The sequence below is a fragment of the Adiantum capillus-veneris genome, chromosome 23, assembly GCF_014529385.1.
Source record: "Adiantum capillus-veneris isolate H3 chromosome 23, ASM1452938v2, whole genome shotgun sequence".
Classification (NCBI taxonomy): domain Eukaryota; kingdom Viridiplantae; phylum Streptophyta; class Polypodiopsida; order Polypodiales; family Pteridaceae; genus Adiantum; species Adiantum capillus-veneris.
The window spans coordinates 92,792,731-92,864,819 of record NC_140953.1 but is presented as its reverse complement, the minus strand read 5'-3'; the positions used below and the strand labels follow the sequence as shown (position 1 = coordinate 92,864,819).

Below are 72,089 nucleotides of genomic sequence, written 5' to 3'. Positions count from 1 at the left end.
CAGTTACTGGCTGAGTGGAAACAAGCTGTGTGGTCTGAACCCTTACAGTTTCTTTAGTTGTAGGCCTTTCTGCCTTCTCAGTCTTGGTTTCTTCCTCATGTGTAGTGGTTTGCTCTTTTTCTGTATCTTGGTCTTTATTAGTTTCATCCGCCTCCTTGTGAGTGTCCTCGGTTGTCTGTTCTGGTGCTGGTTCAGCTTCCTTTTCTTCATGTTGCTCGGCGTGGTAAGTTTGTTGTGTAGCTTTCGTTTGGTGGGTGAAATCAGACTCTTTTTCCTTGTCGGTCTCGGCCTCTTCAGTGGTCTCTTGGCCTGGCGGTGATGATGGTGGAGTGGGCATGGGCTAGTCCTGTTGTTCCGGAGGCTGTGAGGTGGGTCGGGGAGATGCCTAGCCTTGCTCTTGAGTTTCCGCTTCTTCAGCTTTCTTGGCCACTTCTTCAGCCTCTTTCAGCTTCAAGGCCTCTGCCTCTTGGTACATTCTTTCTAAATGATCCTTGGGATCCTCAGCCTCTTTCCTTGAATGATGTTTCATTCGAAGTCCTTTCAAGCCGGTAGGTACCCACTTTTCTGGGTCTTTTCCCTGCGCTTGCCTAGTGCGCTGATATGCCTAATTTTCTCTTTCAAATCTCCCTTGCTTTTGAACTGGCTCCTCTTGGTGGGCAACCATTGCTTTCCTCTTCATCTCTTCCCTCCTAGCTCTTTTTTCTTCGTTGTCAAAGCTTTCACTGCTATGCTGCTCTGATGAACTGTCATCGGATTCATCACCTGATTTAAATGATGGCTTACCAGATCTTGTAGATGTCGGAGAGGGTTGAGCTGCCAAGATCCATGTGTTCTGATCCGGGGCAGGCGATAGGTTGTCGGCCATGCCGATGGCAGGATATGCTATTCTGGTCAATACTTCTGGCGCGTCCAAGTATGTTATCTTTCCCTCCTTCTTGGTGGCCTTCAATGTCGTCAACACCTACTACGCGTGGTCCACAGGTTGTCTGGTGGTTGACTTCAGACCTTGTGTAAAAGTGGTGGCCACGGCGTGATTTGGTGTCGTGTACCTTGGTGGCCTTTTCGCCAGGAAATGGAAATGTTGGTGGTACAGACGGGCTGGCTCTTCCACCTACTTATGGATGAGATCGGCAAACATAGCCGCAGCTATTTCCTTTGTAAACATGCCTGCCGTTTTCCTATCTCTTGCCCGCATAGTCATCCCTTCAGTGGGCAACCTGAGTGCCTCTGCCACTATTTCCTTTGTAATTACAACCTCTACCTTATTTCCTTGGTTGTCTAAGATTTGGGTAGTTCCGTCTTCCTTGATGGTGGACAGAAGCTCGTAAGCTTTCTGAAAGTCTACTCCGCAGGGCTCTTGTTCATAGAAGTGTCAGAGTCCCAACCTGCGGTTAGCCTCTTTGGTTTCTGGCTTTGCTGCGACATCTTAAACCTCTTTAGGCAAGAGCTGCAACTCCACTGGATGCCCTTCTTCACTCTTAAACCTGCCAGTAAAGACTGTGGTGTGGTGTTCTTCTAACTGCTCTTTAGAAAGGTAAGATGCCTTTGCTGCCTTTACTGACTCGGGGTCTAGTTGATACGAGGGTAGTTCTTGCAGTTTCTCCTTTTGGTTTAACTTCTTCTTGGCCTTCTCTGTGGCTTGCATTTCTCCCCTCATGTCTCATGTGAGACGGCGCTAAAAAAGGTCAACTGTGGGCTCCGAAAATGACGTGCAAAAGAAGACGAAATGCTCTCTCTACAAAGCTCCAAGTGGAAATGAGGTGGTTTTAGCCTAAGCTGGATATCTATACCTGGACTTCCCGAACCAATTCTCCCCAGATTTCCCCGTTAGTCCTATTAGGCCATGAAACTATGTTAGGCTAAAAAATTTCCAAAATCGGATTCCTGTAGCTCATTCTGCAAGAATTTTGCAAAAGTAGGCTTGGCCACCTAATTTGGGCTTCCCTCTTCCATCTTTTGATTTCGTTGAAAATTTTTATGCTTGTCTGCCTTATCTTTCTGATCACCAGCGTGTCTTCCATTTTTCCATCTGAGCCTCCCTGCTATTTATTATAAATTTTTGACCTTTTGATTTGAAAAAATCAAAGAAAATAGAAAAATGCTCTAAAAAAGCAAAGTGAAAATCCAATAATTAAGAAAATCCCTTGAAAAACACGGCTTTATTGTTTTTTGTTGGGTTTCTCCGTTTTTAAGCCTCCTTTTCAACAAAAATGATGAAAAATACCCAAAAAAGGACTATTTTTGACGATTTTCTGATAGTATATACACTATTTACACTCATCGGAAAGATATTATCAGTGAATTTTTCCTTGTTGATGAATTATAAGGGCATTATTAGGTAATTTTGCAAAAAATCACACGTTAACATGAACTTTTTCCTCCCTCTTCAAACATTGCCCTTAATTACTTAGTATTTAGTAGTACCCTTCCACCCCTCCTAGATGGCGTTCTCCGGGACAACTATGTGCATGGGTTGAACAATTGTGTCTATGCATAGCCGTGATTGGCTCTACCATGATATGAAGATCAATGCAATTCAACTCAATATGTTGTGCAAGAGCTGGGTCTTGAGTCAATAACTCAAGGGTTTTCGATGTCAAGGTTTGCTGTTGGTATCTTCCAAAGAGCAAATCTTGTAGCATTTGTGCTCTTTGTTTGATAGTACCATCAGGGTGTTTAAGCACGCTGATTGCTTGAGCTGTTAGAAGCACTTTAGACGGTTGTCAAGCTTTTTCTCGCCATTGGTAGCTCAGTCTGCTTGGTGTATGGTTTTTGAGAGTCTTTTGAGACTTAACTCGCCACTGTTTGATTGGTTTTGTGTTGTGTGGGGAAGATAAGTATTCCTTTTTCTTCTAAACTTTTTTCATGTTGGGTTCCTTATTCACAGATGCTCGATTTTGTGCTCGAATCCTTGGAACCGTCTTCTATTTCTTTGGTGAAGTTTTAGGTACCCAGATCTGATTTGGTTTATCCACAAGGTGTGCTTTTGGTACCCAAATTTTCCTAACTCCTTGCATGCTACTTGTAGCATTTGTTTGTCGAGAGGATGGAGAATATTTTCTTCGTGGATTGGTCCTATGATTGCACCTTTTCTATTCCTCTCTACTTGGTGCAATGGGAACAATGAGTTGCCCTCCTTTAAGTGATAGCTTTAGTTGATTTGTATCCCAATTTGGTACTGCTTTGTATGTTCGCATTCAAGGAATACCAAGAATCATAGTCTCATTCATGTGTTCATCTGGCAAGCATACAAAATGATGCGGACATGAACATCCATGTACTACCCACATTCAAGTTGACCACTCCCAATGTTGGAGTCAAATTCTTGTTGCATCCTTTGATTGTCGTTATTCCTGCAGTGGTCAATGCTTGACTTGTTGCTTTCTTGTATGTGGAATAATCGACTGCATTCACTCTATCTCCTGTGTCTACCAAAGCATTGGTGCTATGATTTTTGAGTTGTACTTTGATGCACAGATCCATTCCATCTAACCAGTCGTCATCTGTCGAAACTACGTCTTTAGGTAATTCCCATTGTCGATCATCTAGTTCCAAAGTGTGATGGGAATCGGTATTTGTTTATTCTTGAGAGCAGCTTTACGCTTCAGTACCCGGAGTCTAGCTTCCTCTTGGGCTTCATCAATAACCTGTTGTCGCTTGATCTTCCTTTGTTTGGCTGCATGCATTCTCTTTAGCAATTCACTGGTTAGTGTTAAATTGTATTTCTTTAAATGACATCCACTAATCCAATTAGCCATTGGTTCACCATCCAAGGTTGACAATTTTACTGCTCCCCTCGGAGATACATCTTCAATGATAAATGGTCAATTTCTCTTTTTCTTAAACTTGGGAATGTGTTGCTTAAGGGAATAGACTAGAACTAAGTCCCCTTTCTTGAAAATTTTGGTGATTAAGTGGGAATCAAAAAATTGTTTTTGTTTCCTCTTTTGTGCATAGATATGAGTTACAGCAGTTAGCCTTTGATCGTCTAGCTTTTCCAAATCTTCAAGTCTTTCTGACAATTCATGTCCATTCTACTCAAGAGTGTGCTACTCTTAATGTCGACAATAGAAATTCATTAGGAGATTTCGGAGGTCTTTTGGAGGGCCTTTTGGAAGAGAGAGGAAAATAAGCTCCTCCAATGAGAGAAGAGCCTACGTTACGTAGAAAAATAGATTGATATTAACAAAAATATAAAAGGTGTCCCTCTCCTCATTTAATAATCTAGTGGTCCTTGAAGACGATCACTCTCTTTCATTTATTGCAAGCACCTTTTTCAAAAGGTAGATGCGGTGCATTTGATACGGCTTACGTCATCACTAGAAGTAAAAAAGTCACAAAACTATCAAGTGGTGGAAATTTTGAAACTTTTGATGCTATCAATGCGTCCGGAACGCCCAAATATCCTACAAATGAATGTCTAATTGCCTCGCTCCGACATCCAAAGAGGCAAAAAAATTCAAAAACCCCTAAAAGAACATTTTACTAACGGCGTGCGAGGGGGAATTCCAAAATTTTGGAATGCCTCCTCGCGCGCCGTTAGTAAAAAGCCCATTTTTTCCTCTTTTTAGGGAGCTTTTTGAGAGGAAAATGTCAAAAAACCTCCAAAAAGGGGCTTTTTTGAAAGATAAATGTCCAAAAACCACTAAAAGGAGCTTTGTACTAACGGCGCACAGGGGGCATTCTAGAATTTTAGAGTGCCTCCTCGCGCACCTTAAGTAAAAAGCCCATTTTTTGGGGTTTTTTGACATTTTTTGCCTCTCCGGATGTCGGAATGAGACAAGTAGACATTCGTTTTTAGGGTATTTTGGTGTTCCGGACACATTGGTGGTGTCAAAAGCCTCAAAATATATCACTATTTCACAGTTTATGACTTTTCAAGTTCCAGTGGTGACGTAAGCTGCATTGAATGCGCCGCACCTGCCTCCTGAAAAAGACACTCGCATTAAATAAAAAAGTGACCGTTTTCAAGGACGATTGGGAGTAAAAATCTACTTTTTAGAGTTTCTGGTTGTCTTTTTTGACGTACTCACAAGGTGCAAGTGCATTTTAAAACAAGTTTCTAGAGAGAGAAATACAATTTCTTACAAGGCCCTCCAAATGACCTCCGAAATTTTCTAATGCTATTGGCAGTATGGCATCAAGGCCATAAACAAGGTTAAAGGATGTAGCATTTAAAGCTGTTTTGAATGAAACTCGATAAGCCCATAGAGCAGCATGGAGATTCATTTCCCAGTCGGTCCTTACTGAACTAACCACTTTGGTCAGTAATGAGCTAAGAATTTTATTCTATGCTCAGCTTGTTCGTTTGCTTGTGGGTGATAGGGAGTTGATTTGTTATGGATAACCATAAACTCATTTAGCAGATACTCTATTAGCTCGTTGAGGAAATGAGTTCCCGATCACTGACAATCTCTATTGGCAGTCCATACCTTACGAATACATACTCATATAAGAATGCAACAGTGGTTCTGGCATCATTCTTTTGATTCCTTTAGCCTCGGCCCATTTGGTCAGATAGTCCGTAGCTACAATGATATATTGAGCTTGGGTTCTATAAGCAGGTGGCTGTATCGGTCCCACAAAATCTATACCCCATTTTGTGAAGGCTCGAGCCCCCATCATTGGTCTTAAGGGCATGCTGTCTACTCGTGTTGGCATCTTTGCTCGTTGACAAGCATCACAACCCTTCGAACATATTCTTTGGCATCTGCAAAAAGTGTTGGCCACCATGTGCTTGTTCTATAATCGGAATATACTCGTTTTCATTTTCACAAAGATGCAAATGTTGACCTTTACCTCGCCGATATAATTGGTTCCCAGTGAGAGCATAGTCTCTTGCTTCCGTTTCAATTGCTCTTTGACGGTGTTTACTCATATCCTCAGGAAATGTTCGACTTGATAAGTAAGTAACCAGATAGTTACTCCACTTAGGAACATGTGACATTTGAAACAATGTTACATGAGGAATGGGTTGTTGTTTCTGACATCGAGGGCACAAAAGATCGAACATCTCTCCTCATAGTCAGCCAAAATACTCCAAGTCTTAAGATTCATTGCATAGTTTGGTCTTCCGTAAAGCGAAGTCCTACTATGGTAACATGTGCTTGACTTAGGTACTAATCCCTTTCTTCAGGGTTAATGCATAAAAGCAATATCCCGTCTCAATTTCTTTTATATAGCCTCCCAGCTAGTAATTGATACATAGCCGATTGCTTGATTAAATCAACTGTGATAGGAAGTGGTGAATACACTTGAGCTATCGTCATTAATGACACAATTGTTTCCAACCATCTTAGTATCATTTCCACAGAGAACAAATAGGCATCTGGTAGATCATCATCTACCCCTTTTGGCGATTCCCTCGAAACAATCCTGGACAAATGATCTGCTCGTTGATGTGTAGTGCCTTTTTTTAACAAACACAGTGAAATCAAATTCGAGAAGAATGATGAATCATCTCACTATTCTCCCTGTGCTGCATGGTTTGTTGACCAAATATAACAAATCTTGGTGGTCCACAAAGAACACAAACTTGTTGGCCAATAGGTAATGTCTATACTTTTTAACGGCATAGATCAATCCTAGTCCTTCTCTTTCAGTGGTGGTGTAATTCTTTTCTGCCATATTTAATCGTCGGCTAGCATAAGAAATAGGAAAGTCAATTATCCCATCTCCTGGTTGGGCTAGTATACAACCAATAGCAAAGTTTGAAGCATCTACGTGCACGTGGAATACTTTATTTCATTCGGGTGCTTTCAATATTGGAGCTAAGGTGAGAGCTTGCTTAAGCTTCATGAAGGATTCTTCACATGCCTCAGTCCATTCAAACTGCGTAATCAAGCTATACATAGGTTTTGCAATTATGGCATACATGTAGATGAACCGTCGGTAATATCCATAATGTCCTGCGTTGCATTTATACGCCCGTATAACAAAAATTATACGTATAAAACGTCAATATACGTAGTATTTCCAAATAATTAGCGAATAACCATATAAAACCGTTTTCGATCGAGATATTTTTCGATCGAAAAATATCTCGATCGAAAAACTGTATATATATACAATCGTTGCCGTATCGATCGAAAAGCATTGTGGACTTTTTTGGAGTTTAGAGAGCTTGGAGCTTCTGAGATTTTGGCAGATAGCAACAGTGGTTTTCAGGTATATTTTTTAAATTTTCAATAAATACTAACATTTTTTTTGTGTTGTGCCAGACTTGTGTGGTGCAGTAGTTTCGGCTCTCACCACAAAGTTGTCTTGCAGGTCGTAGGCCACTTCGTGGTGTGTAGCCATATGGCTCACTCAAGAGGTGTATAGAATATAGTTTCCTTTCCCGTGGTGTGTAGTTATATAACTCACTCTAGGGAAGGCTTAGGGTAAATTTAGATTCTCACACGTATGGTGTAGTAGTATATCTCTCACCATAGAGATGAGTTAGGATTAGAGGTCGACTCGTGGAGTGTAGTAGGCATGATGCTACACCTCTCACTTCAGAGTGGCCTATAAAATTTACAATCTTAAAGTAAATCATTATTGATTATTCTACATAGAAGCACAAAGATTAACGTTCGTCATTTTAAGAGTGTAGAGATGCATACTTTATGCCCTCTTCATCTTAATGCGACTTTCGTTATTTTTGTGCTTCTATTTCTGTAGTAACATCATTGTTCATCAGCAGATGACTTGGTGTTACTCTGAACATAGATATATACAACAATTGATTTACATTTGAGATTGTTGAGTTGTTTGTTGATGGTTGTGTTGTGAGTTCGACGCACTCCATTAGAAATAGCTTATAAAATTTACAATTTTAGATTAAGTTTTTATGTCATATGTGTTACATAGAAACACAAGCATTACCATTCGTTATATTAAGAGTGAAGAGATGCATATTTTCATGTCCTCTTCATCTTAATGTGACATACTGGTTACTCGTGTGTTTCATATTCCAAAAGAACATCATTTTTCATCATTAAATGACTTGGTGTTGTTTTGGACGTAAACACATACGATAGGTAACTTACATCTGCAATTGTTAATTTATCGCTGCTGATAGTTGTGTTGTGAGTTCCACACACTTTATCAGGGATTAGATTGATAAAAACTATCAATCTATTTTACAACAGCATCCAGGACTTATGCTGAGAATATCTCACACTAGCTGAGTAGTTCACATGTACGATTTTCCAACCCGTAAGATGTAATTTCTTTCATCATCTCACACTTCTGCACATAGCAGGGTCCAGTTCTTGTGCTGAGAGCATCTCACACTCCTAGCCTGTTTCTCTCTCTGCTCTCTCTCTCTTTCTCTCTCTCTCTCTCTCTCTCTCTCTCTCTCTCTCTCTCTCTCTCTCTCTCTCTCTCTCTCTCTCTCTCTCTCTCTCTCTCTCTCTCTCTCTCTCTCTCTACTTTAATTTTCATGGTCGATTCGCACAACGTTTTTTGTAATCATAAGATTTTCTCTTTAATTTGCAATAATTTAATATTGTTTAATAAATTTGAATCATCATTTAATATATATAGGGTTAACACTCATTATATAATAACTATGCTACTATGGTGTACAATCTTTTCGTAAGATTCTTAATTTATAATTTTGTCATACAGATATGGCAGACACAAAGCTAGCGAAACATCAACGAAAGTTCGTCTCCGAAGTGATTGTGAGACACTTCCATTACACGTCAGAGGCAGAGATTAGGTGTTGTTTAAACCCTATCGCTCCGGAGCATTTTTATCAGCTTACAGAGACTCTAACCAAGTCTGTGTTTGAGCAGCTCCAGGCAGAGTTTGCACCATCTATTTTTGACACAGCCCTCCTGACATCAGGTGCTTTAGTAAACATGGTCAAAGAAACCATTGGACAGATCATGAAAACCTTTCAAGAAGCTTTCAAAGATCAAGTGTATGCTGCAAAAGTGTTCAAAGTACACTTACATGGGCCCACCATGGAGCAACAGGTCAAAGACGAAGCAACAATTTTGGATATTTCACATCGAGGTATTATCTACCCTCTTGCCATGGTGCGCCACGTGGAGCGACCAATGCTCATTTCACGATTTTGGAATGGCGGCCATGTGGAGCAATGGATCAAAGAATGCACTGCAGATGGCATCCAACCTGTCATTCGCGATTACGTACTCACTGCAGGAACAATAGAGCTATTCCAAGAGAATATTTTGCAAATCATCATTGCTCTCCTCCAAAATCTGAAGTATATACATATGCATAACTACCTCCACAATGATCTACACTCTCGGAATATGATGCTGCATTTTGGCGAAAAAGGTGTTTACGCCGACATTGTGGATTGGGGTTCATGCACCAAAACAAATACGACAGCCAGTTTTCCTCCTCTACACAATATGCAGATAGAAACTAGAAAACAATATGAGAGAGATTATCCATGGGCAGCCCCCGAATGTATATCTATTAATCCTCCCTCCTTGACCAAAGCTATGGATATTTATTCCATGTGTCATACATGTAAACGCATTTTGAAGTTCTTACCAGAGACCCAAGAACAAAGCAAAAGACATTTTTTGAGTAATGTACTTGCTCATCTTGAAACCAGCAAGCGCCAAAACCCCAAAACCCGGCCTAATGCTTCTTATGTTTAAATGGTGCCCATAGAGTGGGTTACAACATTGTAATGACATCTAGCTTACAACCAGCTGATGATTAATGAAAACACAGTCTCATGATTTCATCATTGTTTTACTTTTGGTGTCAGTTTTAATTGTATGTTTAATTGAAAAAAATATCTATGTTTGTCATTCGATATACTGTCCAATGTCAAATTAATTGAATGGGTATTTAAAAGTAATGACATGTTCACCTGATATGCAGATATGGAAGAAGAACTCAACCACGCTGAAGCTCAGGCAATTTTTAAAGAAGAACAAGTTAGATGTGGACAAGCAGATCTTTCTACTATTGCCAACATTGAAGAAGATGAATCTGAGATGCAGGGCGAACCATAACCCCTAAAGAGTGCAAAAAGCTTTGCCCTAATCACTTCGTACGCCATCAACTATTTCAAATAAGTGGCAATGCAAAAGATACAGCTCCATTAAAGCTCTCTGATTTGCAACATAAAGGACTAGCACATGTATTGCTGCAAAGGTTTATATGACAAGAGAGATGCCTACCAAACAACAACCAAGTAGTAATTTACTTTATCCACCAATTCTATGTTCGATATGTTTTGCTGAAGAGAGTGGATTGGTCAGATCGTCCAGGCACCGCTGGCGTTGGACGTGGACGCATTGCAGAAAAGGTGGCAGCACGCAATGCAAATAATCCAATGCCTCCTCGCAAGTGCCCTATTGTTTTACTTCCTGAAGAGTCAGAAACACTGACTGAATTAGCCAGCCAAGGACAAGACCTTGCCAGCCAAGGAGAAACATCGGACATGCTTTGTGGTCGTATTCTTGAGCTTGAAATAGAGTTAAGTGATGCATAAGCAAAGATTCAACGATATGAATCATTGTCTGGACCTTTGCCAGATGATACTACGACTTCACATAAAGATGTTGCTCAACCATCCCCTGAGCTAGGAATTACAGATTTTACCATAGACGAACTTATAGCAAATCTATCAAACTCATAAGTCACTCAGAAGCTTTTTGTAATCTCAAAATTATATCAAACTCTTTTCGATTGAGTAATTTCCCAGAACCTTGTTGTTTCAAACCTACATCGACTTTATGTAATTTTTATTCGACAAGATATTATCGGCAGTTTATATTTGAGTGTGAGTGAATATGTGCGTCTGAGAGAGAGAGATAGAGAGAAAGAGAGAGGTTTTGATGTGAACGACAACGAGATAACACTTTCTTTCATCATATACAAAAACTTGTTGAGTAAGTATTACAATGGTACTCTCACAAATCATCTCCATCTTCAAAAACTGCAACCATATCATCTACTTCGTCCATATCTGAGCATCTGATACTATCTCCCATTCCATATCATCATCATCATCAACTGCTGTAGAAATAGGTTCATGCGTTTGGAAGACTCCATATTGCTTTTGAGCGGCTCTAGTTGCAATGTTTTGAGGCTTATAAATAAGTCTCATATTGCAAAAAAAATACACCAAATCAGCAGCCCGTTTAGTATGAAGTCTGTTTTGCTTTTTTAGTGTGCACAAAGTCGAATGCTGACCAGTTTCGCTCACAGCTTCCACTTGATGCAGCTACTGATAAAACTCTAATTGCAATGTGTTGCAACTCCACTTTCTCTCCACCATACTCCTTCCACCATAAAGGTGCACTTGTTTTGCCAATGGCATCTATATGCCACGGATCCTGAAACATACCAGTTCTATTGGCATAATCTACTCGCTGATGAAAAGCTGTTTTTCCATCTTCGTGCCCTAAGAGTCGGACATAACATATTTTTTGGCAGATTGCCGATGCATTTGAAACTGAGGATCCAATACAAAAGCCGCACCATGCAATGGCATATGCAGCTGCACCCAACGCTTGTTAACAATTGTAATCATGGTAGCTTTATCCTTTGCACCAAAACTGACATTTTCTCTTAGCTTGCGTATAGCCTCTGACATATACCAGTAGACCCGACCAAAAATAAAAGAATCTGTGTCAACTGCTCTCAAAAGATCTACAAATGGCTTTGACACAGTTACTATTCTTTCTACATTACGCCAAAAGAATGGTGAGTTTACTAGTTGCGCACATCGACCAGCTGCTTCCTGATAACTTGGATACTTGCTGAGCCATCCATCCCATCTTCTGTCTGCTAAGGTTTCCATCAATGCAGGCTTCAACTCTTGCAAAGCAGCAAGAACATAGTATGCCGTAGGAAACCTTGTCACGCAAAATATTTGCAAAGCTTTATTTGGTGATTTGGTTCGAAAAAGAGCATACGAAAATTGATGCTCTCTAATGAATTTCACCACATGATTTGCATCCAAAAAAGTTTGCTTCACACATGCCATTTTACCAATATCTTTTAAAAGCAAATTTAAAGTGTGAGCTGCACATGGTACCCAAGAAATCTCCGAATACTTGACTTGAATAGCTCTTCCTGCTCCTTTGTAGTTGGCCGCATTATCTGTGACAATAGGAGTCACATTTTTTGGTCTCATACACCCCTCCTAGGTAGGTTATAGTCTTCTCTTTCAATGAGCTGTCATTGCTTCCACGAACATAGCCCCTCTAGGGTTAATAAGCATTACATTGATTAAAGGTTTTTTCTGACAGTTAGTCCATCCATCCAATGCTATGGTGCATCCATATGCTGGAACAAACTCTAGAACTATGCGTTTGAGAATGGATTCAGTACTATCTTTGACTTTATCAAGATATTCAGTTCGCATCTTGTTATAGTCAGGAAGCACAAATCCTTTTTTGGCTGTACTCATCAAAGCATCTTGAAATATTGGATTGCGCATAGCATTGAACAATATGCCACATGCAACAAATGATTGTGTCCATTTTAAATGCAACTCAAGCAACCATTGTTTACCTAATGCTTCAGGCATTGTTTGTCCCATTGGATGACGCTCTGCCGGATTTGCTTGTGCTAGGAACTCCTCCTGATGTAGAAGCATGTCCATGAAGAGGGTTCAATTGAGAACTTTGATCGTTTACTTGAGTGGTACACACCTCTTCTATTTCCTCATTGCATACATATGGTTCAATATTCGCATGAATATCTTTAGAAACATCACCTTTATGTTTAGCTGCAAGAATCAACTTTACTTTGCGAGAATACATGGCAAATTTTTCATGAATATCTTTTGGTGGTGCCCCGCACTTTTCAACATTTCCAGGGACTTTAAATAAATTCTCTTTAATTCTTGTTGCATTACCACTAAACTCGTGGCCACAAGATTTACATTTAAGTCGAGATGTATTTCTCCCAGCTTTCAACTCATGCACAGAACTCCACTCTTGTCCTTTCACCATGATGCACAAAAGTAATTTGCTAGTAAAAACAAAGTCTGATCATTTTCATGATCAAAATCAATTAAAACATTAAATTAATTTAACTAACAATGCTTGAACGAAATTAAAATAATTAAAAACAATGATTGAACAAAAATACAATAATAAAAAACAATACCATTGGATTACATATAAATTGCATCAATTTATCTAAAGTGCAAGCTTGTAGCTTTAACACTAGAATGGTAACCTAACAGGACATAAAAGTGTCCTTTCAGGGTTTTGGGAAAAATTTCCAAAACCATAGTAGATCCACTCATGTTGAAAAATCCTTTCATGAGCTTATAGTTCAATAACTACTACATATGGAAAAAATGAGAAACTTGTAATTTTTCTCATCCCTTGGTCACTACAAGCCTCCAAAGTTGATGGACCAGTGCATTTTGCCCAAAACAGCAGTTTCTTACAGTTGATTGTATATAAATAAGAGTGGAGATTTTTGTAGGACATGAGATAAAATGCCCCCTTAACTTCAATGGGGTGGTGACCAAAACATATGGTTGCTTTTACCTCACTAATTTTTTTTTGGGCAAAAAAAATAGGTACACAAAAGTTGCATTTTTTCCATTCTGCGGACCTATCATCAAAGTTTCTATAGTCACGCTCAATACAGATACTATATACATGTTTTCTTAGTTCCCTTTGGGCCTCTGGATTCAAAAGGAGCCATGGAGAATGTCAAAAGGATAATGGATCTCTTACAATTGGAACCTTGGGGGCAATGATAAAGTGCTAAATACAGCAAACATGAAAAAACTGGGTTTAGCATTATGACCTCTATAAACCCATAGAAACTACTCAATATCTAGCCAAGTTTGTAGTCTATGATTAGATATGGTCACTACCTACAAAATACACACAATTGGCCTAAGAAACTAGCAATATTGAGAAAATTATATTCGCTACTCTAAAATGTATTGTATACTTCAGCAATCAAAAAACTCAACCATCATCATATACTATGCTATATAGCATATTAGGTCCCCCAAAACTCAAGGAAGATTAGCTTTATGTTATACATTACACTTACACAATCAAAATTGAATTTGGATATCAAGAAAGCCACCAAAAAAGTGCTAATTTTGGCCAAAAAACAGGATTATGCAATTCTTGTAAATTGGTCATAACTTTCACTTTTAACACTTAGCTTTCCCTACAAGCATCAAACCATGTTGAGAACTATGAAGGCCTAACCTCTAGCCATCTAAACCTCACAAACATGAAGTTTAGAGTGGTATAGTTGTCAAAAATTGAAAAAAAGCCAAAAACAAGACCCGGTTTTTCACACAGTTTAGGTTCAAAAATGTTGTGCAAGAATAAGGTTAATGATGAGATCGATACTCAAAAAAAAAATGCTAAGTTTTTTTCAGCTCATAAGGCAATTTTGTGGATATATAGCACCTAGAAATTCATTTTCATACTCTTCAAATAATTCAAGCAAAATGGTCACTCAACAGGACACAAAAGTGTCCTGTTACCATTCTAGTGTTAACACATTATGATAATCAATAATTACAATTAAATCAAGTATTAAAATGATTATCATTATAAATTGCTATACATACAAGAGCTATAAGTGATATTTTTAAATGTCAAAACGATAATCACTTACAATACTTGATAATTATCGTATCTATGTAAAGTGCGAACAAAAAGTTCTTACACTTTACCATAGATTTTTAAGCGATTATCTATCTACAATGCGAGCATGTGTATGCTCTCACACAGTACGGTAGATTTTGCAGTCCAAATAAAGATAAGAGAATATCAATATTTTTGGACATGTTTTTCCTAAATTTTTACTCTAGTGAGAGCATAGCACTGTGAATAGCTCTACACAAAACGTAAAAATATGATTTTGTTTCATTATATTCATTTTGAAGTGAGAGAAAATCTCTACACATCAAAATCGAACTTTAAATTACATAAAATTATTTTTTATGTAATTATATTTTTAAACTAAGTATCTCATGTGAGAGTACACTCTACACACAACGATAATATCTTACTTTTTTTTTAGTAATCACTTTCAAGTGTCAATTAATTGAACACATTGACAAGTGATTCTTATAATTACAGCTTGTATCAGGTGAGAGATTAAACTCTTCACAAAATACAAACTTTCAACTATTTACTAAGTTTTTCAAAACAAATTCATATATTTGAATCACAAAACTTAAAGTTCTATTGAATTTTAATTTTTATTAAATTCAAATTGTTTTAATTTTTTACAAATTACTTTTTTTGATCGTTTGGTGAGAGTACTCACATGGAAAACACTGACTGTGAAAGCTAGTGTGAGATCTGTCGCGTGCTACTATATATACTAACATATTCGATCGTTATAATTTTTGATCGAAAATAATTTCGATCAAAAAATTAAGAAGTTTTACGATTAGCCGTTTATGTTGATATGGCACCGTATAATACGGTCGTATAATTTAGATAAACGAATAATACGCCCATTATTCGCGTATTATACGTCTCCCGAATAACGAATAATGCAACTTAGATAATGTCCCATGAAGGCTTGTACCCCTTTGATTGTTGTTGGTCTAGGAAAATCAACAATGACATGAATCTTTTCAATATCGGTAGCTATGCCATTTTTAGACACTATATGTCCAAGAATTTTCCCTTGTCTTCCCATGAATGTGCACTTTTCAGGGTTTAAGCAAATCCTGTAAAGTCTACATTTCTCGAATACCTTTTTGAGGTGTTCAAAGTGGTCAGCTCGGATTGACGAATGTACACATAAAGTATCCATGTATACCTCCAAGAATTTCCGACGATACTTCATGGCTCATCAATCTTTGAAATGTGGCTGGAGCATTAGTTAACCCAAACGGCATAACCCGATAGGCAAATATACCCCATTCTGTTGCAGAAGCAATTTTATGTTGATCTTTTGGGTCAACCAAAAGTTGATTGTATCCCGAAAAACCATCTAGGAAGCTGTAAGCTTCTTTTCTTGCCACTCGTTCTAAAACGTGCTCCGTTATCGGAAGAGGAAAGTTGTCTCTAATGGTAGCTGCATTCACTTTTTTGAGATTAACGCACACTTGTAATTTCCATTCTTCTTAGGTACTACCACAATTGGGGACACCAATCAGTGTGTTCAATTTTGTAAATGAATTCAACTTCCTTTAGTTTTTCAATTTCTTCTTTGATCTTCCTGGCAAATGTTTCGTTATAAGTGTATGGTCTCTGTCTACTTGGTTTCGCATCATCTCTCATGGGTATAGTATGTTGACAGATTTCTGGATCAACACCCTTGAGATCCTTGTAGGACCAAGCAAAGATATCCCGGTATTCCTTTAACAAACTTAGCAAAAGCTTTTCTTCTTCTTCTGTTAGGTCATTCGCAATGTAAGCTGGTCTAAGCTCTTACCCTGGTTCAACCAAGTCTACCCTTTTAGCGTTTTCAGGTCCTTCGAAAGACTCGCCTTGTTTCCGTAGTTCCCTAACAGGTTGTTCGATTATGATTTTCCGATCTTGGAGAGTATACTTTTTGTAATGGGATGGAACATGCATTACATCCTTCCCATCCTCTTCCGTGGTTTCCATTTCGGTGGTGTATATCTCCTTTAGAGATTTTTTCAACTCTTGATATTTCTTTTTCCACTCGACTCTGGTCATGAGTGGTTTTTTATCCTGATGTTCTTCTTGAGTACCCTTCCTTGGTTTTCTCGATGTCTGAGACATTTTTGAGTCTCTATTTGAAGGATATCTGTCAGGTATTTTATCCTTGACACAATCATTAGCATCTATCTGCATCAAGAATTGTGTTTTACTAGAGACTGATGGCATAGGTCATGCTTTCACAATTTTAGTGTCCCTCTTTCTTCTATACCATTTTTGTCGTCTTGATTTCTGGTTTGGAAAGTCAAAAAACTTTTTCTCCCTTCCCCTTAAGAGTAGTCGAGCTCTCGTATGTTCTTTTTCGGATCCCGAATCTTTGGAGGTAGCTGAGTGTTCATCCAACTCATCAGTTGCATCGTAATAGAGGTTAGAAAAGACTTGTTGAGCTTTCATCAAGTCCTTTGTTTCCTCATCCTTATTTTCAATGTTAAGGACTGACATCATTTGGATGGGAATTATGTTATAGCCATCCTCATTGCAAAATTGAGTAGGCATAGATGTATTCACACATACATCCATTGTCGCTAAGATTTGAGTCCACTCGAATGGTTCAAATAAATGTTCTGGAAAGGGTTCTGGTATGTAGGCTTCGTCTATACAATCCCTTTCTAGGATACATTCCTCTCGTCTTAAGCTTCCATTTTGTAAGGAAATAAGACGTAGCTAAATAGATAATTGAGTAGATTACTTAATGAAGAGAGACAGATTTATATACACGAGACTATAGAGTAGAGAGAGAGAGAGAGAGAGAGAGTACACACGATATACGTGGTTCACCCAATGTGGGCTACGTCGACTGGAAAGCAGCCACTCAATGGCTTTAGTACTTCAAAACAAGAAGTAGTTTACAAAGGTATTATACCCTTAATGGAGCTCCCGCCTTGCTTCACTCTCACCACCTCACACTCACCTTGTTGCATCAACTTCACACTATGAAATGTGTGTATAAATGGCCTCCTTTTTTAGGCCAAAAGGGCTGCCCTCTCTTATGAGAGATAGCCATGTGTAGCCGCCCTTGTGCGAATAAGTCCAAATCGGACCCTCCAATCCGCCCATGTGTGGCCGCCCTTGAGAAGACAAGTCCGCTTTTGAATTCGATCACCGGCCACTGGCCATTGACTTCCAACCACCGGCCACCGGCCATTGACTTCCGACCATCGGCCATCGGCCATTGACTATCAGCCACCGGCCAACCAACCGGTTGTTTTCCGACCACTTTCTGGCCGCCGTCCGGCCATAATATTCCGTCGAAAAAGAATATTCTTGTCCGTAATTTTGGTCCATGAAAATTTTTGGTTTCCGGTGAGTGATTTTCCTTCACGCACGATGGCTTCTCCTCATAATGGGGGCCTTACAAATGTGCGCTTTTACCACAAAAAATTACAAGGGTAAATCAGGCTCCATACTTAACAATCTCCCACTTGGAGACTGATCTCCAAACCAAACCTGTGAATGCTTTCCATTCTGGCTTCTTATCCTTGAATGCCGATTAAAGATGAGCAAAAGCTCAACTTGTCCTTGTTGACCACCTTTGTAAACATGTCTGCAGGATTTTCACTTGTATGCACCTTTCCTAGCTTTAGTTGTCCCTCTTCCAAAAGAGTGCGTATGAAGTGATATCTCACCTCAATGTGCTTTTTCCTTGAATGAAAGGCTGAGTTCTTTGCAAGATGGATAGCGCTTTGGCTATCACTGTACAAGACACAATTGTCTTGTTTGAATCCAAGCTCTTCTAAGAATCTGTGAAGCCACAGAATTTCTTTGCTTGCCTTCGTCATTGCTACATACTCTGCTTCCGTGGCAGAAAGTGAAACCACTTTCTGCAACTTTGAAGCCCAGCTTACTGCTGTGCTTCCAATCGTGAACACATAGCCAGTAGTGCTCCTTTGAGTATCTTTGTCACCTGCCATATCTGCATCAGCATACCCTTCTAGAAAAATATCAGCTCCTCCAAAATACAAAGCATTTGTTGTTATCCCTTTTAGATACCTAAGTATCCACTTCACAGCTTGCCAATGCTCTTTACCTGGGTTGTCCATGAACTTACTCACAACTCCCACTGCATGTGCAATGTCTGGCCTTGTCCAGACCATAGCATACATTAGAGAACCTACCGCTGCAGCATATGGAACTTTAGACATATAGGCTATCTCCTCTTGTGTCTTTGGACACATATCCTTCGTTAGTTTAAAATGACCAGCCAAAGGTGTAGAAACTGGTTTTGCATTTTGCATTGCAAACCTTTCTAGTACCTTCTTGATGTAATCTTCTTGAGATAGCTTTATTGTCTTCTTCGTCCTCTCCCTTGATATTTTCATACCAAGTATCCTCTTTGCAGCACCTAAATCTTTCATTGAAAAAGATTTGGACAGCTCCTCTTTTAGGTCTTTGATGTCCTGCATGTTAGCACTTGCAATCAACATGTCATCAACATACAACATTAGGATGATGAATTTCCCATCTCCCAAATTCTTCGTGTAGACGCAGTGATCTGAGTTGCATCTTGTGAATCCATGATCCAACATCCATCGATCAAACTTTAAGTACCATTGTCTTGATGCTTGCTTTAAACCATACAAGCTCTTCTTTAATCTGCAAACCATTTTCTCCTTACCTTTTACGTCATACCCCTTTGGTTGAAGCATGTAGATTTCCTCCTCTAAGTCACCGTGAGGGAATGCCGTATTTACATCCATTTGCTCGAGATTTAGATCATGAGCAGCCACAAGGCTTAAGACAAGCCTAATTGAGTTCATTTTTACAATAGGAGAAAATATTTCATTGAAGTCAATACCTTTCTTTTGAGAAAAACCTTTTACCACAAGCCTAGACTTGTACCTTTTCTTCCCACCTTCTTCTTCCTTTAGCTTGTACACCCATTTGTTTTGAAGTTCCCGCTTAGCTTTAGGCAACTCAACCAACTCCCATGTTTGGTTGCGATGTAGTGAGTCCATCTACACTTGCATGCTCTTCGTCCATTCTTCTTTGGATTCATGTTGCATAGCTTCTTCACATGATTCCGGCTCTCCAGAATCTGAGATCAAGAGATGGTTGAAGGAAGGAACAAACCTTTCTGGAGGTCTACTTTCTCTTGTAGATCTTCAGGGAATAGGTTGAGGCTCCTCATTTGGTTGACGTTGTTGCACATTGTCACCGTTTGCAGTCCTTGAGTCTTCACTGTCCTCAAGGTCCATGTACTCATCACCTGTTTCTTTTGTTTGTTTTCTTTCCAAGTAATCTTTGTACATATTTTGTTCGTTAAAAATTACATCCCTACTCCTTAAGATTTTACCATCTTCAGGATTCCATAGGCGATACCCAAAGTCTCCTTCTCCATAGCCAATGAAGAAACACTTTTTGGACTTTGCATCTAACTTTGATCTTAGGCTTCTATCTATGTGCATAAAATCCTCACACCCAAACACTTTGAGAAATGCATAATTCACCGGTTTACCTGTCCATGCCTCTTCTGGAACTCCCCCATCCAATGCTGTTGAAGGTGACCGATTGATTAAGTACACAGACCTACTTACAGCTTCCACCCAAAGCTCAAGCGGTAGGCCTGCATGTAGCCGCATGCTTCGTGCTCGTTCCATGATTGTCCTGTTCATCCTTTCCAAAATCCCATTTTGTTGAGGTGTCCTTGGGGTTGTCCTTTGCCCCCAAATGCCATTGCTAGCACAAAAGCTTTCAAAAGCTTGGCTGCAATATTCGCCTCCATTGTCGGATCTAAGGCATTTAACCTTGGTACCTGTTTCATTCTCCACAAAGGCTTTCCACCTTTGAAATATGGAAAATACATCGGATTTATTCTTCATGACATAAACCCATGTTTTTCTAGTCGCATCGTCTATGAATGTTACATAGTACAATGAGCCACCAAGTGATGGTGTACTTGCAGGACCCCAAACATGCATCAGAATGAACCAACTAAATTTTTTTATTTTTTCTTTCATTTCCTGATTTTTAAAATTTTACCCTCTTTTGTTTACCATAAACACAATCTTCAGAGAACTCTAGGTCCACTTCTTTCAAACCTGGTAGAAGCTTCTTTGTTTGAAGGATTTGCATTCCTTTGGCACTCATATGCCCAAGTCGGTAGTGCCACACCGCACTGTCAACTTCTGTAGTTGCTACACAAGCTGAAGGTTGCGTGCTAACAGTACACAAGTAAAGTGTACCGACTTTTTCACCCTTGGCAACCACCAAAGATCCCTTTGAGATCTTCCACCGTTTGTTTCCGAATGCAATGTTGTGACCATCATCGTCCAATTGTCCTGTAGAGATCAAATTTTTGCGAAGAGAAGGAACATGCCTAACATCTTTAAGCTTCCATTCATTTCCGTTAGCAGTTTTGACAGAAACTGTACCTTTGCCGACAATCTCACAAGCTTCATCATCTCCCAAGTATACATACCCAAAATTACCTTTGGTGTAGTCTTGGAAATGTTGCTGTGTGGTGTCGCATGGAATGAAGCCCCGGAATCTACTATCCAGGAATTAGACACATTGTCTAATGAGAGAATTAGAGCATCTTGCTCTACTTTACCTGCCACATTGGCCTCCGATGTTGGCTTGTTGTCTTGAGACTCTGTCTCCTTCTTCTTCTTGGACCAGCAATCCTTCTTGACGTGGCCCTTCTTGCCGCAGTTCCAACATTCAAGAACTGACTTTGTGCGTGACTTGCTCCGCCTTGAGCGATCACGACCCTTTTGGTTTTTGAACCTCTCCTTAAGACTTCCTCTTGTTTCCACTGATAGTGCAGCACTTGATGATTCTCCTGTGCTTCTCCTTCGCATTTCCTCGCTTAGGAGAACACCCACAACATCATCAAACTTAAGAGTATTTGTGCCAGAGATAGAATTACTTACAACCATCACAAGGTTGTCCCAACTATCCGGTAGAGATGATAGTATAAGGAGAGCTCACACTTCGTCATCGAAATTGATTTTCACTCATCGAAGTTGACTTATGTTTTTGTTAAAGTCATTTAGGTTTTCTTCAACTGAACCATTCTCTACCATCTTTAGATTGAACAAGCGCTTCATAAGAAATACCTTATTGGATGCCGATGGTTTCTCGTACAAGTCGTCAAGTGACTTCATCAAGTCCTCCGTGGTCTTCATCTCCGAAACATTGAAGGCCACCGTTGACGCCAAGCTTAACCGGATTGTTCCCAGTGCCTTTCAATCAAGGACAATCCATTCTTCATCTGCCATTGTTGCGGGCTTCTTCGCAAGACCGCCTAGTGGCAAATAGAGGTCCTTCTGGTAGAGATAGTCTTCAATCTGCATCTTCCAATGTTGGTAGTTTTTGCCGTTGAACTTCTCAATCTTGAGCTTCCCTTCCTCCGCCATAACTCCCACTCAATTCAAGGTAAAGCTCTGCTTATGATTCCAAAAATACCAATATCAGCCATGATTGAATCATTCAACAGTGGTTTTCAATTTAATTTTACAAGTTTTGTACAATTTTTAAGGTTTCAAAAACTGAAAACCTTACAATCACCCCAATTTAAGAAATTGAGATGTCCTCATCTCAACCAAAATTGGGAAAAACTTTGCGAAGTGATACTTCATCTTTCCAGGTGGCGTCTTCAGTGGGGTAGTCCTTCCATTTTACTAAATGTCCTCTAATAACCCTGTTTCGTAGACTCCTTTCCCTAGTATCGAGAATACAATCTGGTTGGAGTTCGAGAATTTCTGCTTTTGCATCACGATCTGCTCGTCATCTAGAGTGTGATTTGGATTTGGGATGTAGGGTTTTAGAAGACTGATATGGAATACATTATGGACCTTGAGGTGCTCAGGTAGTTTTAGTTTGTAAGCTTGATCACTGATTACTTTAATTAGTTCATAAGATCCACAATATCTAGGGCTTAGTTTTTTGTATTTTCCCAAGGATAAAGTACTTCTCTTTGGCCGTACCCTAAGGAATACTTTATCCCCTTGTTTGAAAAACCGATCAAACCATTTTTTATCAGCATATTGTTTTTGGCGGTGTCCTTGGCTGCCTAAATGTCTTGTCTTATGGCTTTGGTTTGGGCATCCATCTCCTCCAACATTTGCTTTGAAGCTTCTACTCTTGTAGTAGGGTCAGAAAAGTTTAGGGGTGATATACATTCATGCCCATAAAGAGCATTAAATGGTGACATTCCAATGCTTTTATGAAAGGATAAGTTATAGGGGAATTCCACCAAAGGAAGAAATTGGATCCATTTCCGGGATTCTCTACTACAGTAGGCTCTAAGGATGTCTTCAATAACTTGATTCACTCTTTCCGTCTGGCCGTCTGTCTCAAGGTGATAGGATGTATTGAAACATAGCTGGGTACCTAAGGATTCAAATAAAGCTTTCCAAAATTTTGAAGTGAATTTGCATCTCTGTCTCACTGACTATTCTCTAAGGAAGTCCGTGTAATCTGAAGATTTCCTTGATAAATAGACAGCTTATGTCTGATGCAATGTAAGTTGTTTTTACATGCATCAAATGGGATACTTTAGTCAGCATATCCACTACCACCATAATGGAGTCATAACCCCCTTGAACAATGGGAAGGCTTGTTACAAAGTCCATGCTAATGAGTTCCCACTTCATTTGAGGAATGTTGTTAACCCTCACGGCTCACGGACACCCATCACCTACGATGGACGCGTATTATCATGTTAACCCTCACGGCTCACGGACACCCATCACCTACGATGGACGCGTATTATGTATTTGGTAGAGTCAGGTACCGGGCTTGTCGGACCAATAGGGAAAGGTAGAGTGATCGCCGATGAGAGGCGCACTTTAACTTGGACATTCAAGGGATTAGTTGGTTAAGCATGGGCGCCCAAGTGTGAATGGGGTGAGCTCCTATAAAAGCCAACTAAAGCTAATTTTTACTCATTCTCTCATTTGTGCAATTGAAGAGTGCTCTTGCTCCATCTCCATCTTCTTCTTCTTCACCTCCTTGTGTGTGTGTGTGTGAGAGAGAGAGAGAGAGGGAGAGTGTGTGTGCGATCGAGCATTACGAAGGCACGACGGCGGCGAAGCGGTTGAGCGCGACACGACTGCAGCTTCTTCTTCATCGCGGCGAGGAATCCACCACGAAGGCGAGCGTAGAGCGGTGAGTGACACACCCTTCGTTTTCTTGAGCTTGCTAGTTTAGACTTGTTGTGTGCTTGGAGCCGTTTGTGGCTCGCATACGGTGTATTGGCAAGTCCCTTGCTTCGACAATGCGGCAAGGAGCGCACATTTTTGGCGCCGCTGCCGGGGATATGCCCTACACTAAGCTCGGTTAGCACTTTACGCTTCCTTGTGGTGCAATTTCTATCATAGGAAAGGCAGGGAAGGAGTGTGTGGAGATTTCTGTTTTTTGCGTTTTCTGCATTTGCTGTCAAGTTTCAATTTCTGTTATTGTCTGCGTTTTTTCAATTTCTGCAATTTTTGCATTTTCAAGTTCGGCGTTTTCAATTTCTGCAATTTTCTGCATTTCTGCGTTTTTTTAATTTTCTGCAATTTCTGCATTTTCTGCAATTTCTGCGTTTTTTCTGCAATTTTTGCAATTTCTGCAATTTTTGCATTTCTGTGTTTTTCAATTTTCTGCATATCTGCATTTTCTGCAATTTTTGCATATCTGCGTTTTCAAATTCTGTATTTTCTGCACCAAAAAGAAAAAAATTCTTCCAAAAAAAAAACAAAAATTCTGGGGAAAAAAATATTTCCAAAAAAAAAAAAAAAAACCGGAAATTAAAAACGCGAGTGAGCGGGCGGCGAAATTTTTCGAAAATAAAAAACGTGACTCTTAAAACGGATGGGTTGGTTTGTATAAAAGATAGATCGGGATCATTTTCCCAAGCCCAAGCCCAAGCCCAAGCCCAAGCCTAGGCCTCAGTTCTCAGTCTTGTGATATATACTAGACTCACTCTTATATATATACCCTACTCCCTCAAGAGAGAATGAGAGCATGTGGGACAAGTCCTCCACTCTCCTCCTTTCTCTTCCCACTTGCACCCTTAGACTTTTTAGTTTGGGCCTAGTTCCCTACTGGAAATTGACAGTTTTAGGGATTCCGAGGGCATAGAGTGACCAAACGGAGGGCTGTAAAGCACGGCACGATCCTCTGACCGATACGCTCGTTTCGAGCTATCACACGGCCCATTCCACGACACGCTCTAAAAAATCTAGCAAAAAAACAAACAAAAAACACGCTAAAAACTAGTCACAAGGCCTCCTAGAGCAGCTTTTTGACACCTTAGGGTATCAAAAGCACATGCACTTACGCTCTGGGAGGGTGCTAGAACACGAGCATATTGAGGGTGCCTCTGTTCATACGGACACCCATTACCCATCCACGATAAGCTCTAGACCCTCAGCGGGGACACAAGGTAGCACCACCCAAGACCCTAAAATAGCCGCTAGTGATTCCTCCTCCGACTCAGAAATCATGGAAGCATACCCTACCCAAAACACTGAGAGAGAAGGCCATGCACCTCCCGAAGCTCCACAGCCTAGTACTAGTATGTTTAGCCGTTTCATGGAAACATTAGGTAGAGCTACTCGCTCGGAACCTGATGCAAATGAAGCACACGAAGGGGGTGGGGAAGTGGAATCTCCTTTCACATCGCACGTGGACCCCACACCCCCAAAGAGTGTCCATGTGGATATCCTACCAACTTCTTACCAAGAAGGCCCTGTTGAGCTGCCTCCTTCAGAAGTTCCCTCTAGAGTACCGTTGGTGACAAGTAAAACCACGGGGAGAAATATTGCTTCTACCTCACAAGAAACCGTTAACACGTCGACTCTAGAAGGATTGTTCATTAATGATCATTGGACATACGACCTCCACACTGAGGTGTTGACGGATCTACACTCTGGCCACGCCTACCATGTAGGATGGATAGAGATTGTACAATCCACCTCTAGTGCCACGAGCATCGAAGATCAACAGAAAATGATCTGTAATGTTATCCATGGCATTATTCAATCAGAAAGGCAAAACCGAGGGGTAAATATACTCTCAACTGGCCCCATGAGATTTCTGGATACGAGCAAGGCTCAACAGCCTACTCTATCACAAATGGAGACTCCTCTAATGAGCCCCATGGACCCATCTTACGTCATTTCACCTGGGGTCTCTATGCAATCTGAGCCTTCGAGCGAAAACTTTAGCTTCCCTAACTTGGCTCAACCCTCTATCAAGGAAAACAAAGTGCTCACTCCAGGGATAAGCCTAACAGAGAATGTACCGATGACATCTACTGTTAGCGCAGTGCCACTACCTAGTGTTGTAGTACCTAATATGGGGCCTCGACCGTATGTGCCTCTAGCCCCTTATGCACACATGGCCCCCACACCTCCAATAGTACCACTTGCTTATGCTCCTCGAGTGCCGCTCCCGAGCCCTTATCCGAGTGGACCTATGCCCGGTTATGTTCCATATCCTGCATCATCCACACATATGCCAAGACCGGCACCCGTCCCTCTCCCACATATGATTCCAAGAGTACCTCCACCGGCCCTGCCTCCTCACATAGGTGACTTGGCAGCGTTTGCTCAAACCATAGGTCGATCTATCGCGGAAAATATGCGTCATGCATCTGATAGAGAGCCTAGAAGTAAGGCAGTACAAATTGCCAAACTCACGCAAAAATTCAATGGGGACGAAGATGCTAGGAAACAAATTGAAGTGTTTGAACAAGTATGTGATTCCTTAGGGGAACACAACGAACTACATAAGTGCAATGCCTTAAGCTTGACATTAAGTGGGAAGGCTGGAGATTGGTATAGGACCCTAAGGGTGGACGAGAAAACAATCTACCCTACCCTTAGAAGGTTGTTTCTAAAGGAGTACATACGAGAAGGTGTGCTTTGGGGTGTAGCATCTCAGCTACAGAAGGCCGAACGTAAGGAAGGAGAGTCAGTAAGGGACTTCATTAGTCGTCTAAAGCACTTAAACTCTCGCTGCCCTGTAAATGAGCGCTTCAACAATAACCAACTGCTTGATCGATTCATTCGAGGGTTGAGGAATGAAGGAATCTATAATGGACTAGTGATTAGAGGTATCACAACCTGGGAAGATGTCACTGCCAATGCAATCCAATTAGAGGACAACTTGATGATAGCAGGCATGAGGGTGTCTACTGACACGAGATCCACTAGCTCACAAGCCATTGAGTATGAACCCATGACTGCAAAGCCCATTGCCAATGAGCCAAAGGTATTTGAGACATTCTTGACAGACCTCACCAAGGCAATCCAAGAGTCTCTTAAGGATAATCGACCCCCTCAAAATAGTCACATGTATCCAAGAAGGGAGCAACAATGGTGTTCCATTTGCTTAGGTCCACACAGCACTAGTGAGTGCCCTACGTTTAGAGTAAAATTTAATGGAACTTGCAACGCATGTGGTAGGTATAGTCACCAAGCTAAGGATTGTTTAATGATCAAACGTATGATGGCAAATAGACCACCTGTAGCCTGGACGGATGCTCCTCGAGCTCCTGTATTGATGCCTGCTCCACCTGTTGAGCAACTACCGCAACACATGGTCCCTAGACCTCAAAATGTTGTACAAGCTACACCGCTACCACCTCCTGTGCTAGGACCGCAGCCCCCGCATCCAAGAGTCACCCCTATGAACCAAGTGGGTTGCGAGCCATCTAATGCTTATGCAGATGGTTGTGAGGAGGAAATAGACACTAGTATTGCCTACGGACTTGATACATTGGAAGAGTGTCCTATATACTACATGGAAGATTGTTGGGGGCAAGTCAAGCCGGTTTATCAAGCTGCTGCTCTCGCATCCAGAGGTCAAAATATCAACACCCAGGCTAGGAGGCCACCTCTTCAATGCTACGAGTGTGGTGGACCACATCGAGTAGCGGAGTGCCCTATTAGGCTGCAAAAGAATGCTGCACAGATGCAAATGAATCAAGGGAGCACGTCTGCAATGCCAATACTCACATGTAATCGTTGTGGCATAGATCACTTGATTGCCCAATGCCCCTATAACCCAAATGCGCCTAAAATCACACCCCTGAATTTGGTCGAAATTGCTAGTGTGACGTCGCCAATACCACCCGTCGCACCCGCTTATGCGATTACACGGTCCATGCTTCAAGGGCCAGGCCATATCCTCGAAGAGAGAGATACCGCGTCAGTTATCCAAGCAAAGAAAAAGAAGACACGAAGGAAGAAGTCGCAGAATACGGAAAATTCAAAGCCAAGTTCCAAAACAAACATAGGAACAGGAGATGACCCCGTGTATATGAATGACCTCGAGGATGATTCAGATTCAGTCGAGACAATGGAGACTAGAACCAATACCACAAAGGGAAAGACCGACAAAGAAAACCGTAACATGGAACCAAATGAAAACCGAATAAGAGAAAACCATAAAGAGCCTCTGAAAACACCACAAGTGTTTCCAAATCCAATCCAAGACCCCCAAGATAAACCGCAGGGGCAAAAAGGGAAGAATCGTAAAAAGAAGATTGGGACGTACCCAAACCCAGTAGACGAGATTGAGCAGGTGAAACATCTAAGAGGTTTAGTGGAGGAGACTCAAAGGAAACTAGAACCAGAACCCATGCATATCAAAATTCATGACACAGTGTTTCCCACGCAAGTTCATCCACCCCACATGAACCATAGACCGTTAGCCATATCTAGTATCATCCAAGAAGGGAGTGAGGACGGGACATCAAAAAGTGAGCATACACCCTTCTTGTTGGAAAGGATGTTTAACGAAGGAATACCTGATCCCATTGAGGAATATGAGATTCCATCCTCACCAGTTCCTAGTCAAGGACCTACACCCTGCAAAACGCCAATGAATGTTGCCAAACTAGTGGACTTCATGTCTTCTGAGGTCCGAACCACGATCATAGCAAAGCTGTATGGAGATCCTGAGTTATTCCTTGCACTTCGAGCATTCCTTAACGGAGAGCTACGAACGGGATTACCGCAGTTTGCGCAACCAAATAGGCCTGACTCGATTATGATTGATGAGAAAATCATGTGCAATCACTTGACTTAGATGGACACGAGTCTGTGATCGAGGTACCCATTAACGAATTAGGGCAGTATTTTGAAGGCGACGAGTCTAATGCGACCCTACCCATCACTACCAAGGGATTAACTATAAAGGGAATTCTTGATGGTGGTGCGGGAGTTAGCATCGTTACAAAAGATTGTTGGGAATCCATGGGAAAACCCCGCCTCAGTGTTACTAACATTGTGGTAAAGATGGCAAATGGTACCATAGCCAAACCTATGGGGATGCTCAAGGATCTTAAGATCAAAGTTCTAGGACACAAGGTACGACATACGTTCATTGTAATGGATTTCTCTAAACACCTTATGTCATATGAAATGATTTTAGGACGACCATTCATGAGGGAAGCACAAATGGTTCACGATTGGTCTAAAAATCATGTCTATTTGCAATTCCAAGACTCTGTCCTTAGAGTGGATTTGGTGACTGGTAAGGTACACCCCTTAGGGAGTAAAACCATTATTGATCATCGCTCTGACACCACAGTTCACTCGGCCCCACTACAATATTGTTACACTTGTAAGAAGGATACAGACATTGGCCAAGATTCTCCTTACATGGATGTGTTACCGGGTATGACGGAATCAGACAATGTAGACTGGGTCCACCTAGCATCAACCATAGACACTTGGGGAAATAGGGGGACAACCTGGGTAACACCTGAGGGGGATGAAATGCCTATACCCTTAAATATGCTACAAGCAATGCATATCGCTTCCGACAAGACTCATCCTAAGGTAACGAAGAAAACATACAAGTGGGTCCCTAAAGCTTCCTTAGTGACCATAGCTAGTGCTAAAAAACAGAAACCTTGTAAGAAACGTACCACTCGCTCCAAGAAAAGTAAGAAAATGTTGCGATGGATCCCTAAACGACTATTGGAAGCCCAAGGCTACTATCAAGGAAATGATCAAATCTGGGTGCCAAAACGTAGATTGTGCTCTTACCTATCACCTGACCCAAGTGAGCCCAATCCCATAGCTCCAAAACCAATCAATGATCGTGAAAAGAAAAAAATCACAGAATGCTACACACCCGGTCCCGAGCTAGTTTGGGTACCAAAGAAAGAACGATTTGTTCCACCTAGCTCAGGAAGGGGGAAGTCCCATGAAGCTTCTAGCTCCTCATGTAATACATCCATAGAGGTAAAAGCTTCTACACAGCCTCCATCTATAGTAGTGGACCTCCATGAAGCTACAAAAGAATCCACACCTCCCAGTGTTCAAGAATCACCTGATGAACCACTTCAAGTTCGATCCTGGGAGAGTACCTTACCACCGTTGCAGCTTGACAAGGCACCTAGGGTAATAGAAAACTACTGGCAAAAATCCTCACCTATTACCAACTGGAACAATTGGTTTCAAAGGGTGACAAGCTCATTTCAAATGGTATGATCTACCTAAGGAAGGGGGGAGTGTTTGCTGACAGTCATCATTCATTTGTTTCCCTCTCAACCTTTTTCCCTGACCTCTCAATTCCAATCTTAGGGAATGTACATATAAAGCTTTATACTCACAAAAAAAAAAAAAAGAGCAAGAGCAATTAGCAAACGAGTATGCACATTAAAGTCAAAACATTGACTCAGACCTACACATGTCACATTTGGTACAATGAAACAGAAACCTATGCCATAAAACACCTTTGATCCTCATCACTTGAGTGATGGAGGGTAGGTAAGATTAGTACGATAGGAGTGTTTCTGTTTTAGAGTTGAGTGATTAGCGAAGTTCTCTTTTCCCACTGATGTGCCTCCTGGAGGTATTCCTTTTGTTTCCTAGTGTGTACAGGAGCGTGTTGCTATTGATAGGATTTGGACGTTCATGGAACCTTTCTCTCGTTCACACTTCAAATCAAGCGCGACCATCGACACAAACAGGTGTTTCTTGTCCATTAGCATTGCCTTTATCTTTTTGCATCCATGTTTGTCTGCTTTGATTGTGATTGGTAGCATAATATTCACCGCATTTGCTTAGTATCAAACATTTAATTCAATGTAATGTTTTGTCATAATCACTTGTTTAGGGGTAAAAATCAAGCAGTCCGACTAAGCTAGTTTGACCAAGCTAGATGTTAGAGATCTTCTCTTAATACCATGGGGAATGCCTTCCTAATAAGCAATGGTTACTTAGGTTCTTAATCCGATTTAGGCAGCATTGTGTGAAATGTACTAGGGCTTTCTAGTGGGCTTAACCCTATTGACCTTTAGCTTAAGTATTATAAAGGGAGTTTACTAATGTGATGAGCCTGGGGGATGTAACAGTTTTATATGACCTCCCAAAGTTACAAATTAAAATGCTGAAAATGAACAAGCAAAAAATCAAAGTGCCACAATGTAAAATTTTAAGCTGGAAGAGAAATCTCAGCTTGATTTGGTACTTCACTCACATGTATCGCCTATGGTACTAGAGCCCTAGAGGTTCCCAGTGTGGGCGCTTTTCCTTGAGAAGCAAAAAACCCAAGGCATACAAAATAAGCACACACATCAAATTGAATCAATGTGAAAAGACTTTGGGGGGTCAAAGAAAAAGTAATCAGTCAGGCGATGATTTCATGAGAAATTCCTTTTATGGTAGCTTAACTACAAGGTTTTCTAGATATAGCCTCTAGTCAGCCCTCGAACATGAATACTTGGCTCTCGCGATTAAACAACTTAATTGACCACAGAAAATTAAGAAGCTTACCCATGGTATTAATATTCGATCTCTAGTGCTTTTCGACCGTCAAATTAGCGACCCCAGACTTGTTTAATTTTCTACCTTTACATCTGTTTATGCATTTGATTACATTGCAATTTAATGTTCATTGCTATCAAATTGTTTGAAATTCTTTGACCAATCAATTTTTCTACCTAAAACTGCATATGCTTTTTAAGAGAATGCAATTACTGTGCCAATGTTGTTTGATTTTGCAGTGACTGAAGAAGGCTAAGGACATTCATCTCAAATGCTCTTCCACCTCGACGAACCAGCTTCAACTCAATAGCTTCCGAGGACGGAATCTACATCAAGAAGGGGGGCATGTTAACCCTCACGGCTCACGGACACCCATCACCTACGATGGACGCGTATTATCATGTTAACCCTCACGGCTCACGGACACCCATCACCTACGATGGACGCGTATTATGTATTTGGTAGAGTCAGGTACCGGGCTTGTCGGACCAATAGGGAAAGGTAGAGTGATCGCCGATGAGAGGCGCACTTTAACTTGGACATTCAAGGGATTAGTTGGTTAAGCATGGGCGCCTAAGTGTGAATGCGGTGAGCTCCTATAAAAGCCAACTAAACCTAATTTTTACTCATTCTCTCATTTGTGCAATTGAAGAGGACTCTTGCTCCATCTCCATCTTCTTCTTCTTCACCTCCTTGTGTGTGTGTGTGTGTGAGAGAGAGAGAGAGAGGGAGAGTGTGTGTGCGATCGAGCATTACGAAGGCACGACGGCGGCGAAGCGGTTGAGCGCGGCACGACTGCAGCTTCTTCTTCATTGCGGTGAGGAATCCACCACGAAGGCGAGCGTAGAGCGGTGAGTGACACACCCTTTGTTTTCTTGAGCTTGCTAGTTTAGACTTGTTGTGTGCTTGGAGCCGTTTGTGGCTCGCATACGGTGTATTGGCAAGTCCCTTGCTTCGACAGTGCGGCAAGGAGCGCACAAATGTCCAGAGGTTGAAGTTTCCCTGGCATTATTACTCGTTCAGCCTTAATCCTTTGACAGGAAAGACATTGTCTAATGTAGCGAAGTATATCTTCTTTCATTCCTAGCCAGAAATAGCTTTTCTTTTATGGAATTAAGGGTCTTTGAATAACCAGGATGGCCGGCAACTGGAGCGTTGTGTCCTTCATAAAGGATTAACTCCTTTAATGTTGGATTCTTAGGAATGTAAATCCGATACTTATAATAGAGAAGCCTATCCTCAAGTGAATAATCCTTGATTCTGTCTTTCTCTTTCTCTTTTAGGTCATGTTGATTGATAACCTGTAGAAGTTTTTGATAATCCTTATCTTCCGAGAAGATTCCTTAACCTTGTTTAGGATTGGATTGTCGACTGTAGAAATAGCCCAAAGAAAAACCTTACGGCTAAGAGTGTCAGCAACCACATTCTCTTTCCCTGGTTTATATTTTATTTAAAAATCATATTCCTGTAAGAGTTCTATCCATCTTCTCTACCTCATGTTGAGTGTTTCTTGAGAGAAAATCCATTTTAAACTCTGATGATCGGTGATTAACTGGAACTTCCCTCCTAGAAGATAGTGCCTCCAGAGTTTTAGAGCATGGATGACAGCTAGGAGATCCAAATCATGAGTTGGATAATTCAACTCGTGGATTCTTAATTTTTGAGAAGTAAAGGCGATTGGTCTGCCTTCTTGGTTTAACTGTGTGAAAAAACGGGTTCTGTTTTTGGCCTTTTTTCAATTTTTGGCAACTATACCACTCTAAACTTCATGTTTATGAGGTTTAGATGGCTAGAGGTTAGGCCATCATAGTTCTCAACATGTTTTGATGCTTGTAGGGAGAGCTAAGTGTTAAAATTGAAAGTTATGACCAATTTACAAGAATTGCATAATCCTGTTTTTTGGCCAAAATTAGCACTTTTATGACTTTTTGGTGGCTTTCTTGATATCCAAATTCAATTTTGATTGTGTAAGTGTAATGTATAACATAAAGCTAATCTTCCTTGAGTTTTGGGGGACCTAATATGCTATATAGCATAGTATATAATGATGGTTGAGTTTTTTGATTGCTGAAGAATACGATACATTTTAGAGTAGCAAGTATAACTTTCTCAATATTGCTAGTTTCTTAGGCCAATTGTGTGTATTTTGTAGGTAGTAACCATATCTAATCATAGACTACAAACTTGGCTAGATATTGAGTAGTTTCTATGGGTTTCTAGAGGTCATAATGCTAAACCTAGTTTTTTCATGTTTGCTGTATTTAGCACTTTATCATTGTCCCCAAGATTCCAATTGTAAGAGATCCATTATCCTTTTGACATGCTCCATGGCTCCTTTTGGATCCAAAGGCCCAAAGGGAACTAAGAAAACATGTATATAGTATCTGTATTGAGCGTGACTATAGAAACTTTGATGATATGTATGCAGAATGGCAAAAATGCAACTTTTTTGTACTTATTTTTTTTGCCCAAAAAAACATCAGTGAGGTAAAAGCAACCATATTTTTTGGTCACCAACCCATTGAAGTTAATAGGGCATTTTATCTCATGTCCTACAAAAATCCCCACTCTTATTTATATGCAATCAACCGTAAGAAATTGCTATTTTGGGCAAAATGCACTGGTCCATCAACTTTGGAGGCTTGTAGTGACCAAGGGATGAGAAAAATTACAAGTTTCTCATTTTTTCCATATGTAGTAGTAATTGAACTATAAGCTCATGAAAGGATTTTTCAAAATGAGTGGATCTACTATGGTTTTGGAATTTTTTCCCAAAACCCTGAAAGGACACTTTTATGTCCTGTTAGGTTACCATTCTAGTGTTAAGTAATATCCACAAACACAAACAAGGACGGGGTAAAGACTCCATGCGCGCTGAAGAAACTGACTCATCCATGACGGAATCGCCATCATTACTCATTACCTTGAGTAAAATATCTCCAAGGAATCAGAGGTGTCTTGAGACAACTTGTCTAAAGGATGGTCAAACATTTCTTTCCTAGGTCAATCAGTCATAACCCAATCATTTCTTTCCTATTTACAATCATTGCTCATTGGTTTCGTGGAAGTTACCTTCCGTTTACAGCCAGTTTATCCTTCCTAACGTTACGTATGCATTGCTAACTTAAAAATAACCTTTAAAAGATTTTAAGTGAACAAAATAGAAATCCACCTAACATGGACTGCTCGTCCATGTGCTGTTGGGCGGGAGCCCGTAGACTTTCCTCCGTTGGCCTATGGCTAGGCCCAACCTCATGGTCATTAGTCGCTTTATTTCTTTTGTTGCTAACATCCTCTTACTCGGTAAGAGGATTTCCCCTGGTTCTCTTTGGAGCCATGTCGGCAGCCTTATAAAAAGACTTAATCAATTAGAAGTTTAATTGAATAATCTCTTTTTTTTTCCTTTTTACCCAAAACTAAGGATTTTTGGAGTAAGTAGGTATCCTAAATAGTTAATTGGATGAGATATTCCTTCTGTAACTTCTTTATACTATAAGTAATTTCCCATAGTTACCTTTAAATCAGGGAAGCCCTTTAACTAGGTTTATCCTTAGTTTATATTTCATTTTAGCCTTAGTAAATTATAAATTTCTATCGGCTAATGGATTACTCACCCTAATTTGTAATTGGATATGTTCTATCTTTAGAAATTTTCATAAATTTGATTTTATAACCTTTCCCTCCTATACTTATGGTCTAATTTAGGCAAAACTTTGTTGATAGTAATTTGTTATACCAATCATTTATGATGAGGTAATTTTCCCACCCTTCAATAGTGATTTTAGACCTTAGTATTTATTTGGTAATTAGATAAATTCATTTACTAATTTCCTTTCTCTATTTTATACGCAAAATCGGTTACTTTTATTGAAGATAAATATTTAAACTATTTATCTGAGATTGGGATATTTATCACGGATTCCCCAAGGTGTGTTCTACCTCTGATAATTATATCAAAGGTTTTGGATTAATGTACTACTTTTTCCCTTTTATTTTTCCCTAAAAATAATGTAATTTTAATGAGATAATTAGGTAAAATAATCATCTGAAGGTAACATAATTATCATGGGTTCCCTGAGGCATTTAGAATCAATTTGCTAATTTTCCCTTTTTAATTTGTCCAAAAAAACAGAGTAATTTTGCTAAAGTAATCAGGTAAATTAATTGTCTGAGATTAATACAATTATCACGAGTTTCCTAACATGTAATTTACCTCTGATAAATAACTCAAAGCATTTTGAATCAATTTGCTAGTTTCCCCTTTTAATTTGTCCTAAAAACAGAGTAATTCTTCTAAAGTAATTAGGTAAATTAATTATTTGAGGTTAACATAATTATCATAGGTTTCCTAATATGTAATTAGGCTCTCATAAATAACTAAAACCATTTTGAATCAATTTGCTAATTTATACTTTTTAATTTGTTCTTAAAACAGAGTATTTCTATCAAAATAATTAAGAAAATTAATTATCTGAAGTTAACATAATTATCACGCGTTTCCTAACATGTATTTAACCTTTAATAAATATCTCAAAGCATTTTGAATAAATTTGCTAATTTTTCCCTTTTAATTTGTCTTAAAAAAATAGTAATTCTGCTAGAGTAATTAGGTAAATTATTTATCCAAAGTTAACATAATTATCACAGGTTTTCTAACATGTAAATAACCTCTGATAAATAACTCAAAGCATTTTGAATCAATTTGCTAGTTTTCTTCTTTTAATTTGTCCCATAAATAGAGTATTTTTGCTTATGTTTACCTCTAATAAATAGCTCAAAGCATTTGGAATCAATTTGTTAATTTTTTCCTTTTAATTTGTCTTAAAAACAGAGTAATTCTACTAAAATAATTAGGAAAATTATTTATTTGAGGTAAACATAATTATCACAATTTCCTTAACATGTAATTAACCTCTGATAAATACCTCAAAGCATTTTGAATCAATTTGATTATTTTTCCCTTTATTTTTCTCTAAAAAACCATGTATTTTTGCTAATTTAATTATGAAAATTACTCAAAGAATTATAAGATAGTTTTCCTAGCTTAATGATAGTCCATTGCATCTGTGATAATTATCTCAAGATAATCTAAACTTAATTAATATAATTCCCATTAATTTATGGTTAATATGGAAAATTTTAGTCCTAATATGATATAATATTATTAGCTTAATATCCCTAAGTTTATATTACATCATTTAGCAGAGAAATATTTAATTAAGAGAGGATTTTTGAGTATACATAGGCCTAATCTTTAATTTATTAAGAAAATAGATAATCTAGCCTCGCTAATTAAGAAGGATTAGGTTAATTACCATTTAATTTAATCAACTAGAGCTTAATCTCTAGTGATTTCTGCATAGCGGTCTCTATAGATGAGAGAGAGTGTGTCAATGCTCCGAGTCTAAATTTTTATGAAGGAAAGGGCGTCTTTTTATAGTTTTTCTGGACCTCGGGCTGTTCGTGGCAGGTTTTGACACCCCAAGCAAGCCCCCATCTTCAAGATGGCGCCAATTGCTACTATTTCAGTCCCTGGCAAGTTTCCCCCAGCTCCACACTGCCCCCATATCTTCCAGAATCGATTTTGGTTGATTTTACTGATTTCTAATGATGAAAATTGGAATATTAGTTAATTCTAGAACCTTAGGATAAGAAAGTCTTTGTTAATAATAATTACTGAAACCATCCAATTTTTATTAACTAATTGAATTCCTAGTGAAACCTTTTAGGGCCCATAATTTTTCTTGTTTTTATCGGATTTGGATTCTGAAAATTACTAACCATAGTAAAGCTCTGCTTATGATTCCAAAAATACCAATATCAGCCATGATTGAATCATTCAACAATGGTTTTCAATTTAATTTTACAAGCTTTGTACAATTTTTAAGGTTTCAGAAACTGGAAACCTTACACTACACTTCTGCTTTTCTAGTGTCGAGAGCTGCAGACAAGGCCAGATATGGCCAAAAAAGAGTTTTACACAGTGTTGCTACATAAATACTTGATTTCATAGAATATCTCACCATTTTTGAGGTCCTAGAGTGCAAACAAGACCAGAAAATGCCAAAAAGGGGGTGGCCACAAGGGCACGAAGATGAGCCAAACAAGGGTCATGTCTGGCCCATCTGCGCTCCCTTGTGGCCACCCCCTTTTTGGCGTTGTTTGCACTCTAGGACACTAGAAATAGTCATATAAAGCTTAAATTTAACAGTAGATACAAAACTCTCAATCATTTTGTCATTGAAAAATCATATGAGTAAAAAGAAGTTGTGGAATTTACACTATATTGTTGCATAAACACCTGATTTCACTTAATATTAACATTTTCTGGTGTCGTTGAATGCATACAAGGCCAAAAAAGGGCAAAAAGGGGGTGGCCACAAGGGCATGTAGATGGGCCAAACAGGACTCAAAGTCCAAAAGGGGGTGGCCACAATGTTTGGACCATCTGTGCTTGCCATTGTGGCCACCCCCTTCTTGGCCGTTTTTGGCCTTGTATGCACTCTAAGACGCCAAAAAATGTTACTAATTAGTTTAAATCTAATTGTTCATGCACATAATCACTTAACTTAAACAAATTAAGAAGTCAAAAAGGAAAATGAATTTGGAGATAGTAGATACAAATTCTGAATCATTTTGTCATTGCAAAATCATCTGAGTACAAAAAGGTAGGTGTAACTTCAGATAATGCTCGAAGTCCCGTCACAATAGGTGTGCAAACTGTATGTCTTTTGGTTCTATTGTCACTCTCTTTGCATGCATGGAATAGAGGTTGGTATCTTCCAACACAAAGATGATGTGGGCCTCTGCAGCTTCTTGAATAGCCTCCAACGCCATTTCTTGCATTCTCTGTATTGGTTGCCATAGCTTTGGAGCACCTCCTATACCGTGCGAGTAAATGGGGCTTGTTGAATTAGAATCTCAATTGTCTTCTAGTAGTGCTGAATTTCTGCAAATACCCTTGCTATTTTTCCACGCCATTGAGGTTGTCTAGGGGGCACTTGCACATTTTCTGGTGGGCCGTGTTTGGGCTTCTTTAATTTTTTTGATTTACATGCTTTGGCACTAGATCTACCACCTCTTCAGATTCATCCTCTCCCCTTGTGGGGCCAAAGAGCTCACTAGCCCCACAAGGCAGGGACTTCCCCCCCATTGGCACCCAGTGTGTGCACGATATTTTTGCACGTTGCCATGGTGGCTTTTTCCCTGACTCAGTATTTGTATGGACCCAAGCTCTAGATGGTCCTACTTGCAATTGGTGGCACGGGGGCTGCTCCCTATTAGAGTCCATTGATTGACGGACCTCCTATTCTCGCCAGCGCTTGGCGCGTTTCTTAACTCTACATCGTGGTGTTTACTATTATGCACGTGAAGAATCTTCTATCCGTGATGACTCTTGGGACGACTACCATGCCCACTACTTGAAGAGTACCTAGAATTGCCAGGTTTTTGAGACCATTTCCTTTTGCCTTTAAGCCATGCCAGCTTCTCACATCCTTGGAGAGTGTTTCTATTGGCAGGTGGATGCTCTTTGGCGGTTTGTTTGGTACACACCATTGGGTATGGTAAGAGCTCACCTGTGCTAAAGAAATAAGTGGTTTATGAGTGAATCTAATATTTATAAGGGACCATTTTAAAAGATCTCAATTCAAAAGGGCTTTTTCACACTAATTTTCACAAAAAACTATTATTGTTTGAAAGGGTGCACCAAACTTTATTAAAAAAATATGTAAAGAAGAACTGGACCCTAAGTTCACATGTAGTCACTTGCGCAAAATCTACCTTGACCCTTTCCACACTCTGCATTGGTGCCATGTAGCATGCTTGGTGGGGCCTTGCAACATTCTCCACTTGTTGTTGTGCTCTTGACGACTCAATTTGTGTACTTCCCTAGCAATCTTGGATTGTCATGCACGCTCCATTGTGAGCTTACGAGAAAATGTCGTATAAAAAACCCAGTTGAACATATCCACCAAATAATTAGATTGCACCATACCACCACCATGTCGATTAGTTTTAGAGTATACCCCCCTTGCTTGATTATGGGACCTCTCCATGCCTTGAGTGCTAAAAATCTCAAGTGAACCATATTTGTGCATAGAAAATGCACTATGTGCAAACAAGATATGTTGTTCACATGAGAAAACGATATACATTATTTAATAAAAACAATCTCTTGTAATAAGTTCACTACGTTATATGTCCTACCATGTAAAGTGTGATGCTATTTTCACCCCAAGAAAGGGTGAAGACCTTGGTGAAATCCACCAAGGCTTCTTGAAATTATTGGCATTGTTCTTATGTTGTGATGGTAAGGCCCATAAGCTTGACCATTTTATCAAAATTTGTCCAAATTTTCTTGCGCTCGTTTACAAGCTCACCATTTGAATCATTCTCAGTAGTAGCTTTGCATAATTCCTTCCAGAGCTCCAAAGGTTACCTGCCTTGTGGTTGGAGTTGCTTTGAGCATCATATCAACCTAGCTTTCCATGGGTTACTTTCTTCAAAACGTTTCTAGCTTTTTGTCCACTCATTAACACTTGTTGAAATTTCATGCCCCCCCCCCCCCCCCCCCCCCCATGTTCTTTGCAGCAACAATTGACACATTTCCACCGTGAAAGACAATGGAATTCAAGAGCGCCTCCACCCTTTTGATCGCTTCTTGGGACTTTTCCAATGGCTTCATTGTGCGCGTGGAGTCCACTATGTTAAAATTTCATATGGCAAGTGCAAACAAGAGATATTTAAATAATCCCTTACCTATATATTTTCTAGTATTATATGTATCCCTTATGTATACATTTTTGCTACAAAACTAGCCCTTATGTATGAAAATTTTCACTTTCTCAATTAAAAAACCCTTTAAGTAAGTATTTTTAAAAAAAAATGTATCAAACTATAAATCCCTTATTTTGTTCGCACGCGCTATCTTACATATTTCCTAGTGGATGCAACGAGTCATTGTGAAAGCATTCTCAATGATGTGAAGCTTCAATAGCCTACCAAAAATGCACATGAATGCATTTAATGTACAAAAATGTATATTTGATAGAGCAAAGGGAAAGATTGGATTCCAAGCCTAGTCCTTTTGTGCACGATCTGGGGCATTGAGCATGGGACATTTCAAAATAGATGCTTTCCATTATTTGCCTTCATCTCCAACACCAAGATTGTCCAACCCTTCGTCTCCATCCCCTTGCCATGGAAGCATTGAACTGCTCTTTGTAGAGTTCTTGTGTGATTTTTGTCTGTTAGGTTTGTACCCTCAAGTGAAACATGGACAAGGAAAGAGAGAAGAAACCCCTTGTTTGTAGCCAAGCCACAACACTTTATGGTCTTCAAGTCCACCAAGGTGTCACTCCACATCAAAGCTACGAAAACCCTCAACCTCCAACTTTGCACCTGCAAGTTTGGAGTGTATTACTTCTATGATCCATGGAGTTCTCTCAAAAATCCATGAAAGCACTCCATTGGTCTCTTTGGACACCTCAATAGCACATGTAGAAGGCGAAGATAGTCCCAATAGGCGGAAATTGTCTCCTGGAAAGCCGAACAATGGATCAGTCACACATTAGTAATTACCACGATAGTTACTACGGTAACTTCTAGAAGGCTATAAATAGGACCCATTACATTGTAATCAGGCTTCTTGCTTCTTACTTCTTAGTTGAGCCTTCCAAGTATTTCATGAGCTACAATCTGTTTGCCTGTAACTTCTCATTGTAATCATTACTACTGTTGTAATCACTTGAGATTCAATCCGTTACACCTTGTACTGGTTGTTCCTGAACTATGAATCTGAAACTACAAATACTTTTCCAGTTGTCCAGTCTGTCTCTCATTTCAGTATACTATGTCAGTTCAGATAACTATTTAAGTCTAGTCTCTAGTTTCTATTCCAGTTTCACTAACTGAACTGACGACTTACCAGTAGCTCTAAATTCTAACACTGGAATTAGCTATCATCAGCTCCAATTCCATTTTGGTGATCATGATGGGATGAGGTGATTTCTTGTTGACCAAAAAACTCTTATCTCCCAGTTAGAATGTTCTGTTGTAGTAATGGTGCCCAAAACCAATCGTAGTCGTAAATCGTCACACCGCATTGACCCTATTCTTGAGGAATCAGAGTGAGACTCTGATCCCCAGAAGGAACCAGTACCTAAGACTGAGGCTCAAGAGGAGCACAGTAATGCTAATGAGGCCAAGGACTCTCAGCACTCTAGTCAGTTCAGAAGGAGAAAGGCTAAGAGGGAAGAACGCAAATCCAAAAGTTCTCGGACCACACATAAGGATGATGGGGCCAAAGGCAGCAAGGGTAGTCATCCAAGTTCCAGAGTAGAAAAACCAGAGAAGAGACATAAACTGAGAGTGACAAAAAAATTGATTGGGATACTGATACAGACCATTACAAGAAGTCCTCAAGATGGAATCAGGTTCTTAAGGTCATAAGAGGCCGAGACGATGCTGATCAGCATGATTTTACCTCTTCATTAGAAACTTATTTCCTAGTGTTCAAAGGTGGGAAGAAATATGATCGAGATGTTTATATCCAAGCTTCTGAGCAGTATTCTGAGTTGAAGAATATTGATGAAGATGACTGGGGGGAATACTTTGCTCAGACATTGAAGGATGCAACAAGGAAATGGTACTACCATTACCCAGCTTGTCAACTCAGATCATACAACAAATTTCTCAAAGCTATCAAACTGGAATATTCAGACAATAGAGGTGATGAGGACATCCTCTCCGAGCTGGATAAGATAAAGCAAGGGAAATTATCAGCTAGAAGTTATGTGGAGACAATTAAGGAGCTAACCAAGCACTTGCAAGAGCCACCGTAAGAAAACAGGTTGCAAGCATTGTTATAGAATTGACATTTTATTATTTATTGCAGCTGACAGGTGGAAAAGACTAGACCCAGCTTGGCCTATCCGAATGGATTTGTATAGGATGTACATTGGGTTTTATTATTCAAGTGCTCTTTTATGAGCTTTGGCAATTTATGACCGGCCGGCCAGTTTGTAACCAATTTGACCATTCAAGAATCTATAAATTAAATACGTGCAAGAGGGAAATGGTCACACTTGCACGGGGGGAGATTGCACCCAGTGTCTGTGTTCTTATTCTCACCTCTCCTCTCTTCTCTCTCGCCATGCCGGCGTAGCACTCCGCTCTAGGAGGTGCGCCTGCACATGCTCTCTCATTCTATCACGCTCTAGTTCTCTCTCTGTTCGAGTACGGTTTGATTATATGCTCAGAGGCTTTGTCAGGTATGCATATTTGCGGTGTTTTGTTGTTTCTCTCATGCTATTTCGAGGTATTTTGTAGGAACGCTACGTCTTCCGCTTGTAGCAGTGGTATCAGAGCGTAGGCTACGCTCCAAGACTGAAGATTTTTTTTTACAAGTAGCAGCTAAGTGTTTTGTTTCCTTATGCTTGTAGATTTTGTTAATGGCTTCAGTTTATAATAATTAGTGTCGATTGTATGAGATAGATAATGATCTTTCGAAATTGTAGAGAATTCTTTCGTTATTGTTATAATATAGAGCTTATATAACTATGATAATTAAACATATTAATAGAATAAATTAAATTTAATGTACGATGAGAAAGGAGGAGAAAGGAACAGTAGTAAGATAGATTCAAGAACGGGAAATGAGACGAAGAGGGGAGACGAGACTTGTTAATGCTTCATAGTCTGAAAAAAAATCAAATTTGAGGGATATGAGCAAACTATCTAGCTAAAATCATGCGAAACGACCTTTTCATTAGCTATGTTTTCAGCTCTCTGATGAACCACAGTATTGTTTTATTTTATGTACACAAGGACATCATTCTGCAAGGCCGTTGATCATCGTGCAGACTTGATCATCTCCATGAACAAAAACAACATGGGTTGTGGGGAACCCAAGAACGCAAGGGTAGCCACTGCATCACCGACAGTCCATCGAGTAGCAATAGTCGCAAGGACGACAATGCCGGCCTGCCATGCACCCATGCTCTCGTTCTCTATCTCTTTCTCTCTCTCTCTCTCTCTCTTTGGTCAACTAGCAACCAGTCTCTCTCTCTCTCTCCTCCTCGGTTAGTTGCCCTACAGCATACGGTTGTGGGGAGTTAACGAGCAGCAACCCTCTTTTTCATCACCTCACAGCCACACACAACGCAACTGAATTCTCTCTCTCTCTCTTCCCTGGCTCCACTAGCCGCCATGTAGCATCTGCAGGCTGAACCGATATCGCTCTCTCAACTCTCTCTCAACTGCCTACATGCAGTGGCTCTCGCTCTCTGTCTCTCTCAGTACCACCTTCAGCCCCTTCACTTTTATCGCCACTCTCAGCCGCCAGAGAAGACGACACTTTTCTCTTTCTCTGATTCTGTTCAGCCACCATCCTTCTCTCTCCCACTCTTTCACCCGTTCTGGTGGCATGCATGTCATCGACCATCCCTTTTGAGGGCATCTCTATCTCTCCCTTTCTCAGCTAATCTTTCTCCCTCTCCCTTTAGTTGGCAGCCACCCCTTTGGTGGTATATGACCCACCAACCCACTCTCCCTCTCGTTGTCGTCGCCCACTCTCAGTTTCTCCAAGGTATTCCTCACCCCACCCTTTTCCCCCCCTCTACAGCACCTGCAGCAAATGACCTCTTTCTTTCTCTCTCTCTCTCTCTCTCTCTCTCTCTCTCTCTCTCTCTCTCTCTCTCTCTCTCTCTCTCTCTCTCTCTCTCTCTCTCTCTCTCTCTCTCTCTCTCTCTCTCTCTCTCTCTCTCTCTCTCTCTCTCTCTCTCTCTCTGTGGTTCTGTTCAGCCGCCATCTGTCTCTCTCCTGCGGTGACGAGCTTTCTCTCTCTCTATCACATTCATAAGCCTCTCTCTATAACCGTGCCTACCCCCCCCCCAACTCTCGGAGTCGCAGTCACGACCCATCATCTTTTGATGGCCATGCAAGGGTGCTCACATTGCTACCCAAGATTGATGGTAGGAGCTGCAGCAACCACCACAAACACACACACCCACCGGCTCTCACACACTCTGTCAACCTCTCCCTCATGCAATATTTAGCGCTCCTCCTTGCCCTTGCTCTGTGGAGCTGGCAACCCATACCCCTCAACAGTTTCTCTGGCATCATGTTTTGTCCATGGCAACCTTCAACTCCCTGCAACGCTGACTGCGGCACCCCATGCTCATTGCTCTAGTGAGCAAAGCGGCCTCCTGTATGGGCCCTCTCGACCCTCGACACAGCCAGCTTATGATCCTTTAAATCCAACCCGGCCTTGCCTTGCAGAGCTCTTCTTTTCCCTGATTTGTAGTAGGCCTCGAGGCCCTACTTTCACCACCCTGAGGACCCTCCTTCTTCGCCAACTGGTCACACTTGGTGTGCATCTCTCTCTCAGTGGAACTACTGTGCTCTCACTCAGCTAGCAAGCAAGAGCAAGTCTCTCAATCTATTTCGCTTTTTGACGACGGCTTACAGTGGCGGGCATTGACTAAGCGCTGCAGTAGCGGATGCAATACATCTTCCGACGACGTCAACCATCCTCAGCTTTTATTTTACCTTGTTTCATTTTGTACCTAGACACTGTCTTCAATCCATAAGATTTTATGAGTTTGATCCCACACCCCTTGTAAAGACGATTCATAAAAACATTTCATTTCATTTCGCTCTCCACTACGATTCCTTATAACAACTGACATACCAATAAGCATACAATAGCCTTTCGGACATCACCGGGCTGCCAAGCATACTTGGACATCGACAAGCTTCTCAACGACCAACTTCTTGTGATAACGTCGTATGTTGCCGACCATCTCGGGCATTGGGATGATCATGATGATGATGAATTCAGTCTGCTGCCGATATTAATTTTAGTCTTTTAATTCAATTTTTTCACTACACTTCATTTTATTTTGTACTCGACATTATCTTAGATCCATGAGGATTGTATGAGTTTGACCCCATGGCTTTTAAAGACGAATAATATAATTTATCACTTCATTTCTCTCTCTCTTTCCCCCCATACCACTACTGCAGAAATGGACATTGAAGAAGCTCTTCAGTGGGACTCATGTACTACTTTCTGCGACAACGCCCATTATCGAGCATTCTCAGGCATTGACATGATCATGATCCTTTTAGTCTGATGTTTTTTTCCACTTTACTTGATTTTAACTTTTTACCCATCTCTTGGATTACATCCAACCAGATTCTGTCCGTTTGATCTCATTATTCTAAATGTATAGTCTCTACTGTCACACACTCAAAATGTCTCTCCTCGTGTTACCCCACTCTAGCCTAAACAACCTGACGACTCTCATAACTCTAGTCAGTGGTCTCAATCACTAAATAGACAATGCAAGTGCCTTTACATCTCATAGTATACTGGACGATGACATATGTGATATAGCTTTATCTTCGTCGTTAGACCCTAGCCTCTACTCATATAACCCCCCCCCCCCTCAGAATTACATTGATGATATGCCCCATCCACGATTACAATGTGACTAGATGATAATGTATGCACAAATTTGACTACAGGCATACTGAGGGATATTGACGAATAGTACAAATTTGCAGTGGGTAACAACACTAATTAAGGCAGAAAAGTATTTGGAACACAACTATGAAATGATATGCTGGAGATAACCACAATCAAGCTTCATAAAGTGATCATAAGACCTAGATTTACATAACTCTAATATCAAAAATGGATTCCATCACACTATTTGCATAAATTTCATTTTACTTATAATCTGTGGATTTTTATGACATTATTTGCATGACCTTTTTTTTCGGTACGTAGCACAATATTTTAAACACCTTTGTGATTCCTAGCAATGCTATTAGCATTTTATATTCAGTTGGTTAATGCTAGCACACGTTAGTACAAAATGTTCTATGCTCATACTCCTACTGCCAGCTTGCTCGGTGACCACTTTTTGCAATTTCATCTAATTACGACCCGACTCTATTGCATGCTCTTTCTCAGATTCCTTGTATCGATCAACATTGTCAAATATCTTGCATTCTTAATTAGGGACTTAAAATTTGTTAGACTTCTCAAACTGTGAAGATTTTCTCCTTTCGAATAGCTCATTGTTACATTTTACTAGTTGTTGTACATTAACGCTGCTCGGCACCATTATGTTTAGTTCGTTTACAACAATTTTAAAGAAATAAACGTATCTGTCTTGCTTGACCGTAATCAAATGACTTTTATCATGATCTTCACTTGTTCCATTTCTCTAACTCATTTAAGGATTCACAAAAATCTATGCAGGCCATAATGTGAGGACGTCAGATAAGTAATCTCTTTGCTTTATTTTGCAAACTCATTTTTACAGCTTTTGTACTAATACCCTAACCATATTTTATTCGACTTTATGATACCCTCTTGCACCGCTAAGGTCATGACCTCCAATTATATTGAAAGAAATTTTTGTTGGGATGATTTGTCAGTAAGCTATGCAACTACTCATGCGAGCTAAAATTCTCTGGGACAATGAAAACCATTTGTAAGTCCTTTGGTGATATACTGCACTGTGATGTCGACAACGTAGTAAATATAATTTTTCTCATTTATGTCTTGTCTAGTCCATTGGTCACATCCACACAGATTCTCCGATTTAGGCAGTGTGTCAATGCTCATCTAGTGCAGATTCGCCGATTTAGGCAGCACAACAACAAACTACAGATTCACACTTTTTAAACAATATCCAATGCAGATTCGCCGATTTAGGCAGCATTAGTGCAAATTCACCGATTTAGGCAGCACTTCTTATTGGTGTAGATTTGTCGATTTAGGCAACACCAATCATTAAATCATGTTGCAGTGGCTGGCCACCACTGCAACTGGTATGATTTTGTTACCCGGGTACATAATGAAAGTGATTTGGATTTGGACTTATACTATGGAATTGGAATTTGGTATCTGGTGATTATTATGGCAGTGTTTATGTGATGAGAATTGACATTATGAGATTGATGATGAGTGTGACCAATGATATCCTGATTCATCAGGGTATGAATGTGACCAATGATATCCTGATTCATCAGGGTATGACATATACTGCTTATTCTAGTGGTATGGGACACTAGAATAGGTAGTATGTGGATGACTGCAGGAATAAGCTAATGTTGTTTAGTTTCATAATTTTTTCTTTTATCATGTGATGTTTTTGACACAACATACTAATCACTATTTTTGACAAGTATTGTTTGCAGACTTTTAGCTTCGCAACTGAGGACAGTTGCTTTCCAACGGAGAGGTATGTTATAGAATTGACATTTTATTATTTATTGCATCTAACAGGTGGAAAAGACTAGACCCAGCTTGGCCTTTCCGAATGGATTTGTATAGGATGTACATTTTATTATTCAAGTGCTCTTTTATGAGCTTTGGCAATTTATGACCGACCGGCCAGTTTGTAACCAATTTGACCATTCAAGAATCTATAAATTAAATACGTGCAAGAGGGAAATGGTCACTCTTGCACGGGAGGAGATTGCACCCAGTGTCTGTGTTCTTCTTCTCACCTCTCCTCTCTTCTCTATCGTTGTGTCGGCATAGCACTCTGCTCTAGGAGGTGTGCCTGCACGTGCTCTCTCGTTCTATCACGCTCTCTCTCTCTCTCTCTCTCTCTCTCTCTCTCTCTCTCTCTCTCTCTCTCTCTCTCTCTCTCTCTCTCTCTCTCTCTCTCTCTCTCTCTCTCTCTCTCTCTCTGTTCGAGTATGGTTTGATTATATGCTCACAGGCTTTGTCAAGTATGAATATTTGCGGTGTTTTGTTGTTTCTATCATGCTATTTTGAGGTATTTTGCAGGGACGCTATGTCTTTCGCTTCTAGCAAGCATGGTTTTTAAATGGGTTCCACAATAAAAATCTTACGGAATAGGAGGTGCCTGCACCAACCAAGAAATTCAATGATTTGGTACAGCGAGCCCTAAAGCTTGAACAACAAGCAAAGAAGGAGAGGAGTCACAAGAAGAAGCAGTCCAGTAGTAGTAGTTCTACTAAGAATTCTAATTCTAGCTAGACTTCTGTAGCTCTGAAAGCAGCTTAGATGAAAAGAGCAAAGAAAAGGCCAAGAAAGGATCTTGGTCCAGGAAAATTGATGAGATGGCCCGACAGATTGCTGAAACGAGCCAAACGAGACAACCAATTAGAAGAATGGAAACCTGGGGTTCAAAGTGTAAATCTAAATATCATGTTTCCAATGAATGTCCACAGTGTACCTATTGCAAAGTATATGGTCATTTATGGAACAATTCTGGAATTTTCATTCATCACTTCAAGAAGGGAAAAGATTTGTATGTAGTGGCATTTACCAATGCTGAACCAGTTAGAGTAGAGACTACCAGTGTACCCCAAGAAGATAAATCAGGTACCAGTGGTACTAGTATTGGGCATGGTAGGTACCAGGGGGTTAGTGGTCGGGGCCAAGGTTGTGGTAATTTCCAGAACCGAAGTCTGAATTGTTATACTTGTGGCAAGTATAGGAATCTTGCAGCTCAGTGTCCAGAAACACCTACTACTGTGAGGCGAAGGTCCCAAAGTTGGTTCCTATTCGAGCAGTTACACGCAGAAAAGGGGTGGTCATTGAGGAAATTCCAGATGAGCCGGCAAAACCAGTCAGTTCTGAAAGTATAAAATGGGCTCAACAGAGAGAGGTGTGGAAGGCAAAGGGTAAAGAAAAGGTAGTTGATGAATGGCAGGAGCAGAGAGAACTGGCGGCTAAGATCACAAAAGATTTAGCCAAGAAACTGCCAGAGCAGCCTGAAACTTTTGATGCCCTGGTCATTCAGAAGATATCAGCCCAGTCTTCTGAGAAAGAACAACTAGATCAATCAGAGTCTGGGATTCCTGAGACTATGTTGGCTGTAGTTCAGGGACTGATGTAGGTATTAGGGAGCGTTAAATCAGATATAACTGCAACAAAAAACACTGAAAGAGGCACTGAAGGTACCAAAATAGAGGAATGGCACTGTGCAGATATTCCCAATTCCTCAAGTTCTGACAATAACTCTGATCAAGAAAGAGAAGAAATTCATGTCAAGAAAGACATAATTCATAAACTCATATTTGAACTAGATGATATTAGAAAAACTTTGCCAGAAGCAGCAAAATTCATCAGACAGTGAAGAAAGGCTAAAGCAGAAGCCAGAGCAGTTGATTTGGCTTTGGCTGCTGTCAGAGATGATAAAGTGCTGGTCATCCAGGTAGAATATAAGGTTAGGAAATAGTGGGAACCACTATCTAGTGTCATACTAGACGGAGGAGCAGGAGTAATATCCTTGGGGCACACCTTCAACAAAGATTGGGTATCACAAACCTGAAACCAACACCTTTCAAAGTTTGAATGGCGGATCATCGAGTGGTGCAGGCAACATGAATGATATGGAGTATGCAAAGAAAAGTTCAAAACTAGCTTCCTAATACTAGATGTGCAAGGCGCATATGGGATGCTATTGGGGCACCCATGGTTGCGAACAGCACAAGCTGTTCACCACTATGCCAATTAGACTCGGACAATACAAGGTGCTAGTAGCAGAATTCAGATTCACACAAACATCATTAGGAGATGGAGAAAGGAGCTTAGACCAAAAGAGCTTTACGAGAAGTACTGACAACAATGAATATTTTTTCGCTAGTTAAAATAGATCTCAATGCAGTATTACTAGACAAAGATCAGGTTGAAAAGCAAAAGAAGCAATTTCCAGATCAGTTCACTGAACTGAATTCTGGGGAACGACCAGTTCAGCTAACTGGAAGGCCAGAAGACCCAGTTGATCCCAATACGCCAGCGGCTTCTGAACAAGTACACTCTGTAGAAGTCACTGAAACTCAGAATTAGTTCAGAGCTCAAAGGACCGTCTTGGGATTATGTTGAAGATTCAACCAAAAGAAAAGGGGGTGGGCCTAACTGGTTGCTTCCAGATGATCAAGAAATAGAGGAATGGAATCTAGGTTTGGAGGAAAATCCTAAAATGATCAAAGTCAACAAGCATATGAATCCAGTAATGAAAGAGAAGGCCCGACACATGTTCCAACACTACAAAGATGTGTTCTCATGGGAACATACTGACTCAAGGGAGTAGATCCAGAGATATGTCAACATCAAATACCATTGAAACCAGATGCCAGACCAGTGCGGTTGAAAGGTATAGAATGAATCCCAATTATGCTAAGAAGGTCAAGGAAGAGATCGATAACCTTCTGAAGGCTGGATTCATTACTGAAGTAGTTAGTAGTGATTGGTTATTTCCCATTGTGGTGGTCCTTAAGAAGAATGAAAAGCTTAGAGTCTGTGTGGATGATCAAAAGATGAATGCTCAGACCATCAAGGATCCCTTTCTATTACCATTTACGGACATGATGCTTGACAAAATTGTAGGATATGAGATGTATAGCTTTATGGATGGTTATAGTGGTTATAATCAGTTACAGATTGCTCCTGAGGACTGGAGTAAAACTACTTTTATTAGTGAGTGGGGATCATTCATGTATCTGGTTATACTGTTTGGTCTTTGTAATGCTCCAGCGACTTTCCAACGATGTATGATGAAAATATTCCGTGAATTTCTCCACCGATTCCTTGCCATATTCATGGATGACTTCACTGTATATTCAGAGGAGGATAAGCATTTACTATTTTTGGAAATGGTTTTCAAGTGTTGTCAGGAAAAGCGGATTTGTTTAAATCCATTCAAATCTGTTTTCTTGGTCTAGAAAGGACAACTATTGGGACATGTAGTGTCCAGAAATGGTATAGAAATGGCTAATGACAACATTCCGTGTGTCCAATAGGCCAAGGCGCCCCACAATGCATCAAAACTAAGATCTTTCTTGGGATATATCAATTTCTATAGAAGATCTGAGCATCAATTTGCTTCCCAGTCATTACCTTTGTATGAGCTCACAAAGAAGGACAACAAGTTCAGTTGGGCTGCTCAATGTGAGGAGAGCTTTCAGAATTTGAAGAATGCCATTATTAGTAAGCCAGTACTTCAACAACCAAATTGGGATGTCATTTTTCATGTACATGTAGATGCTTCAAGGCTGGGGATGGAAGCAATATTAGCTCAACCAGAAGGGAGGACTGATTATCCAGTGTATTTTGCCAGTGGGAGATTCAGTCATGCTGAACAAGGATATACCATTACTAAAAGAGAAGCCTTAGGAATGGTTTTCAGCACTACTTAATTTTGACACTATTTGCTGGGTAAGCTATTTCATTTTTATGTGGATCATCAGACATTATTTTTTTTATCAACAACAAAGTCATTATCAAAGGCAGATTGATAAGATGGATGATGTTCCTGATGGAATTTGAGTTTTGCATTTTTCATAAGCCCGATAAAACCCATGGTGTGTTTATTTCCTGTCCAAAAGTATGGATGGCTACTCTGAGGAATCTTTGAGAGATGAGCCAGTGGATGCAGAACTATTTCAGATAATAGCTGAAGAAACAATTGATCCCGAGTTGTATGATGGATATCAGTTCTTGTCTAAGGGAGGATTCCCAGAAAATTGGACTCAAAATTTGAAGAAGGCTCTGATTATTAGGAGTCTAAAGTTCACCATCATTGGTGGGTCACTCTACAGACTGGGAGTAGATGGGATTCTTCAAAGATGTGTGCCTATGGAAGGGAGAATGCAAGTTATTTTAGAGGCACATGATGGGGATTCTAGAGAACATTTCTCCACTGATATCACATACAAGAAGATTTTGCAGGCTGGATTGTGGTGGAAAAATTTAATAACCGATGTTAGAAGATTTTGTAAAACATGTGATATATGCCAAAGGATGGGTAGACCCACCGCAGCAGATATGACTCCTCTAACTCCAGTCCAGCCATTGGGAGTATTTATGAAATGGGCTCTAGATTTTAGGGGATGACCATTTTGCGAGCATAATCCCACGAGCAAGACGAGCGATGGAAAAAAAAGTAACATAATTAAAAAGAACCCCAAAAACACAAACATTATGCTTGATGTATTTCACTAAGAAACACTCGATAAAAATCAAACATAGCTTTGCATCTTATCACAAGGAGTCTTGTTAAGCAAAGGTAGATCAATGCTAGATCAATGTTACATGTTGCGAACTCCCTTTACAACATGTATGAGCGTCATAGTATCAATACCTTTGATATAGATTATTCTATTCAACAAACAAATTAGCAACAATAATTTTGTTTTGCAACTTCATTTTGATTTAACTCATAGAAACTGCACGTAGTAGTGGTGGTTTTATTCGAGAAACATTCCAATAATCACAAGACCATATGCAAATTAAATCTTTATGCATTGTAAATGTATCACTAGAAAAACAATAAATCACACTTTGTTAAGATCTACCTTTAGTTAGCTCTCTACCTTTTTGAATGCTTAATTGTGCAATGTATATAATAGTAGCCAAGGATACATGCTCATTTTAGGCTAAAAACTTTGAAGGCTGTATACCAAAAACAGTGCATTTGCAAATAATTCAATTGCTAGAAAAAATACCTTAAGTAAACATACAGTTGTAAGTTTTTGAAACTATATATAGTACAACTGTAGGAAAAAACACCTTGAGACTGTGTATAGAACCTAAAAATATTTTCTCAAAAGTGGCCCAGAACATATAGAAATGTATATATGAGCAATCACGTAATGTATACAAATACAACAATCACACATGGTAGTTTGATACAATCGCATATGGTAGTTTGATTGGAGCAGCTATACATAGACAACATTTTCCAAAATTTCCAAAAATATGCAAGGTAATCTAAAATCTATGACAAAAGTCTAAGTGCTTGATGGAGCTCTCTTTTAGTCAAGGCTTCTTGATGAACAAACCTTTGATGAAACACATCTAACCCAAGCTTTTTTGTGTAGACAAAATAAAGATGCTTGCAAGGCATATATATTTTACCCTCTCGTAAACGCTTCTGGAAATCCTCACAAGTGCAAGAAGGAAAGGTGGACACTACCACCAAATAGCTCTCCTCATTTTGCTTGCTTGTACTGGTTGTCAAAGTAAATTCCACATGCTCATTTTGAATCACCACACGTTGGCCATGAATTGTGCAAATCAGCTCTGCAGCTCTATTGATCCTTGCCTCCATCTCTTTTGTTATGACCCTAGTGACCACCCCCACCCTACCATCACGGTGCTTAGGGCGCATATCAGCATCATCTGCATTGTGCACCAAATTTTCATTTTGTTGTGATGTAGTTTCAATATTCTGCAAGTCAAATCCTGCAGCCCACAATGCTTCTATTTCTGTAAAATCTAAGGATGTTCCTTTTGAAATTGGCCATATAGTAGGACGGCTTGCTAGTCTCTCCTTCACAATTTTTGCTGGCTCCCATGTATGATCAATGTTGTTGCCACAAAACCATACAAATTGTTTTTTGAGACCTGAAGGGATTTCAATTAGACCCTCAAAACAAGGGGCAGGCACCCCTAATAATCCTCCTCTACCCTTCTTATCAATTAGCTCATTGCACTTTTTGTTTTATGTCGTAAGTACCCTTGGCATCGCACTTCACTCCCTAGATTTGTGCTTCGAATAGCCCATCGTGTGTGGTGAACATCCACCTCAATAGTGCTTTCTATTCCAATTGAGCTATGGGTAGGTCGTGTTGAGCGATGTGTAGTTGTGTAACATACTCAAATTCAGGCCGATGTGAATCTCTATCTCTAATTGGATTATTGTGTATACCTTGTCGTCCTCGTCTCACTGTCCTTGAGTCACCATCTGCCAAAAAGTTTCTACTAGCAACATTAAGCTCAATTGCTACCTGATTAGTTAGATCCACCACTTCTGTAGGTTTTGGGAGGGTTGCACTAGATGAAGCTCGTCTTTTTTTAATTCTCTCAATTCCAGGGCCACATCCAAGGTGTCCACCCTTAAGAAAAGAGTCATATTTTGACTGTTGCAAAAGAATAGTACAAAGATCACCATAGCAAGCACTATATAGAGAAATATATTTAACCCCATCATTGGAAGCTAACCAGCTCCCATGCATGGACTCCGCTAAGTTTGCATGTGGTACTAGTTGCCTGTCACTCCCCTCCAAAGCCTAGAAAAAATTCAGAACATGTAAACTTGCAATTATTTTATCTACTCTAAATATTTAACAATGACTCACCTTGACCATGTATTCACCCCAATGTGCAACTCTGGCATGCCACCAGACAATCCATGTCTCGAGAATTGAAATCTTAGTCTTGTCTAAATGTCCTTTTCTCAACCACATACATAGATTGTTCAATTCTGTTTCGGCAGCCTCTTCAGAAGGTGCAATCCTCCATGCTCTACACCTTTGTTTTAAATCTTCTTGACTGTGGGAAAGGATACATTTTCTTGCATGTTGTTGCATACTCTGTTCCCAATGAAATGAGCATGATCTTTCCTGTCCAACCATAACATTATTAGGGCCTCCATTAAAAAGTGTCCTCACAGCTCGCCAATTTGCATGAGCTTCATCAGCCATAAATCCTTTGAATTCAGACTTTTTGTAACCCTCCTTCTGCATCACTCGATTCAGTAGCATCTAAAAAAGAGTTTGAGCTTCATTATCTTCCACTTTAAAATCTCCAATAGCTATGGTTTGCATTTCTTGAACATAAGGGTTATATACATGGCATGCCATAGTTGTCCATTCTTGCATTCTTTTAACAAAATCAAAGAGAACCCAACAACTTTCCAATTCACCACCACCAGGACGCATTTTATTAACCAAATCAACACCATTGCCAGGTCCTTGGGTTGACATTTTAAAAATGTGACATCTATCAAAGCCAGAGAACTCTAGTTGACCAGGAAAGGCCATGCTTTGAAAAAAAGTCAAAAAGCAAGCGCTTCTTCAAACTAAAAATGGAATCATAGCCAGTAGTGGGTTGGCCGACCTCCTCTTGTGCTTCTTTCCTCCACCATGACAATCTTCTTTTGTCAATTGTAGGTGCAAGTGTAGCAAGGACCTCACCTAAGTCCTTGTCAGAAAGCATTGCCTTAGCAGAGTTGTCTTTAAAAAGTGCTGATTGCAGTACTATTTCCTTTGCCAATTTTTGTTGGAGAGACCTTGGCCTACCCGCAACATCTTTACATATCATGTCCTTCACTTTGACTTTAACATCCATCATTGCTTGTTTTGCAACACCCTCAGCAACTGGGTGTAAGTGACAACCCATGTGAAGAATCCCTCTCGTTATTCTCTTACTAGGGATCTTTGAGGTCAATCAAAGAATGAGCTTACAAGGGCGTTCAGAGATGCAAGTTGGGGGAAGATTACAATAAAATCATTTAAGGCTTCCATAGCTGCTTGTCGTGGATCCTGCAAGACAGACTTTTGACAAACGCCCTGTCCAAAACTTTTCGTTCATTTCTTTTGATCTTTGCACTCCTGAACATATATTGTTTAGGCACATCAAGTGTCCACCACATTTTTTGAATCTGACAATCCCATCAAATCCAGCGATATTGCTTGTTACTGCATTTTTCCAAACATGTCCACCATCAAATTTGTCATTTGCTCCTGTTGTCCTATTGTTAGGGTCTGGATATGGAAGCTCAAACATGATGTTTCCATCATATCTTTGTGGTAGCTCATCAATATTTCTTATCTCGCGAACTAGCTCAAAGTTTGCTCTTAAAGAGTTCTTTTGTGGCAAATTTCTAAGCATCTCAACTATGCTATGTGTAGTGGCAGTTTCCAAGCTAGCATTCTTTGTTTCTTTTGGCTCACCTTTCTCCTCCACTCCTTGCTGTATTGAACACTCTTCCTCACTTTCTATAATAGGAGCTTGTCTTGATAGCTGTTTGCCATGCAAAACAAATGGCCTTCCAAACTGAATATCCAATTGAAACACAGTATTCTCTCCTCTGTGAATATTTGGCACCTCAAAAGAAAGACCTTCATTCTGCTCACCAAATATTTGATGCAAACTTATTGTATGCTCTACTAATCTAAAACATGCACTTAACTCATGGCGTGAGATCTCCACAACACTGTTTTGAGTTGAAAGCTCTATCTGTTTAGTGCTGCTCTCATCTCATATAATTGCAGTATTCATATTTGCAGAAAGCAGAAGGCAAAAGGCGAAAGTGGCAAAAGGCGAAAGTGTTGAACAGAAAACAAGACTCGTATATATGATGGTATGAGAGTGAACAATAAAGCACAAGATATTCTATTTTAAAGTGATGATTGACGGTATTCAATGCGGAGTATCTTACTTTAGATATGAATCAGCCATTATTATCATTTTTATTATATATCTTGTATTATCATTTTTATAGTTTCCACTCTACATATATTCAATAACTTAAAAAAATAGATTTAAAATGTCCTGGTCTTTGACTGTGTGGACCGCTTGAAAACGTAGCTCTGTGTGCGATCCCTACAGAAAACAATGAAACAATGCAACCAGCAAAAACGTGAACAGGTACTCCTCTCTCTCTCTGTTGTTTTTGCTACCAGGTCTTGGAGGGGTTTCGACGGCGAAACTCCTCTGTTTCTTAGCAAATAGGTTTCGGGAGCGCGTACTGGTATAGGGTTGGGGCAGTCGGGTGCACACAGTAGCAATCGGGTGCACACAGTAGAGGGTGCAGAGGACAAGGGTTGGGGCAGTCGGGTGCTCACAGTAGTAGGCTGTGCAGCTCGACTTGACCCTCGCACACAGTCCCTATCCTTGACACAGTCGGGGGCAGCCCCTATCCTTAACCCTCACACATAGTAGCAGGCTGTGTAGCACGCGTGACCAGGTAGTTTCGGCGGCGAAACTCTTGCAGTTGAAAGTTGCCTTTTGCTTTCCATAGTAGGAGCATTCCAATCCTGCAGCAATGTTGAGAAGCATCTGCACAGAGGTAGCGGAAAACATTGAATTGATCCATTGAAGGTAAGGTCGAACAAGTGAGCGGTGCACAATTTATCGGCGGCAGCAGGGTCGGTGACTAAACCGATGAACTGAAGAACTTGAGCAACAGGAGTAGGTCGGCATCGAGTTCGTGAGAGTGGAAGCAAAGGCAAGCCTTGTGTGCAAAGAGCTTGTGAGCAGTAGCGTGAGGAAGCCCAAGCAGCAAGGGACTCACAACTAGCAGCAGGTCGGGTAGTTAGCTTGCAATTGAAGGCATGTGAGCTTGGACACTCAAATCGAGGCCAAGCTTGAAGGAGTCTACAAGCCTTGAGGGATTGAGCAGGTTGAACAGAGCACAGTGGGTTGCAATGCTGCAAAGCAAATTAAGTGCAATTAGAAGCTCATGAAGCGATGAGCTTGAAGCAAGTAAGGGGATGAACCCAAGCAAATCGGACGTTAGAGCCTGAGCAACAGGGAAGAGAGATCTTGAGCTGAAAGCAAATCAACGTTGGCCCGTGAGCAAGGAATTCAAATCAAGGTCAATAACAAGTTTGGAGTAGGGCAGCGAGCAGAGCTTCTGGGGCCATTTGAAATGTCTGATCAAAATTTGACCAGCATTTCAGCGTGTTCCAGCATTTCAAAGCTAATGGGGACATCTTCCTTGTGCCATGCGTAATCTTGATTCTGCTGCAAATCTATTGATAGCTTGGCCATATTCCAAGCTCAAAAGTCAAATTAGGAAGTTCATTCAGTTGGTGCAACCGAGGCTTGAAGATAAACAATGAGAACTTCAAGCTTAAAACGAAGAAACAAGAGGCACTTAGAGAGAGAATGAATTGCCTGCGCTCTTGAAATGAGCAAGTGGCTGAGAGCTATTGGGATGATGCCATGGCAATGATGGAGCAGGTGGTTGGGAGCTGTTGGGATGTTGACTGAGCAAGATTGGGTTTTGCCGGCAAAATACCTGTGAAGACTTAGATTCTAGACCAACATGAAGCATTTGTAATCATATGTAGGGGACTCATTAGCGCTTGTTCCTCGTATTGGAAGTTAGTTGAGTATGCGTAAGAGCCATCAGCGGCCTTGAGTTGTTGACAAGCCAAGAGCTGTCTTCCAACCCCACCTGTGCTAAAGCTCGCCAGCACCTTGGCCTCACCCCCATACTTTGCCGCTGCCGTATTGTACAAGCTCACAAGGTCTATCACAGAGCTGTGTATTGGATTTCCACACCATCAAAAGGGGCTATAAATGCCACTTATTACCCCTTTGACCTTCAACTGTGTTATGAGATGCCCAATGCGTGACACAAAGGTCTCTGTCGAGACCCCATCGAAATGCTTTCGAAGTATACCACATATGGCATACATATCTCATATGGCATATATATCTCACTCAAGCCATAAAATGAGCAAAGGTCGTTTCAACACTGCTCCATGCCAGGGGTTTCACCGGCGAAACCCTTGTGAAAATTTAGAATGATGTATGGAAGAGAGCACGCGCACGCACACACACACACAATGCATGTGATGTCGGATTTTGACTGAAATGCATGTTCTTAAGTTTTGAATTTTAAATTTGGCCCATAAATAAGCATCTTGTTTTGAAGAAATTTTTAATGTATGTAACTTTAATATTTTTGTTGATATTTGTTTATTTGTTCTTTATGAAAGGCTTCTAGCTTTGGAAAGAGGACAAAAGGTTCACCCAAAGTCATACGCAAGAAGAGGAAATATGTTTCTAGCAGAGCGAGGATGGCAAGAAATCAGTTTTGATAAAGCTGAAAATGCTCAGGCTAATCAAAAAGTAGAATACATTCATGATGATCAAGGAGATAAAGAGGCCACCAATGATAAGGATGTAGATGGGGGTATGAAGGACAATGAGAAGGTGACAGATGACAAAGAGTTTGAGGAGGTTATCCCACAAGCTATTATCAGGCCTCAAGGCTCCGAGCTTATAGACAGTTTAACCCTGAATAAAGGATGTATACCCCCTATGATTCCTCTCTGTAGGTGTTTGATAAATGAGAGAGTACGAGAGCTTAGAAGGGACCTTTCTCTACTTAAGAAGGTTTTTGAAGAAGAAGGGTACCTTAAGATGAAAGGTATGTTCATCTTATCCATAAATCTTCTAGATGGTCCAACTAGAGATGTTAATGAGGACATTACAAAAACTTGGGACAAGTATTGGCATATGGTTAACAAAGAGTTTGAGGATGAGCTTGAAAACAACGATCAATGGTCCATGTTGAAGGGAAAGATGTTCTTTGTCTGGGAAGGGAATCATCGAGCGGCCTCTTGGATGGAGAGCATAAGCGAGGTCTCACGTAATGACAAGAAGAAACATGTGAGGGTTTTGGCAAAATTTATTGTCCCTACCCAGCAAGAGGAGTTGAGATTAATTGCTGCTCTTCAAAGATTGAACATGTAAGTCTTACTTTCATTTGTACATTAAATTTTTCTTTGTCTTTGTTCTAATGATACATCTTGAGGTAATTTTTTTATGGTTTATTGTTTATGTAGAATGAATGAAGAAGCAATCATTAAGACCAATATCAAAGACTACTTGTATCATACAAGTTCCATTTGTTCTTTAGATGGGTCTCAAATCACTGAAAATTTTACTGAGGCTGAATGAGTGTCAATGGAGAAAGCAAGGGCTCAAGAAGCACAATCAGGAAAGAGGGCTTGGTATCCTCTTACTCAGTCTATCCTTGGTCCCATGGTTTATGGGGTATGTACTTAAATTTGTTAAGATTTGGTAAGATTCTAATAATCTTTTTGGTTCTTGATACATTTTATTGAAATGGTGTATGCAGAATAAATGGAAGTCTGATTTACAGGTAGCATCAAATAAGATACCTCTTACTTTGTCACAAGATGAGCATGTGAGGGCTGAGATTCAAGCAAAGAGGAATGTTGTTAAAGCTTACAATAGACGCATGACTCGGGTAAGTACTACACTCTATTAAAAGTATAATAAAAAGATTTTTTTTGTTTATTTTGTTTGGTTATTGTAGAATCTATCCGTGGTGAATCCTGCTAATGGAGAAGAATGGTTTCTAATTTTATGGAGTCTTCCTTTTGAGGATGAAAAATTCAAGATTACAATAGAGAAACTCTACTCTATATCTTGTGCTACATGTTCTCAAGAGCTAAAGATAAAAATGCTAAAGCTTTTGGGACCAGATGAGAACTTTCGCCAAAGTTTTGGAATGCCTTTGGGAGATCATTTCTATATCCCTTGGTTGGCCAAGGAAGTATGGATGGATCAAGTCTTGGATGATGCAAGAAGGCTTTTACAACAGGTTGTAGATTCCACACATGGAGTTCACAAGGTGGTTTTGCCTTTAGATGTTCACTTGGAGTCATATTTCGAAGACATTGTTAGTAGATATAGAGGAGTAATTTTTTACGAATTTCAAAAGGAGATGAATGTGGCTACTCCACCATCAAAGCATGTGGACTTGAAAAATTCTTCCCGTCGATTGGTCTATAGGTAATTCCTATGTTATGCATTTTGCTAAGTGACTATTGTTGTACTATATAAGTTCGTTTTATTTAAGGTTTATGTAATCATATTGTTGTAGGTTCTTGATGTATCTCATAAGAAGTAAGAAGATCACTTGCATGCCTGACATATGTAAAGCATGGACAATTATGTGTCCTTCTACATATAGTATGTACACCTCCACTATCTTTAGAGAGAACAATGATTCTGTTGGAGCCTTTCTTATGTAATGTATCTCATAAGAAGTAAGAAGATCACTTGCATTCCTGACATATGTAAAGCATGGACAATTATGTGTCTTCCTACATATAGTATGTACACCTCCACTATCTTTAGAGAGAACAATGATTCTGTTGAAGCCTTTCTTCTCACGGATTGGGAGCGTAAGCACTACCCTTGGTGGATTGATATGAAGAAAGGTGAGTGTCTAGAAGAGGAGAAGGAGAATTATCTTTGTCATTTGAAGGGTGAATGTAAGTCTGACTCAGGGTCATCAGGAGAGATGACTGTTGAGCAAAGGAAGAAAATGGAGGAAGAGTTGAAAGCTCTCAAAGAAAAAGAAGATCAAGACCATCAAGCAAGGGTGGAATGTCAATCAAGGGTAAGTAAGTTAAATTGTTGGTGGGAACAATATGTTCTTGCTATTCTTTCTTTTGTTATGTGTTATGCTAATCATTATGGCATGGATTGATTTGAAGAAAAATGTGTTATTTTTTTGGCTATTGTTAGATACAAGAAACTTAGGAAGTTCTCATACCCAAAAGAATGTTGGAAAGGGAGCTTTGATTCATGCACCTTTGTCTAGTTTCCATTCCATTCAAAAGAAAGGAGACATAAAAAATTCAAAGGTTTGGATTTATGATTACATTGAGCTTGGAAAGGATTTCACTGCAAGAAACTTCAAGGATGGTTTTGTGGTGATGCGAGAGTTTTTGTTGGCTTGGGTGAACGTGAGAAGATAAGAAATGGAAAACCTAGTGCATGGAGGGTTGATCTTACTGTTATTGATCTTCCTACTGGTAAGAGAGTTTTCAATGCTATCTTGTATACACCATGCATATACTTAGCTCAAATTCTTAACACTCAAATACAATAATTTTTCTTGTAGGTGGGCTTGTTCAAGGTTTGATGGCATTCCTGCATGGAATGAGCTAACAGATGACCATGTCAAGTTTTCATTGGTGGTTGCATCTACAATGATGGATAACATGGGTTGGGTGCTTGTTCTTTGTCCTAGCACCGCTCTTAGTCTTGTGTATCTACTCGTGTTGGCATTTTTGCTCGTTGACAAGCATCACACCTTTGAACATATTCTTTAGCATCTGCAAAAAGTGTTGGCCACCATATGCCTGCCATCAAGATTGATCTTGCGGTGGTCTCACTTGAAAAGTGACCTCCAGCTAATCCAGCATGTGCTTGTTCCATAATCGGAATATACTCGTCTTCATTTGCACAAAGACGCAAATGTTGATCTTTACCTCTCCGATACAATTGTTTCCCAATAAGAGCATAGTCTCTTGCTTCAATTTCAATTTCTCTCTGATGACGTTTACTCATATCCTCGGGAAATGTTCGGCTTGATAAGTAAGTAACTAGATAATTACTCCACTTAGGAACATGTGACATTTGAAACAATGTTACATGAGGTATGGGTGTTTGTTTTTAACATTGAGGGCAATCCTTTACAAAAGATCGAACATCGCCCCTCATAGTTGGCCAAAATAATCCAAGTCCCAAGATTCGTTGCATAGTTTGGTCTTCTGCAAAGTGAAGTCCTACTATGGTAACATGTGCTTGACTTAGGTACTATTCGTCTTCTTCAGGATTAATACATAAAATCAATCCCATATCGATTTCTTTTGTATAGCCTCCCATATAGTAATTGATACTTATCCAATTGCTCGATTAATTTGATCGTGATAGCAAGTGGTATTTGTGAATCTACTTGAGCTATTGTCATCAATGACACAATGTTTTCCGACCATCCAGGTATTATTTCCACGGAGAACAAATAGGCATCTGGTAGATCATCGTCTACCCCTTTAGGTGATTCTCCTCAAACAATCCTTGACAAATGATCTACTCGTTGATGTGTAGTGCCCTTTTTTACAACCACAATGAAATCAAATTCCAGAAGAATGATGAACCATCTCAATATTCTTCCTGTGTTGCATGGCTTGTTGACCAAATACAACAAAGCTTGGTGGTCCAGAAATAACACAAACTTGTTGGCTAATAGGTAATTTCTATACTTTTTAATAGCATAGATCATTCTTAATCCTTCCCTTTCGGTGGTAGTGTAATTCTTTTCCGCCATGTTCAATTTTCGGCTAGCATAAGAAATAGGAAACTCAATTTTTCTGTCTTCTCGTTGAGCTAGTATACAAGTGATAGCAAAATTGGAAGTATCTACATGTACGTGGAATACCTTATTCCAATCTGGTGCTTTCAATATTGGAGCTGAGGTGAGAGCTTGCTTAAGCTTCGTGAAGGATTCTTCACATGCCTCGATCCACTCAAAGTGTGTAATCAAGTTATACATGGGTTTTGCAATTATAGCGTACATGTAGATGAACCGTCGGTAATATCCACAATGCCCCATGAAGGCTTGTATCCTCTTGACTGTTGTTGGTCTATGCAAATCAGCAATGACATGAATCTTTTCAATATCAGTAGCTATGCCATTTTTAGACACTATATGTCCAAGAATTTTTCTGGTCTGCCCATGAATGTGCACTTTTCAGGATTTAAGCAAATCCTATAAAGTCTTAATTTTTCGAATACCTTTTTGAGGTGTTCAAAATGATCAGCTCGGATTTGATGAATGTACGCATAGATCATCCATATATACTTCTAAGAATTTCCTAAGATATTCTTTGAAAGCATGGCTCATCAACCTTTGAAACGTCGTTGGAGCATTGGTTAACCCAAACAACATAAGCTGATAGGCAAATATACCCCATTCTTTTGCAAAAGCAGTTTTATGCTGATCTTTTAGGTCAACCAAAAGTTGACTGTATCCCGAAAAGCCGTCTAAGAAGCTGCAAGCTTCTTTTCCTACAACTAGTTCTAAAACATGTTCAGTGATTGGAAGAGGAAAGTTGTCCCTAATGATAGCTACATTCACCTTTTTGAGATTAACACACACTCGTAATTTTCCATTCTTCTTGGGTACTACCACAATTGGAGACACCCAATCTGTGTATTCAATTTCGTAAATGAATTTGGCTTCCTTTAGTTTTTCAATCTCTTCTTTTATCTTCCTGGAAAACATTTCATTATATGTGTATGGCCTTTGTCTACTTGGTTTTGCATCATCTCTCATGGGTATGGTATGTTGACAAATTTCTGGATCAACACCCCCCGGGGAGGTCACCTAATAAAAATGTAACCTATCACGTGAGTTAAATAGAAGGGTATTTAAAGTTCTTGAAACTTACAGAAATGTATATACAAAAGGGCATTATTTTTTCAAATTTGAGAAAAACCTACAGATTTTAAAAGAAAAGGGTATATTATATTCTTAATAAAATTCACAGATAAGGGGTTTTACAAACATGTCTTGAACGCACGTGATATGGTAGTTTTACACATAGTGAACCCCCCGAACAACACCCTTGAGATCCTTGTAAGACCAAGCAAAGATATCTTGGTATTCCTTTAACAAGCTCAGCAAGAGCTCTTCTTTTTCTTTTGTTAGGTCATTCGCAATGTAAGCAAGTCTAGGCTCTTCTTCTGGTTCAACCAAGTCTATCCTTTTAGCGTTTTCAGGCCCTTCGTAAGACTCGCCATGTTTCCGTAGTTCCCTAACAGGTTGTTCGACTATGATTTTTCAATCTTGGAGAGTATACTTTTTGTAATGGGATGGAACACTCATTACATCCTTATCACCCTCTTCCGTGGTTTCCATTTCGGTAGTGTATATCTCCTTTAGAGCTTTTTTCAACTCTTGATATTTCTTTTTCCACTCGACTCGAGTCATGAGTGGTTCCTTATCCTGTGGGTTTGCTTGAGTACCCTTCCTTGTTTTTCTTGATGTTTGAGACATTTCCGAATTTTTGTTTGAAGGATATCTGCTAGTGATTTTATCCTTGATACAATCATTTGCATCTATTCGCATCAGGAATTGTGTTCGACTAGAGACTGATGGCATAGGTCCTGTTTTCACGTTTCTGGTGTCTCTCTTTTGTCTATACCATTTTTATCTTCTCGTTTTCTGGTTTGGAAAGTCAAAAAACTTTTCCTCCCCTTCTTTTAAGAGTAGCTTAGCTCTCATATATTCTTTTCCTGACCCCGAATCTTTTGAGGTAGCTGAGTGTTCATCTAACTCATCAGTTGCATCGTAGTAGAGGTCTGAAAAGACTTGTTGAGCTTTCATTAAGTCCTTGGGTTCCTCATCTTCATCTTCAATGTTGAGGATTGAAATCATTTGGATGGGAATTATGTCATAGCCATCCTCATTGCAAAATTGAGTAGGCATAGACATATTCACACATACATCCATTGTCGCTAAAATTTGAGTCCATTTGAATGGCTCAAACAAATTCTCTGGAAAGGGTTCAGGTACGTAGGCTTTGTCTATGCAGTCCCTTTTTAGGATACATTCTTCTCGTCTTAAGCTTCCATTTTCTAAAGCCACACATCCAAATAGGAGTGTCTTTGCTTAACCAGGATGGAAGTTTAGTTTCAGCCAAAGAGACTGAATCAAACTCTTGTATGGGTGTTTTCAAGCATCTCTATAAGTGTGATCTTTTAGATTTACTCTTGTTATAGATCCCACTTCCTTCAAGTACAGATAATTTTTTCTCCAATCTTGGATAAGTTGTACCTGTCGCATGAAAGGTCTTCCCAATATGATTTTATAGTTGAATTTTTTCCAAAGTTTACTATGGCAAAAGTGTGTTGATATTCAATTCCACAAGAATTGACTATCACTTTTTCAAGCATCCCTAATGGTCTCTCAATGTGTCCGTCAACCAATTGCAATTTCATTCGACTTTGTCTAATGGCTGGCTGTCCCCAGGATTCTCATACTGCTGTAGTGGCTATGGCTATGCCTGCTCCACTATCCAGTATCGCCATGGTTTCAATGTCATTATATTTCACTGGGAGGGTGGTGTTTCCTTCTGCTCCTTCATAATATTCTCCTACTTTGTTCATGGGAACAGATCGAGTCTCTTTGTCGTCCATTTCATTTTTCAAAATTTTCCAATCTTTTTGAGATTAACCTCGTTATCCCCACCTTCTCTAGGGTTTTCTGTAGATCTCTCCATAAATATGGTCTGAGTTTTAACAGTTCTCCCAAGGTAAGAGTCCATTGGATGGGTGTAGACATGATTGAATGAATGTTGTCTACTTATAGGGCCTGTTCAGCTCTTTTTACTTGAGTGGTCTTACACACTATGGATTCATCCTCGTTATCTCCCAAGTAAGAAGGTAATGTTTTCAAGGTCAATGGTTTCGACATTTCTGAAGCTTCAAATCTACAATTCCCGTACAAAGATTGTACATCCATGTTTACATCAGAAGGTAGGTTATCTAACCAGACTTCCTCTATAGGAGCTGACTTTAGAGTTAGGCTCCCATCATTGATGTCTCTCACTTTTTCCCATAAGTGTCCTGGTCAGTCTTCCTCTACGAATGAAATTCCGTCTAAGGCATCTTCGCTGTAAGGCACTATAAAGCTCTGGTTCTTTTGTTTCAAGGTAGGGTTCTGCCACCACATCGGATTTTTCTTTAGTGTCTCCTCAGATTTTGTAATACTTCAAGCTTGGGTTTTTTTTTTCCAGCAGTTCTTGCGTGATTCTTACCAAATCTTGATAAGCTTCTAGCTTAGCTGCTTCCATGTCTGGAGAAGGATAGTTTTTTCAGTTTTTCATGTTTTGACCTGCTTTAAGTCCTGCTTGGTAGGCTTCTAAGGCGGCATTAATAGGCTCAAAAATTTTATCAACGAGAATAGATCCTCTAGATTTCACAGTTGTTTCCTTGAATTGACTTCCATTTTCTTTCAACTTTTCCTGGAATAACATTTTTCCTTTCTCCTCAATTTCAATCCGTTGTTTTTGTTTTCTAATCTCATATCTTCTTCTACTACTTCTTTTGATTCTTTGAGAGGAAACTTTCGTATTTTCTGAATCGTCAGAGGAGTTGTGTTTCTTTTTCTTTGCCTGTGCTCTAGTGATTACCTTGATTGGAACAATCGGTTCACTCTCTGATGAGCTACTAGGTATCACTTGGACTACGTTTACTACAGTTTTACCCTTGTTTAAAGGATTTTTAGGACATCTTCCGGAAAGTGTCCACCCTTTTTGCAACATTGTATGCAATAGGCTTCAAGTGGCTTGAGGTTTTTGTCAGGCTCTGGACATTTATTTTTCCAGTGATCATTTGCACCACATTTATGACAGTTTCCTGTTCTTGTCTTAATCATGGGTCTTACCATGGGAGGTATGACACCTTGATTAGCTACGTAATACATTGGTGTGAGCTCTAGTGGAGAAGAAGTCATGGTTTCTTCCATTGGTGGTGGATGTGAATTACACCAATCTCCTTTTACCATTACCATAGATGGACTAGGCTCAGCATAGGGTGTAACAGGCACTAATGCTTGTTCATCTATGACTCCTTCAGAGTGCATGTACTTTACATGCACTCCATCAGGTCCTGGATATGGAGGTAGTTTACCCAACATAGGTTGAGGTCTTTCCATACCCATTGGTGGTCTTTGAGCTTGGCCCATATTAGACTGATATCTGTACATGGGTTGTCCTTGTGGTCTCATGGGTACGTACTGAACATTCCCATCATACTTTGTTCTAAAGTAGCACTCGTGGGTCTCATGGTTGGTCCATTTATCCTCAATTACAGACCATTTTTGTGGCCTAATTGGTTGTCCCTGTTGAGGTATCCCTTGTCTTGGACCCCTCATAGGTTGTTCATCATGTCATTCATCCTTTTAAGCATATCTTCTATGGCTGAAAGTGGTGCAGCAGCAGCCGTTCCCACTTGTGCTGGTTTAGTAGATGTTGTTTTCTTGCTTTGGTTATCCTTAGGGACATCTTCTTCGTTGAAAATATCACAATTGTCTCCTAAGTCAATAGCATCTGACACACACTCTTCTAGGGTTGTATGCTTTTTACTATAGAGTATAGCATGAAGTTCTTTGTTTAGCAGTCCCTTGTTCTTCTGTGAGTATCTCTAGCCCTAGGCATCTAGCAATGTATTGTTTCATTCGAGCTGCACAATCCCCAACAGACTCACCATGTTTCTGTTTAAAGCTATAGATTTGAGCTACCGTATTGTGTTTGATCCCCATTTTGGAACAAGCAGCTACAAATCCTTGAGCTAAGGTGTTCAAGTCTATGATTGACCTTGGTGAAATGTTTTGGAATCATGTCAATGCTTTTTCTTCTAATGTCATTCCAAACCCCTCAAATTGAGTATGGAAATCGAATATACATTCTGCTCTTAGCACATGCTTAAAGCTTGCTAAGTGGTCGTATGGATCCCCCGATCCACTGTATTTTCTGACCCATTTCTGAAAATCAGCTGGTCTGACACGTCTGTTTGGTTTAACTCTTGGTCTCCTGGCAGTTGGTCCTGTTCCGAGTCCTTCAAACCAGTCTATTGGAAATAGTGACTCATGTAGCCCTGGACTGGCCTTAGTATCACCCGGTTTTCTACGTGATGAGGTGGTTTTTGGTTTCTTCACATTACTCTTAGATAATCTCTCACGGTGTTCATCTCTTGGAATGGTTTCTGGTCCTTGTTTCAATATCCAATCCCTTATAAAATATACCCTTGATATTTAGTTTGTTCTACCTCCTCAGGAGTCATCATAACAAAGTTGTTCTTATAACAATCCCTAAACAGGTAGGTTGGTAGGTTTGCTGATCCCTTATCTTTGATTTTGAAGATATAGATGATCTTCATGGCCGTTGGTTGTCCTGATTTGGCATCCAAAGTCCACATAAGATCTTTTATGTTTCTATCTTCCCAACAATAGACTCCAATCCTAGGATTATCCGTACTAAGACATTTCAAAGGCTTGAAATCTACTTGATCATATCACTCGAAATCTAAAGTTGGTGTTCCTTATTTTGCTGACATATCTCGGATTATGGTGTTTACTTCTAACCCCCATTTGTCTACCACATCAGGGTTTTCGACTTGTACATATTAAGTTTCGTTTCTGTCCATGTACATTTTTCCTTGTTTGTTTGCCCTAATCTCTTCTTCGAACTCAATACCATGGTCATCCATGTGAATACCATACTCCTCGTTAGGGTCCATGTAAACTTGGGCTCCATGACAGTTAGTCTTGTAAAAAGAGAGTATATGTTTATAGCGCATTGTCGTTCCGGTTCCCGAGTGAGTCGAGTAAGAAGACATTTCGGATGTTGAATCTGAAAAAGTGTCTGCGACTTTTCAAGAATTGTGTGCAAGGAATTGCCTTGATTCACGCTTTCTTCGGTGGATACTCTATTAGAGGTTTCTCCGAGTATGCCCTGATTTCCTAGTACATGACCAGATCTAAGGTTCATATAGACTTATGAGGCCCTGGATAGAGTACTCACCTTTGGATTGACTTGTCGTCAATTTCCACTTGATTCGATTGCAACTTTCTATCAAGCCACTGATTCCTCGTCTGCAACCTGATTCCTATACAAATTTGATCAAGTTAGCTATTCTTCTATAAAGAAAGTAGAGTTTTTGCTAACTCTCGTGATTGGTCTATGTGTATCACTTCAAATCGAGCGATGGGAGTCAAAATTTGACTTTCAGATTCGACTTTAGCAAAAAATCAAAGTTTTAATCTGTAACCTGGAAACTGAGTGAACATGTACCAATTTTGATCCGATTCAACCCAAAATTGTCTGGTGGCTTTATATTATGTTGGTCTAATATTGTATAAGTTCAAAAGTCAAAATTGATGTCTCTGGATAGTAGTAAATAACCGTGATTATTTACTTTTGTTAGTTTTTTTCACTTCTTGGATTGGTTTGGCAAGTATACAACTTGTTAAAGTCCCTCGACAAGTTTCAACAAGTTTAGACAAAATCTGATCAAGTTTATCAATTGTTTTGTGTTCGCAGACTCTGATTTCGAGAATCTGTCTTAAGTCTTACTTTTGTGATCCAATTTTTACCAAAATTGATTTGTGGGGTCTACTTGATATGTTGACCTTGTGGTATACTCAAATGTGAAAATTTCTCAAGTTTTTAAGCAGATGTAAATAATCGTGATTATTTATTCCAGCTATATTTTTGCAACTTTTTGCCCCAACTTTGACACAGGTCTGTTAAGAACCTTTAGTTAAGGTCACTAGCCAAGTTTCATCAAGTTTGGACAATTTTTGGTCAAATGGTCATCAATTATCTGTCTATATACTAACTTTGCAAATTTGGTCACAATTTTCAATCCAGTGATCCAAATCTTACCAAATTTGGTTTCTAGGCTTATTACAACATATAAAAACTAGTGGTATGCTGACTTGGTAAAAAAAGTTGAGAAATAGGGCAGATGTAAATAATCGCGATTATTTACTAACAACTTTTTGCATATTTTTGGTCAGTTGAGCATGTACACATGTTTATCACATCTATATAAAACCTATGAATCAAGTTCTAACAAGTTTGGACAAACTTTTCCCCAATTTACACCAAAAAGTCAGTACAAACTTTAGTTTTTACCCAATTTTTTGTCAGTTTGGTGATCCAAATCTCTTGGGCCTTTACAAAAGTTGTTTGTACACATGCAATGAGTCAATGGTATGAACCTTGGTCAATTTAGAGAAGAAAGTTAATAATCGCGATTATTAACTTCAAGTTTGAAATGAACACTTTTTTGCAATTTTTTCAAAGACAGTCTTTATATGAGCCAATTTAAACTTATGAATCAAGTCAAAACTTAATTTGGCCTAAAGTGTCAAGAAAAAGTAAATAATATGAGTTTTGGCCAACTCTTGAAATTTTTACCTCGAAGTTTCTTTGAGCTTACCAACTGGTTCAGACAACTTTTAAGCTTACTCAGTCGGATTGCGTGGTTTCAGTCTTTTCGAGCTATTTCTAGCCGTAGACCTGAAATTCTGCAACGTCCAATAACAACTCACACTTGATTCTTTCAGAGAGATCAATGTTCTGAAATCCACCTCGGATCCTACTTACCCTACTCCTAAATTCTCATGCAATGGGGTTGTGGAAAGTGTCCACAAACACTCGTTTTCTTGTCTTTTATGATTTTCAGAGCACTGATTTTAAGACTTGTCTCGTCTACCAATCATTCTCAAAATCCTAATCTATTTCTAAAATCCTACAATCCTAAAGGCACTCAACAAGTACGATTACTTCCAAGCTACCTCTACACAGCAAAAGACGACAATCTTAAGCTATGCAGTTTCTAAAAGGAGGTTTTGAACTCTAGGTGAACCTAAAGGAAGTCAAAGGATAACTTCACAAGACACTCGTGTTTTTCCCTAGTTTAGGTCTCTTCGATCCCCGGCAGCGGCGCCAAATGTGGGACGCATGTCTAATCTCACCATCCTATCTTATTGCAGTATTAGCGAGAACCACAATTAAATTGTCAATCCATGGGACGAAGCTGACTCGACTAGTGTATAGAGGCTACAAGAGGTTGTCAATCTCTTGGAAAACAACTAACAACTCGCATCTAACTCAAGCTACACTCAAGTGACTGAAATCACCAAAATCCAATCGCTCATCGGCAAACAAATCACATCCGTTATTACAACATCAAATGACATCCAAACGTAACGAAACTTCCAGGATATGTTTATAAAACCTAAGCACACATGCTTATGGTCTCAAACCCCACTTTAGGTCAAGTTCCAAATTCACGATTATTAACAGCAGTGGATTTTTGACCTAGTCGTTTTCAACCGAGAATGCATCTAAATGCTTAGCAATGATGCCCCAATACCCCGCTTATGCTTATTTTTTTATTTGAAAGTGTAAATTCCTAGTTATGCCGTGGGTCGGCGATGCCAAAAGCTATGAAATACTGTGAACTGCTTATGTCAATGCGTAGAGCTCTTACCTGCGGTTGCAATGCAACAAATACGACTGCAATGTGACAACCGGGGAGGGAGTAAGAAGCGTGAGAAGGAGAGGAGTGAGCGTTGTTAGCTCATGCTGTGTATTTCTTATCCAAAACTTATAAAAAACTTACAAAAATTGGCTTTTTATACCTTAGCCAAGGTTTTTGGGTGGTCAAAACTAATAATCTGGACCTCTACCAAAGCTGGGTAATCACAGGTTGATACAATCTGGAAGCTTGTAGCCCCGATTCATTAATTACAGAGTTTAAGTTTATCCGAAAAAATAGGAGTTATAATATTCCCAATTTATCAAAATAATAAGTGTTTTACAAAGAGAACTC

At 39.8% G+C, this 72,089-nt stretch overlaps 2 pseudogenes; one reads left to right on the top strand and one right to left on the bottom strand.

The window, feature by feature from the left end:
* Positions 1 to 55,124: 55,124 nt before the first annotated feature.
* Positions 55,125 to 56,402, bottom strand: LOC147428181 (uncharacterized; annotated as a pseudogene).
* A 2,877-nt stretch (positions 56,403 to 59,279) lies between these two features.
* On the top strand, positions 59,280 to 61,847 carry LOC147428180 (uncharacterized; annotated as a pseudogene).
* The last annotated feature ends 10,242 nt before the right edge of the window (positions 61,848 to 72,089 follow it).